The 65,476-nt window shown below is 50.1% G+C and overlaps 25 protein-coding genes across 25 annotated transcripts in view; 11 read left to right on the top strand and 14 right to left on the bottom strand.

Annotated features, from left to right (window-relative positions):
• Positions 1–2,926, bottom strand: part of KD926_011160 (Zn(II)2Cys6 transcription factor) — a gene marked incomplete at both ends in the record, with an annotated part of 5,010 nt that extends 2,084 nt beyond the window's left edge. The window contains 5 exons of the mRNA XM_053103413.1: positions 301–431; positions 486–555; positions 609–947; positions 1,214–1,286; positions 1,903–2,926. Of these exons, the coding sequence (XP_052953202.1) occupies positions 301–431; positions 486–555; positions 609–947; positions 1,214–1,286; positions 1,903–2,926 (1,637 nt within the window). The remainder of the gene's footprint in view (positions 1–300; positions 432–485; positions 556–608; positions 948–1,213; positions 1,287–1,902) is intronic.
• A 521-nt stretch (positions 2,927–3,447) lies between these two features.
• On the top strand, positions 3,448–4,421 carry KD926_011159 (RTA1 domain-containing protein; the record flags this gene model as incomplete). Its single annotated transcript, XM_053103412.1, has 3 exons — positions 3,448–3,616; positions 3,668–3,916; positions 3,973–4,421. The coding sequence occupies 3 exons, from the start codon at positions 3,448–3,450 to the stop codon at positions 4,419–4,421; spliced, it is 867 nt and encodes a 288-aa protein (XP_052953201.1).
• Positions 4,422–4,538: 117 nt separating this feature from the next.
• KD926_011158 (MFS general substrate transporter) lies at positions 4,539–6,161 on the bottom strand (the record flags this gene model as incomplete). Its single annotated transcript, XM_053103411.1, has 5 exons — positions 4,539–5,108; positions 5,156–5,422; positions 5,481–5,537; positions 5,584–5,978; positions 6,035–6,161. 5 exons carry the CDS (start codon positions 6,159–6,161, stop codon positions 4,539–4,541), a joined length of 1,416 nt encoding a protein of 471 aa, XP_052953200.1.
• Positions 6,162–6,715: 554 nt separating this feature from the next.
• Positions 6,716–8,330, top strand: KD926_011157 (dipeptidase; the record flags this gene model as incomplete). The annotated part of the gene is made up of 4 exons (XM_053103410.1): positions 6,716–7,180; positions 7,237–7,383; positions 7,451–7,975; positions 8,028–8,330. The coding sequence occupies 4 exons, from the start codon at positions 6,716–6,718 to the stop codon at positions 8,328–8,330; spliced, it is 1,440 nt and encodes a 479-aa protein (XP_052953199.1).
• A 560-nt stretch (positions 8,331–8,890) lies between these two features.
• KD926_011156 (cytochrome P450) lies at positions 8,891–10,687 on the top strand (the record flags this gene model as incomplete). Its single annotated transcript, XM_053103409.1, has 6 exons — positions 8,891–9,043; positions 9,090–9,389; positions 9,439–9,572; positions 9,629–9,968; positions 10,024–10,315; positions 10,374–10,687. 6 exons carry the CDS (start codon positions 8,891–8,893, stop codon positions 10,685–10,687), a joined length of 1,533 nt encoding a protein of 510 aa, XP_052953198.1.
• A 26-nt stretch (positions 10,688–10,713) lies between these two features.
• KD926_011155 (fungal specific transcription factor domain-containing protein) lies at positions 10,714–12,766 on the bottom strand (the record flags this gene model as incomplete). Its single annotated transcript, XM_053103407.1, has 5 exons — positions 10,714–10,957; positions 11,011–11,580; positions 11,626–11,709; positions 11,851–12,486; positions 12,648–12,766. The coding sequence occupies 5 exons, from the start codon at positions 12,764–12,766 to the stop codon at positions 10,714–10,716; spliced, it is 1,653 nt and encodes a 550-aa protein (XP_052953197.1).
• A 361-nt stretch (positions 12,767–13,127) lies between these two features.
• On the bottom strand, positions 13,128–15,225 carry KD926_011154 (amino acid transporter; the record flags this gene model as incomplete). The annotated part of the gene is made up of 8 exons (XM_053103406.1): positions 13,128–13,353; positions 13,407–13,659; positions 13,709–13,845; positions 13,901–14,169; positions 14,224–14,410; positions 14,463–14,538; positions 14,591–14,926; positions 14,976–15,225. The coding sequence occupies 8 exons, from the start codon at positions 15,223–15,225 to the stop codon at positions 13,128–13,130; spliced, it is 1,734 nt and encodes a 577-aa protein (XP_052953196.1).
• Positions 15,226–16,176: 951 nt separating this feature from the next.
• Positions 16,177–17,279, bottom strand: KD926_011153 (aldo/keto reductase family protein; the record flags this gene model as incomplete). Its single annotated transcript, XM_053103405.1, has 4 exons — positions 16,177–16,549; positions 16,597–16,772; positions 16,825–16,923; positions 16,971–17,279. 4 exons carry the CDS (start codon positions 17,277–17,279, stop codon positions 16,177–16,179), a joined length of 957 nt encoding a protein of 318 aa, XP_052953195.1.
• Positions 17,280–19,701: 2,422 nt separating this feature from the next.
• On the top strand, positions 19,702–20,534 carry KD926_011152 (uncharacterized protein; the record flags this gene model as incomplete). The annotated part of the gene is made up of 3 exons (XM_053103404.1): positions 19,702–19,822; positions 19,876–20,257; positions 20,321–20,534. The coding sequence occupies 3 exons, from the start codon at positions 19,702–19,704 to the stop codon at positions 20,532–20,534; spliced, it is 717 nt and encodes a 238-aa protein (XP_052953194.1).
• A 2,347-nt stretch (positions 20,535–22,881) lies between these two features.
• KD926_011151 (uncharacterized protein) lies at positions 22,882–25,151 on the top strand (the record flags this gene model as incomplete). The annotated part of the gene is made up of 6 exons (XM_053103403.1): positions 22,882–23,010; positions 23,070–23,657; positions 23,711–23,862; positions 23,915–24,085; positions 24,169–24,507; positions 24,563–25,151. The coding sequence occupies 6 exons, from the start codon at positions 22,882–22,884 to the stop codon at positions 25,149–25,151; spliced, it is 1,968 nt and encodes a 655-aa protein (XP_052953193.1).
• Positions 25,152–25,792: 641 nt separating this feature from the next.
• KD926_011150 (uncharacterized protein) lies at positions 25,793–26,073 on the bottom strand (the record flags this gene model as incomplete). Its single annotated transcript, XM_053103402.1, has 2 exons — positions 25,793–26,010; positions 26,064–26,073. The coding sequence occupies 2 exons, from the start codon at positions 26,071–26,073 to the stop codon at positions 25,793–25,795; spliced, it is 228 nt and encodes a 75-aa protein (XP_052953192.1).
• A 666-nt stretch (positions 26,074–26,739) lies between these two features.
• Positions 26,740–28,248, bottom strand: ergS (the record flags this gene model as incomplete). Its single annotated transcript, XM_053103401.1, has 1 exon — positions 26,740–28,248. One exon carries the CDS (start codon positions 28,246–28,248, stop codon positions 26,740–26,742), a length of 1,509 nt encoding a protein of 502 aa, XP_052953191.1.
• Positions 28,249–32,449: 4,201 nt separating this feature from the next.
• On the top strand, positions 32,450–34,261 carry KD926_011148 (uncharacterized protein; the record flags this gene model as incomplete). Its single annotated transcript, XM_053103400.1, has 1 exon — positions 32,450–34,261. The coding sequence occupies one exon, from the start codon at positions 32,450–32,452 to the stop codon at positions 34,259–34,261; it is 1,812 nt and encodes a 603-aa protein (XP_052953190.1).
• A 2,624-nt stretch (positions 34,262–36,885) lies between these two features.
• chsC (chitin synthase C) lies at positions 36,886–39,962 on the top strand (the record flags this gene model as incomplete). Its single annotated transcript, XM_053103399.1, has 7 exons — positions 36,886–36,960; positions 37,021–37,471; positions 37,540–37,901; positions 37,989–38,835; positions 38,886–39,069; positions 39,119–39,764; positions 39,825–39,962. 7 exons carry the CDS (start codon positions 36,886–36,888, stop codon positions 39,960–39,962), a joined length of 2,703 nt encoding a protein of 900 aa, XP_052953189.1.
• A 285-nt stretch (positions 39,963–40,247) lies between these two features.
• Positions 40,248–40,745, bottom strand: KD926_011146 (MAPEG family protein; the record flags this gene model as incomplete). Its single annotated transcript, XM_053103398.1, has 1 exon — positions 40,248–40,745. The coding sequence occupies one exon, from the start codon at positions 40,743–40,745 to the stop codon at positions 40,248–40,250; it is 498 nt and encodes a 165-aa protein (XP_052953188.1).
• A 497-nt stretch (positions 40,746–41,242) lies between these two features.
• On the bottom strand, positions 41,243–42,055 carry KD926_011145 (uncharacterized protein; the record flags this gene model as incomplete). The annotated part of the gene is made up of 1 exon (XM_053103395.1): positions 41,243–42,055. The coding sequence occupies one exon, from the start codon at positions 42,053–42,055 to the stop codon at positions 41,243–41,245; it is 813 nt and encodes a 270-aa protein (XP_052953187.1).
• Positions 42,056–42,780: 725 nt separating this feature from the next.
• KD926_011144 (5'/3'-nucleotidase SurE) lies at positions 42,781–43,721 on the top strand (the record flags this gene model as incomplete). Its single annotated transcript, XM_053103394.1, has 2 exons — positions 42,781–42,946; positions 43,012–43,721. The coding sequence occupies 2 exons, from the start codon at positions 42,781–42,783 to the stop codon at positions 43,719–43,721; spliced, it is 876 nt and encodes a 291-aa protein (XP_052953186.1).
• A 564-nt stretch (positions 43,722–44,285) lies between these two features.
• On the top strand, positions 44,286–45,088 carry KD926_011143 (NPP1 family protein; the record flags this gene model as incomplete). The annotated part of the gene is made up of 2 exons (XM_053103393.1): positions 44,286–44,488; positions 44,590–45,088. The coding sequence occupies 2 exons, from the start codon at positions 44,286–44,288 to the stop codon at positions 45,086–45,088; spliced, it is 702 nt and encodes a 233-aa protein (XP_052953185.1).
• A 255-nt stretch (positions 45,089–45,343) lies between these two features.
• On the bottom strand, positions 45,344–46,462 carry KD926_011142 (uncharacterized protein; the record flags this gene model as incomplete). The annotated part of the gene is made up of 1 exon (XM_053103392.1): positions 45,344–46,462. One exon carries the CDS (start codon positions 46,460–46,462, stop codon positions 45,344–45,346), a length of 1,119 nt encoding a protein of 372 aa, XP_052953184.1.
• Positions 46,463–47,011: 549 nt separating this feature from the next.
• KD926_011141 (uncharacterized protein) lies at positions 47,012–47,701 on the bottom strand (the record flags this gene model as incomplete). Its single annotated transcript, XM_053103391.1, has 2 exons — positions 47,012–47,149; positions 47,216–47,701. The coding sequence occupies 2 exons, from the start codon at positions 47,699–47,701 to the stop codon at positions 47,012–47,014; spliced, it is 624 nt and encodes a 207-aa protein (XP_052953183.1).
• Positions 47,702–50,601: 2,900 nt separating this feature from the next.
• KD926_011140 (sugar porter family MFS transporter) lies at positions 50,602–52,679 on the top strand (the record flags this gene model as incomplete). The annotated part of the gene is made up of 5 exons (XM_053103390.1): positions 50,602–50,995; positions 51,056–51,563; positions 51,616–51,883; positions 51,943–52,287; positions 52,344–52,679. 5 exons carry the CDS (start codon positions 50,602–50,604, stop codon positions 52,677–52,679), a joined length of 1,851 nt encoding a protein of 616 aa, XP_052953182.1.
• A 1,263-nt stretch (positions 52,680–53,942) lies between these two features.
• Positions 53,943–55,845, top strand: KD926_011139 (amino acid transporter; the record flags this gene model as incomplete). Its single annotated transcript, XM_053103389.1, has 10 exons — positions 53,943–54,115; positions 54,177–54,190; positions 54,245–54,317; positions 54,372–54,703; positions 54,763–54,906; positions 54,959–55,173; positions 55,226–55,423; positions 55,479–55,506; positions 55,576–55,691; positions 55,762–55,845. 10 exons carry the CDS (start codon positions 53,943–53,945, stop codon positions 55,843–55,845), a joined length of 1,377 nt encoding a protein of 458 aa, XP_052953181.1.
• A 676-nt stretch (positions 55,846–56,521) lies between these two features.
• On the bottom strand, positions 56,522–60,910 carry KD926_011138 (uncharacterized protein; the record flags this gene model as incomplete). The annotated part of the gene is made up of 1 exon (XM_053103388.1): positions 56,522–60,910. The coding sequence occupies one exon, from the start codon at positions 60,908–60,910 to the stop codon at positions 56,522–56,524; it is 4,389 nt and encodes a 1,462-aa protein (XP_052953180.1).
• Positions 60,911–62,117: 1,207 nt separating this feature from the next.
• KD926_011137 (putative MFS transporter) lies at positions 62,118–63,803 on the bottom strand (the record flags this gene model as incomplete). The annotated part of the gene is made up of 2 exons (XM_053103387.1): positions 62,118–62,492; positions 62,553–63,803. 2 exons carry the CDS (start codon positions 63,801–63,803, stop codon positions 62,118–62,120), a joined length of 1,626 nt encoding a protein of 541 aa, XP_052953179.1.
• Positions 63,804–64,605: 802 nt separating this feature from the next.
• On the bottom strand, positions 64,606–65,476 carry KD926_011136 (uncharacterized protein; the record flags this gene model as incomplete). Its single annotated transcript, XM_053103386.1, has 1 exon — positions 64,606–65,476. A coding segment is annotated over one exon (871 nt), but the record flags the coding sequence as incomplete, so codon positions are not given.

Below are 65,476 nucleotides of genomic sequence, written 5' to 3'. Positions count from 1 at the left end.
ATAACTTTCCCGGAAATATATGATCTTAGATTTCAACAAGTCAATCTTGCGAAGCAGTAGAGGGTTGTTGCCTCGAACTGTTTGTATATGCAGGTAGGGTGCGATAGAGAACCCACCAGCCCCTGTGGTTAGGAAACAGGATGCACTGATAGCAATATTCAATTAGCGACAATAGAAAGTAGCTTTCTTGTTGTGTTGAGATTTGGGACTCTTTATTCCAGAGCTAGGCGTCAATCTTTGATGACCATCTCTAAATGACAATCAAATTTGATCTCGATAGTTTGTGAAAAATCCACATACCGTTCTTCATGCACGCTCATATAAAGTGTCGGAGATTCCATCATTTCTGACGTGATCAGTCGCTCATTCCAGAGCTGTAATAAACTCGGTGGTGGCATTCTCTTTGCCAAGGATGCATTCAGAACGGAACCCTGAATAGTGAGATGTTAGAAAAGAAACCCACAGAACGAGAAAATATTGCGAACCATGTCACGCATTTCTGCAAGTATTGCCTTCTGAACTTTCAAAGATTCCCTAGTATCCTGCCGAGAGTATCTGTCTCCTCGTAAGTTAGGAGTAAAGCCTGTCGTTAGACACAGGCTACATACACCAACAACGTCGTTTGAAGGACATTCTGAAGACCATCCAAGCCTTGTTCCATTTCACGTAAAGTGTCTTTTCGTACGCAGCCCTTTCCATTTGGCTTTTCATTTTTCCCGAGAGCCCTCTGGAGGAGGCCGTCTGACTGGTACCTCTTGACAGTTTGCTTCAGTCGCTGCATGGACCTATTGATATTTATTATCTTGTCCTCGAGATCTGCAGCAATCCCTTGTCCCATGCCCTGGCTTTCTTCTATCCCGTCTCTGAGCACCTTTAAGGGCGCGCGAAGACTCTCTGCTTTCCTGGCAAGAATTTGTACATCCTCGTCGCAGTCTCGCCATGCTCGACTGTAGGATACAATTTCCTTGCACACCTAGAGACCAAAAGAAATGAGCCCGACGACGCCCCCATTATTGATAGAGGATCGGACGTTTTATATATCCCCAAACAAGAGGGAGTCGTATAACATCCGGGGAGATGCACCTTAGGCGGCTGACACGTTTCTACCTCAAGTGAGGGGAATAATCTTGCCCTTGTCGTGGCAGTGTTAGTGCAGTCTTGCTCACAAGGAGGTGTGGGTAGGTATAGTCCGGCGGCTATCAGAGGTACACACCTTCCAACAGAAGTCGCGGCGGGAGTTGACATGTTTAGGCATAGTTTGGACTCGAACAGAGACCATCGTTGTTCTGTTTATTGACAACAAATATCTTCGAGAATCCGCATCTAGCATCAGTAGTTGTTCCAAGGCTCAACGAGTAGGAACGACGGGCGTATTTCGGGTGATTGAAATAAGCTTAAATCAATCACATCTCTAATGATCAAGCTTCGTGAATAATATGCATTAGGCATATTCTAACAAACACTAGGGTCCGAATACGGTCGCGGGATATGGAAACGCCTTGGAATAGTCAAAAATCAATGAGAGGCTCTCTCTTGAATTGAGGGTTTCATTTTCCCAAAGTGTATTTTTCGCCCTTCTCCTACTATGAACTAAGGGATACAAATCTCTGGGAATTAAGAGGATCATCCCTAAAGTTCCATTTTAGTACTCCGTAGAAGTAGAAGTAGAAACAAAGTCCAAAGAAGAGGCTAAGCTGGGCCGTGGTTGGAGGAGACAGGAGACAACTCTTCTTTCCTTCCATCGCTCCGGGGCGAACGTAACCGACTCTCTCTCCCTCCCTCTCGCTCATGCAGTTCTCAATCTATAGTCCCTATCTCTTTGTATAATATCCACAAGCCACGCTATCCTCCAATCCCCCACGGAACCATGGCGCATCGACGCAAGGTTCATAATGAACTGACCCCAACCGTCTAACCACCAATTGTCAAACAGCAAATGCAGCGCTGTGCCATAATAGGCTAGAATAATCAATGCGGTCGGCTCCACCCGCAGTAAAAGGTCCAGGTACTGCGCATCCAGAAGCACCGGCCATGCGAGGATGGCGTTGGCGTCTTCCAACGTCATGTAAACGTTCAACATTTCAAGTTGGCGCATTGCCGCCTGTAAGAGGACGGCGCTGATGTCGACGTTCTCGTGCATACAGGGTTCTCGCGGTTGTAGTTGATCCTCGATAAAAGTCTGTAGATGCGAGCACAGCTCTCGGTCGTATATCGTCCCCGCGGCTCGTTTGCGTAATTTGCCGATTTTCAAGAGTTGGCGCATGCCGCCCTGTTCGATCCATGCTCGCGCCTGTTGCACGACCGATGCGACACCGCGAACCATCTTGAAGACTTCGACCACGTCGATCAGTCCTTGGGCTCTAGGGAGCCCATCACGACCTTGGACGCCGAAGGCAAATACCGCGGTGAGACAGGAAAATGCGAACAGGGCGTGGCAGTTCTGGGGCGTCACGTTGCTGAGCAGCGGGGTGCAGAGGGTGAGAGAGAGGTTGTTGTGGCGGATGGCGGCCTCTTTGTAGGATTGGCGTCGCTCGGTGGGGCTGGTAAAACTGAGATGAAGCGCCGAGACTGCGAGGATGCTGTGCATGAGGAAAGGATAGGCGAGCGCCTCTTGGGGCACGGTGATGCGCACGACATCTTCGAGATGTGCCTCGTGAGCGAGTGATCGTGCCGTGGCTACGTGCCACTGGTGTAGGAGTTCCAGCTCCGAGAGAGGCAGACCGGAATCGGCATGGGAGAGCGCATAAGGGCTACCGGTTGGTTTGGGGGCCGGTTGAGGTCGCGGTGCGAGGCTTTGGAATGTGCAGGAAAGGTGTTTGCGAACACAGGGGCTGCAATACGGTCGTGCTTCATCACATTTGATTCTTCGTTGTTTGCATTGGAGACAGCCGTGGTGCGACTTTTTATGAGAACGGCGTAATGGCATCCTCGCTTATAATTTTCTATTACAGTAGGAATTAAGGGGGGGAAAGAGGCGAAACCATGTGGGTGACGATAGTCTATCGCATCACTTTCCGAGATGCCCGTGAACTTTGCCGCGTCGGGAATAATTTACGCCCTCATTATGGGTCGCCATCTCTCCGAAAGCCAATGAGACTGGAATGCTGTCGATTATAAATAATGCTCTGCCAAGCTCAAGAACGGCGTCTGTCATGATTGGTTGCGCGAGACCCGCAAAAGAAATACGACAAGATTCGCTGGGGTCAATAGATCAAAGATGAACAACTAGATCTTAGGGACAGGGGGGTAACTCTTTTCTAATTTTTCATATCTGGGTCTGAGCAAGAAAGACATTGGCACCGCTTTTTCTCGAAGAAGTAAAGTTTTCGAGGCTATTCTCCATGTTCGCCAACCCACTTACTTGGGCAGACTGTTCTGCTTGATTTAAAGTCTCCCCTCTCGCATGCATTCTCCAGGTTGACAGTTCTGACCCATCTGCCTGACAAAATGCCACATCTCGAAGCGCGAGAGGGGTTTAAGTTCTTTCAGTATACCCCGTCTCTGGGCGCGGCGGTGGTCTTCATCATCTGCTTTCTGATTACGACCACCTTCCACACGTACCAAATGTTCCGCACGCGAACATGGTTCTTTATCGCCTTTGTCCTCGGAGGATACTGTATGTCTCTGTCGCTCCCTATACCATTGGACTAGTGTCTAACTGCAGCAGTTGAATGGATCGGCTACTGCGCACGAGCTGTTTCAGCCAATCAGTCTCCCGACTGGACCCTCGGTCCCTTCATTGTGCAATCAGTTCTTCCCCTCGTGGCACCGGCCCTTTTCGCCGCCAGTATCTATATGGAACTGGGTCGTCTCATTGTGGTTCTTCACGCCGAGAAACATAGTCTCATCAGGATCAAATGGATGACCAAGATCTTCGTGACGGGCGATGTTTTGTCCTTTTTGCTCCAGGCAGCCGGTAATCTCTCCTTCTTTTCTTATACGTCCGTAATACAGTTTTCTGACTTCATACAGGGGCCGGTCTAATGGGCATGAAGTCTAAAATGGCCCAAAACGGCCCCAACATCATTATTGGCGGTCTCGTCATCCAGGTCCTCTTCTTTGGCTTCTTCATGATTTCCTCTGCCGTCTTCCACGTGCGCATGCATCGTGATCCGACTCCCTACTCGCTTTCGATTCCCCTCCGCTGGACAGAAATTATCTACGTGCTCTACGCGGCGAGTCTCTTAATTCTGGTGCGATCCATTTTTAGGTTGATTGAGTATGCCCAGGGCAATGATGGGTATTTGATCTCTCACGAAGTGTTTTTGTATATTTTCGATGCATTGTTGATGTTTGCAACCATGTTGGTATTTCATGTGGTGCATCCCAGTGAGCTGAATGTTTGGTTGCAGGGGAAGGGTGTGTATACCAGAGGCATCAAGGTTCAGAAGTTTGCGGGAAGTGGGGAGACCTTTTCTTAGACTTCACTTTTTAAAATTGTTTTCACATTCTAGCGTCCAAATTCTGTAATTAAATCTATGTTAATACCTCCCTTATCTCTATTTTTTGATCTCAAACGAATAGTTCAACTTCTAGATCTACAACATATACCGGAATCCCGGTTCCATCGTGCCGCGCATCTTCTCCTCTCCCTCTAATGGCATACCAGCCTCCAATCGCTGGTTCATTCGCTTATACTGAACTCTCATGATGAAGCAAATAACCACAAAAACAGCTTGGCACGCGAACACGGTAGTCAACGCCGGTCGGTAAATCGGTGCGTCCTGCGCTCGGTACGCCCCCGAGGACACAATTCCTCCGAGATTCTGGAACATGGCAAGCAGACCTAAAGATATGGCGCGGGTGGATGTCGACGGCGTGTTTGTGCCTACCCATGCAGGCACGAGCAGGCCGGGCGTGAAGGTTCCGAATGTGATGAGGTATGTCAGAAAGTAGCCAACTTTGACGTGCGTGACGAGGTCCAGGGAGCCGAGGAGAATCCAGCCGATCATGGAGACGATTATGGGGCCAATGGAGAACCAGGCCCGCTGCTGCGTCAGGTCCGAAAGGTAGCACGTTGTTAGCTGGATGGCGGCTGCGGTCAAATTGGGGCCTATTGTGTAGAGATTTGCTTGGACGGCGTCGTCGGTGAGACGTTTGATCATGACCTAGTCATGTTTAGTTTAGTCGTGAGTTGACAGTGACGGGAACGTACAGGGAGAAAGTTAGAGCTGCTGGCAACGCCAACCCCGTACAGCAGTGCACAGAATGCAAAGACCCAAATCTTCCAGTCCTTCAGGGCTTGCAGACCCTCGATCCAGGAGAAATCTTCTGTCTCGAGCGCCATCCGCTGCCCGGCGCATTTCTTTTGTTCGTCGGTGAAGAATCGCGAGGATTGCACACTGCGAGGAAGCCAGAGCAAGGCCCATACACCGACTGCGACGCCCATTGCTCCTTCGATCAGGAAGAGGTATTGCCATCCCTGATTTGCTTAATATTACTGCCATTTCTCAAGGGGGGGCGGGGCGGGGGGCACTTACTGTGAGTTTTCCATTCCATTGGAACACGCTCCAAGAGATCAAACCGCTAATAGCGCCCTGCAGAGGTGAGCAACTACCCATTGATCAAACGAAGTTAACTCACGGCAATAAACCCCATCATTAAGAATAGCGACAGTCGCAGTCCGAGCTCCTTTCTCGTGTAGAACAGCGTACAGTAGAATGTCGCACAAGGCATGAAGCCCGCTTCCATCATGCCCAGGATGACTCGACAGGCCAGGAGTCCGCCAAAATTCTTGACTGCCGCCGTAATCATGGCCAAACTTCCCCACCCAATGACTAGGATTGGAATGACGACGGCTGCATTGAGTCGTTTGGAGAGCACGGTCGCAGGTATGTTGAATAGCGCATACGGGATGTAGAATAATATCAGAACGAGCGAGAACTGGTTGCCGTGCAGATCGAGGTCGGCTTCGAGCGTGCCACTCTTTGCATTTCCGATGTTTGCTCGGTCGAGAGTATGCGTTAAGTAGAGGAGAGCTGTGTTGTATATTAGGATGAAATGAATGCTTCTTTGAATCATGAAGAGTCGTTACCAAGTGTAGGAAGTAGGACAATGTCCAGCCGTCGCAAGAGAGATTTCTCGACTTTGCGATCAATTTCCTCCGGCTGGGAATTTAATTCCACATCGTTTGCTTTTGTCTCGGTCGGCAAGACGCCCATTTTGAGCTTGCAGTGCCTGTTGGAGAGAATGTAGTGGGAGGTCGCAAGCTCTGGAAGCTTTTGCCGGCCCCGATACGGATATATAAGTTACGCTGCGAACCTGGGCGAGTCAAGAATTCGCCACGCGCTCCAATTAAAACGTGTTTCTCATAGAAATCTACCAATGCAAAAAAAAACAGAATTCGATTATTCATTATCTTCTTCGCCAAAACAACGACTGCAGTTTTTTTGACCGGATTTCGGTCCGCATCCGACGCTATCGCAAGCTCGTCATTTTCGGTTTGCTGACAACATGAGGAGCAGGGATGCTCGGTCGCAAATCCAATCAAATGAATGGACTACATCGGGTACTTTGATCCAGCATGCCAAGATGGTATGTCGGTATCTCTCATTCATATAACGGGGCTGGGAAGGTGGGATGGTAGGTGGCATCTCCAACAGCACTGCGGGGACTGCGAACAAGTCTGCCTCCGTGATATGACATTTCGTGCTTGGGATATAAAGAATATACTGATACCAGTCTCCTAATCTTCAACTTCAACTCAGAGCACGAAATGTCGACCACCTCAGCTCACGCAGGGCCTGCGACTAGCAGCAACAGCGATAACCTGCACCCCAATCAAGTCACTCTTCATCCGAATCGTCGCAATGCGCAATCGCCAACTCGGAGGCTCTGGCAATGGTCTTCCATATTAGCGACGGCCTCAATTGCAGCGTTGGCCGCCCCAGTATACAAACTTGCGACCGGGCTGCTCTACGCGCCTGACATTCCAGACCCGACGGATTATCTAGGTCGCGCACGACACATACTGAAAACCACACCGTTAATTGATGGTCACAATGACCTCCCGTACTTGATTCAGGTCGAGTTGCAAAATAAGATCTATTCGAATTTCAATCTGAGCAATCGGATGCTGGGTCATACTGATTTGACTCGTATGCGCGAGGGGCAGATGGGCGGGCAGTTCTGGAGCATCTACATTGACTGCGAACAGATCAGTTATGCGGATGATCCGACCGTAAAGTGGTTCAACACCGATCGAACTGCATACGATACTGACTGGATTAATGACAGGCTTCGGTGCGCGACTCACTGGAACAGATTGACGTGGCAAAACGCTTGATCCAGAACTACACATCCGACCTGACCTACTGCGAAGACTCCCAATGCGCGCGACAGGCGTTTCGCAGTGGAAAAATCGCCAGCATGTTAGGGCTTGAGGTACACATGACCAACTCCCTTGCCTCCTCCAATTCCCTTCGCTGACAATCGTCTCTGTCTGCCACAGGGTGCCCACCAAGTCGGCAACTCGATCGCTGCAATTCGTCAATTCTACGACCTCGGAGTGCGCTATATCACCACCACCCATAACTGCGACAATGCTTTCTCGACCTCCGCGTCGACAGTCGCGGCGGGCGGCGAAGACGGCGGCCTGACTCCCTTCGGACACGAATATGTGAAGGAAATGAATCGTCTAGGCATGATCATCGACCTCTCGCACGTCTCGCACCAGACAATGCGCGACGTTATCTCCGTCACCCGAGCACCTGTCATTTTCTCGCATTCGGGCGCGTATGCCCTTCAGCGACATCTGCGCCATGTTCCGGACGATGTGCTGCGTGGAGTAAAACGAAATGGCGGAATCGTGATGGCTACATTTATCAATCGGTTCTTGAACATGGAGGATCCGGATAGTGCGAGCATTCGCGACGTTGTGGACCATATCTTTCATATCGCCGAGCTCGCTGGATGGGAGCATGTCGGTGTTGGAGGCGATTATAGCGGAACTCCGGAGGTTCCGATCGGGCTGGAGGTAAATATTGTTTGTTCAATTTGTAATTCACTTATCTCTAATCAGTTGACAGGACGTTTCCAAATACCCTGACCTCGTCGCAGCTCTTCTAGAACGAGGCGCAACCGATGAACAGGCGCGGCTTTTCGCCGGCGAAAATATCTTGCGCGTATGGAACGAAATCGAGCAGACTGGAGCGTGGATCCGAGGCGAAGGGACGAAGGAATCACTTCCAAGCGAGGCTATCTGGGAAGGAAGACGGTGGACTAAAGGACACAGCTGGCTGCCATTCATGTTCTCCGGCACGAGGTCTAGACTGCACGGTGGGAAGAAGGGCCCTAAACCGGGTGCCAATGATTGGAGTATCAGGGCTTGACAGAAACAAACTGTAGTGGGTCATAAAACATTTGCTGCTCAATTGAAATAATTAAGAGAATGTTACCTGTAAAGAAAAGCGTGTTGATGGAGCTAGTGGATGGTGTCATTGTGGATGTTGATTTCGCGTGAGGGGAAGAAGCGTAGTTTGTACTCCGTACAAAACACACGATTAGACAATGGAGTCATGTCCACTCTCCAGAAGTCAACTCCCATAATTCGTTGTGACTAAAACTACACAAAGTGCGACCATCCCTGCATTCCTCCGACCACCCCGCATCGACTCGTCTCTGTGACTCGGATTCCGGTCCGCCATCCGCAGCATTTCCAAATATTGGCGTCGAAGGGTTCATCCACTCACGATACACTCATTCCTTAGACACACTCACCATGGCGTGATTGGATTATAAACAGTTGCTATCTCGCTACTTCAATGTCTACTAGCTAGCAGATCGTGATACGAAATGCGGTTTCCTCAGCAGCTTCGCTTAAATACATACCACAAGGCTTAACCCGCCTGTTCAGGCCGTGACAATCCGATCAAGATCTCATTCACTCGAGATGTCGCTTAGCGGTTTCATTATCCTCTCCATAGAAGGGGGCGTGCTCCTCCTGGTCGGATATCTATTAGTCAACGAATTCATCCGCTGGAACCGACGCATCAAAGGCCTGCCAGGACCCCAAGGACTGCCGGTCATCGGCAATCTAGGCCAGGTACGACCTATTCAAAAACCTTAGTTCATATGGCTAACAGAAATAGATAACTCGATCGTTTTCGGCGGAACAATATCGTCAATGGTCGGCGGAGTACGGACCTGTTTATCAAGTTCAACTAGGTAATATTCCCGTGGTGATTGTGAACACAGCCGAATCGGCGAAGTCGCTCTTCCTGAACCAGAGCTCAGCTCTGATTTCGCGCCCCCTGTTTCATGTCCTTCATAAGACAGTGAGTAAGAGCGTCGCGAGTATCGGGACTAGTCCATGGGATGAGAGCTGTAAATTCCGGCGCAAGTTGGCGGCTGGTGCTTTGAATCGTCCGAAGGTTCAGTCGTATGAGCCGGTGAGTTTGCTTCCTCCTTGGACTGCGCGAGTGACTAACGATGGGGTAGATCATTTTATTGGAAACGAAGGAGTTTATCCAAGAGCTCTTGAACGCGTCGAGCGAGAATGCCGAGGTTGAATTTCACCCGACCATACATCGTCTGTCGCTGAATTTGGTGTTGACATTGAATTATGGCACACGGTATTTATTATCTTAACAGATACTTCTGTGAGTATGCATGAACTAATAGAATGCAGAGTCGCGAGCACAAAAGATCTGCAGGAAAATTCTCTGTACGCGGAGATTGTCGCTGTCGAGACCGAGATCTCACGATATAGATCAACGTCCAAGAATCTCACCAATTATATTCCCCTCCTTCGACTTCTTGAGCCAATCCTCTGGAGAAGGGCTGCTGTATTTTCGGGAGAAATTGGTCAGCGACGGATCGCATATAACAATATGCTGCTAGATGGGTTGAAAGAAGCGGTGGAAAAAGGTACCGATAAACCCTGCATTCAGGGGAACGTATTGCGAGATCCGGAATCTGTTGGACTTTCTAGTAAGGAGCTTCTGAGTATTAGTTTGAGCATGATGGCGGTATGTTCTTCGAGCGCCCTTGCTTCGTTATGAGAAAATTACTGACATCGCACAGGGCGCCGATAGCACGCAGCCGACTATCGGGTGGGCGATCCTGTTCTTGGCACATAATCAAGACACTCAACAGCGCGCTATTGATGAGATTCGAAATTGTGGGGCCCTCTTTGGAGGAAGAATTGAGACACAGGAAGTTGAATACATCCATGCTCTAACTAAAGAGTTGATGCGCTTCTATACAGTCTTGCCACTCGCCATGCCTCGGGAAACAACCGAGACGGTGTACTTCGAGGGGTGTATAATTCCGGCCGGAACTATGGTGTTCCTGAATGCCTGGGGATGCAACCGAGGTATGTGGATTGTCGTTATTTATCGTGTTCCATAGGCCGAAGGCTAACATTGATCTAGACGGCGACGCGTTTGCCGACCCCTGGGCTTTTAAACCCGAACGATGGCTGGATAATGCCGAAAAACATACTCACCAATTCGCCTTCGGGTATGGATCGCGGATGTGCATCGCTTCGCATCTTGCATTCAGATTGGTTTACACGGCCGTCTTTCATTTGATAGCTACGTTTGAAATTCACCCGGTAGATGGGCAGGACAAGGAGGCGGCCGATCCGATTAGAGGCATCAAGGATCCTACTTCCATTACAGCTGTTCCGAAGGCAGAGAAAGCGAGATTGGTCGCGAGAGAGTGGGCGAAGAAAGAGAAAAACTAGTGGATATTGTTAAATGAGATTATGTGCTATGGTTGTGCTGCCTCCGCCGAGATATCTTGTAGAAAAGTCTGTAGGGAATTAGTCACCCACCGGCTTTGCCACTTTGGCGCTCCCATTGGCGAATTCATTATAGACAGCGATTGGATGCGTTCGACCGACCGGTCAATTAGTGACTGAGGGGATGTAGACATGCTTTGGCAGTATGGAACTAGCCTCTCGGGCCCAAACAGCTGCATTGACGCTCGTAACAGAATCGTGATCGTGAGTAACCTGCGGGAAATTAGCATGAGTCTCAGGTCTATACAAAGACAAGGATTGATTACCGATGTGCCATAATATCATCAGGAATCACATTCTCAGAAACAAAGACCAGGAGACTATTCATTGCCGCCACCAACGCAGCATCGGACCATGTCTGCGAGATTGATTCTGGAAAGATCATCTGGTATGGAACCTGAAAGCTGCGATATAATGCCACCTTGTAGATGTGGAATCGGCACAGCCAGTATTGCAGTTTTATCCGGCTGCTCAGCGCGCTGATATTGCCAGCCCCGGCGACCGGCGACCAACCGGCTGATCCGGGAATGCAAACGAGCCACTCGGACAGTTGCATTTCGAGCTCTGCGATGACTTCAAATGCGCGTGATGGCTGTGGCACATGTGCGGTTGATTCCTGGAGTTCCGGAGCGCAAGCGATCCGCCACAAAATCTGGCGGAGGCTCGTCTCGGCCAGGAAGAGGGAATAACAGGAGTCAATGACGGAGGTGTATGGACTGTGCAGCTGGTTGGCAGTGGATGGCTCTTGGGCCATGCATTTGAAAGGCAGCGGGAGGCGGTCTTCTAATTCTGACAGCTCACTGCTGGATTTCAGACTTGTTTCCCAGTTGAAATGTCTGTTTTTGTCAGCATGCTATAATATCTGTGCAAAGTCTCCATACCGTTCCATGTTTAAGAGAACCCAGTATAATCGAATGCTAGTTGTTCGTGTAGTGAGCTTAGTCCCTTGCGATTTCAGAACTCTTCTATCAATTTGTTAGCGTATGCCACGCGGTGGAATAACGAAGGCTTGCTCTAGAAGAAATCGGTGCAGAATTCCTGATGCACGCTGAAGATAGCCCGATGCCGTCGAGAACATGGAGAGCTTTGCGAAGCATAAAGCCGACAGTCCATGAGCCTGTGCATAGTCCAGACTCGCTTCCATCGGAAGCCAGGCAAGTAGTTGGGTCGCCATATTCAAATAGCCAATGGCCTCGTCAACGCTGGACAAAGACGAGTACAACTTTCCTAGACAGACCATAAGCATAACAAGCGCAGATGTCATGTTATTCTGAAACCCATCCTTAATACAATTCGTCACTGCGTCATATATTGCATCTTCGCACATGATCGGGTAGAGTGGATAGACTAGGTCAAGGAAGCATCTAGTATAAAAAAGCACCTGTCCTGTCTCATTGGGCTGGGCTTGAATAACTAGGCTTTTGAGCGAAGGCTGGATGGTAGATGAGTAGGCGGAACAGGCATCTCCATCTACGGATTGACGTGCCACATTAGGATAGATAAGGCGAATTCTTTCCCACCGTAGGATCGATGAAGTTGGCTGTGGCTCTGCTCCTGTCTTTCCAACGATGATATTGGGATGATTCAAGCACTGGGCCCCTGTTCGAGTATTGTTCGACATTTCGGCCGAGTTTGATCTCTGGATTTTATCTTCCATCCTGCTCATGCGACCTTCAACGCTTTGGAACGCTCGATTTAGCTGACTGATATGATCTAGAATTAAATGAAGGCTGGGGTCGCGCCTAAGCTCGCCTGTCAGCGATGTGATATCTCGCTTCCACCAACAAGTGAGGTCCTACGCTGGTTGATGGTCTTTCCTGTAATGGCAGACCAACTTCCTGCGACGGCAATATCGACATGAAGGCTGGCTTTCGTCGCATTTTATTTTCTTTTGGCGGCATACTTCGCATGCCTAAATAGTTTAGCATTATTCGGTGCGCAGGCGCTGAGGCAAACCTTGCTGGCTCTCTTTTCGAGAGTTGTCTCGCTGAAGACACGAGAAGGAGCACTTAAACTCTCCATCGTGGGGTTGATTTCTTTGGGTTGAAGCTTATCAACCCTATAGAACTGAAGCAGTTACATTCATAGAGCGAATCAGACGGAGAGTCCTCACGGCAGCCGAAGATCTATTTATCCCGCTTGATGCATCACGTCAAACATGCCTGCAATGAGCCAACCGCACTACTGCAGCTTGCCAAGTCCATTTGAATCCTGATTCCCATCAAACCCCGTGAACGGTAGTTAGGAGTAGTGTTTCTATCCGAAATATCTCATTGTCTAACTCAATACATTGATAGCTGAACACGAATCTGTAAAGATACATTCCTTCTAGTAGAGTCCTAATGAGGGACCGACAGCACACATCATTTTTACACACATTCCCTCAAAGGTCCTCTTTATTCTCCTCTTGATACCCCGTGCGATGGCGCAATCGCCCAACGGGATCGTGTTCCTCATCCCAACGCGCCAATTCTGCGTTCGGGACCTTGACCAGTTTATGAGCGACGGATCCGTCGTCGAAGTCGATCACCGTCTGTCGGTATTCGTATTTTTTCACTTTGGGAATCACTTCGATCCAGAAGTAGTAGTATATTCCGCAAAGAAGTAGCCTATTTCGATTAGTTTCAAAGTTCGGCAGAATTGTAGAACAAGGTGCACATACAGTCCGATTCCAACCACCAGGTACGTGCCATACCAGAAACTCACGTCTCCCCCGTTTGCTCCTCCCGTGGGAGGATACCACGGTGCCACCAGCATGTAGATATTTGTTAGCAGTGCAAAAGCGACTGCAATGTTCCAGGCGCGGTATTCGGGCCTAGGGAAGTTCAGTTTGGCCCGACGACGACGAATTATGAGCAGTCCCAGCACGAGGAGGAAATTGAATATGTTGCCCGGATAAACGGAGAGATCGACCACTATTCGCTGTCAGTTTTCATCGATCGCTGAATTGGCAAGCATACGAACCAAAGTTAAATGCGTCTCCTGCAGGAGGACCCAAGATCATGATCACTGTCATTCCCCACTGAACGAAATATGGGCCGATTGGGGTTCCGAACGGTCGTGTAGAAGTCCAGAACTTTCCAAAGGGGAGGACTCCTTGCCTAAAAGAATCGTGAGCATTTCCGCCTGACTATGGGTATGATAAGATGGCGCTACCTTCCAGTCTCTCGCAGCATGCGCGAGTAGTTGACCATCACGGCCATCAGGTTTCCAAATGCGCTGATCACGATGAGTACATTCAGCGCACGTACTGACCCATTAGACCCGAAGACCTTCTCGAAGAAAATGCCGGCCGCAATTTGTTTCGAGTTCAGGATTTCCTCTCTCGATGCAGCGGAGAAATAAGCAACATTGACGAGGATATACAAGCCTGTGACAAGGATCAACGAGAACGGAGCACTCCAGCGGAGAGTTTTGACGGGATTCTAGTCGAGGTCAGCGTAATTCTGTACACTGGACCACGCGCGGAATTAAGATACCTTGATTTCGTTGGCAACACTAAACGCGTTGGTATATCCCGCATACGAGAAGATCAACTTGACCATGGCATTTGTGGCGCCGTAGGCAGATGCCTCTGAAGTTCCCTCCCAGGCATTCCGCCAGTTCATCTGGGGATCGGGCACTTTGGTGTGGCCACCAAGCACTACTAGTCCCGCGATTGAGATCCTGTATCACCGTTAATTTTGTAGTCTGGGCCTTCGTTGAGTTGTACACGTACAGCACCAGAGTGGCGATCTTGACGAATCCAAACCAAACCACTAGCCTCAATGACCATTTCGTATTGGCGATGACCACTGCATATTCTGTTAGCCGTGGCTGCATTCCGATGCTCCTTTGGAATCTAACCTAAGAACGCCAGCGTGTAAACTGCCACGGCAACGCCTTTCAATTGCCAGCCTGTGTAGTCATGGCCGGAAATCCCAAAAAGATACTGAGCTAGAACGACGGCATTGCTGCTTCCAAATGAGAACACGACGTGTTTGACGGCGAAAGTCGTCGGAAAGAAATATTGCGGCTTTGGGTATGCTTGTTCGAGATAGACCACCTCGGCACCGGAGCGACTAGGGAAGTATGATGCCAGCTCGAGGTATGTTGCCAGCGTGGTATGTGCCAGGAGGTATCCGATAAACCAATAAATCATGGTGAGGCCGACTGAGCCCACACCAGAGAGAATGGTAGCCGCTGAGAGAGTCAGTATCGCAGTTGAGGAGATCACTTGGGGCCAACTTACGTGTTGAGAAGATACCAGTTCCAATCATCTGATTGATGTTCAGGCACAGACTTGTCCAGAAGCTTACAGAGTATCCTAACGGTGAGTCTGTCTCGACCGGTGCGCCCGATGCATCTTGATAGGTGACTACTGTCGAGTTGACGCCGGTTTCTGCTGTGTATTTCACTCCGCCCTCTTGAATGACAGATTCTTGTGACCTGTAATTGGACTGTACGGTCACCTCGGCGCCCTTCTCGCTATCTTTATCCATCTTGTGAGCTCAGATGCTCCTGAGAGGCAGAAGATAGTCGTGTGAATTAGATTACTTCTACACGAGGGGCAATCAATTGTCTCCTCCTGGCGATCAGCGCACCATTTTATAACAAGGGAATTAAGTTTCCCGTTCATTCCACCATCCTGCAAGGTGGCACGCCATTCTCATTTCTGCACGCATGACGTCTATTGCAGTCTGGTTGCCTGTCAATATCCCATATTCGGCACTGATTGTCGAGACATCCAGGTCCACGGTGCTTCCCTATCGTTCTCAATGGTCCATCGGCAAAACTAAGCAATGATGACACCTTTCTCCGCAATAGTACCATGAGAGCTAAAGGGAACACCCGAAAAACCTCCGCTAGATCTAGACTTATCTGCTCTGCCTCTCAATGCACTGTGGTGATGTGGTTTTCTATGCACGTGTTCTCAGCACTGCTCGCTTTTAGCTATCTTTTATACAGTAAAAACGATTTAAATGAAGACCATATCTCCCTAATCCATGGACAGGCCTTGGCTAGTCGGCCAAATTGTTAATTGCCGTGTTGGATGATGTCAATTCTCCTCGGGGTCATCTCATCGACTAGCGTGGTGGACCGCGTCAACAACCAGTTAGCTTCACAGGCGATGTCTGGGCATGCGAACACTCAATGCTTTTTTATCCTCTTTCATATAGACAAAGAGCTTAGGTCTCTTGGTGGCTTGAGGTTTTAGCTCTATTACAAATTACAAATCAAATATTATCTTGAGAGCGCCACCGGAGGGGCACGCTTTCAAGTAGTGGTCAAAAAGAATAGCTAGTTATCGTCTAGATAACCAGTGTAAATTGTGGTCGCCTTTTTCTCCTCTTCTTATCTCGAGGGGGAGGAGGGGGGTCATATAATACCCCGATTATAACAAATCATGGTTGAGGTTGTTATTCTCGTCGCTAGAGTCTAGCGGTTCATTCTCAAATGATATCTCCTCTACTTGGCTCCAATCCCTTCCATATGTCGTCGAAAATAGGGAGAAGTTGCTCCGGCAGCGAGCCTCTCTGGATGCTGTCTACATTAGATCTGAGCTGTTTTATCGAGCTCGCACCCAGGATTATCCCGTCACTCTCTGTGAGTGCCGAATGATAATATGCCCAACGCAGTGCCGCGTCTATCGTAGTAATCCCAAGTGACTCGGTCGCATTCTCTAATCTTTGCAGTGCTGTGTGCAGTACCTCTTGGTCATAGAGTCCTTGCATAAACTGGCCTAGGGGATTATTCGCACCAAAGCGTGTCTCTTCGGCTGTTCCGTGGGTGAATTTGCCGGAAAGAAATCCGGAGGCAAGGACGCTACTAGACGATTAGATCGCTTTCTGTGTAGGGTTGGAGAAACTTACCGAAAGGCGTTGTAAGTAATTCCATGCTCCCTGAGGATAGGGAGAAGCTTCTTCTCCATCCCGCGATTTACGGCATTGTAGTCGCCTTGATAGACGGTAGGTTTGACATAGCTATGGGTCTCGCAAATACCGAGGAATTTCTGCAGCAGATCGGGTTGGAAGTTGGAGACGCCGAACTATAGCACTTGTGTTAGTATATGGCTTCTGTGTAAGGCTCAAAATACGAACCTGCTTGAATTTCCCGGCCGCATATAGGTCGCTGATGGTCCTTGCCTGCTCTTCCAGCGGGGTGTAAAGATCCGGATAGTGGATGTATAAGGTGTTCACCTATTCTATTTAGCCACTCGATACCATCACCGATGTAAACTACATACCCGTTCAATTCTCATACGCTCCAGACTAGTTCCAACCGAGCGTTCAACGGCCCTACGCTCCATATCTCCCCCCTGATTGGCAGTCTGCGTGAGAATTTTGGTGTCGATCGTGAAACCCTGGCTGGCGGCTTTCGTCTCTCCCAACAATTCCTCGGAGCGACCCGGTGAGGTGGGAGGATATCTGCCGGCCGTATCAATGTCGGTGATGCTATTCTGTTTCAAGAAATTCAGGATCTCCTGGACTTCCTCTGGGCTGACGAAGTTCATGCCGAAAGACGCAGCGCCGAAGATCAGTTTGGGGTTGCCCATTTTCGATGTTTCGGATTTTCAGATGATGCTTTGCTTGATTGAGACTTTCTGATTGAGAATAAAAAGTTGACCTGGTATGTGAGAACAAGCCCAATAAATATCCCATCTTGTCCGTTATACACGGAGACTGCGAATCCGGCTTGTATAGCAGGGCGATCGGTGCATCTTCACAGCGATCGGGGCATAAGTGGGTCCCGTCGATTATCCCCTTTTTGTGCTTCTCTTGTGCATGTTCTGTTGACGGCGAGGCTTATTATTATTATTATTGACCTTCAATCTATGTTCAATGCATGATAGAGCGATTCCATAGTTATCACATGCTATGGCGCTTGGTGTCAAATCGTGTCCTCTAAATCTACGCATTTCAATGATCTCTCGAATTGTGTCTGGGGATTTTCTTTCGCGCTCTGCCGAAATATGTATCAACGCACTTGGCAACAGATTCTGCCCCTAAGTTGTACAAATCGTGGCATGTACTATTAATTTATAGGGAGATGATTTGGAGAAAACTTTTGTAAAACAAGCCCGAAAGCCGTTGACTGCGAGCATGGAGCTCCAGCATGCTTTTTATTCAAGATGCTAAGGCTGAGCTGGAAATATCGATGCATCGGGATTAAAGAAAAAGCTTCTGATTCAGTCAGTCCTACCTTCTTTCTGTTCCCCTAGAAAACCGAGTTGCATTGTATTTTCGCATTTTCCAGGTTCCTATTATGCGCGGGTGGTTTTAGAGCTATACTCTTACTACGGTTGCTCATTATTCAGTTGTGAGACCTGGTCAAAGCGAGTCTATGTAGTCAGTCGACTAAGGACGGACTCTCATTGATTTCGTCAACTCTCTAATATGCACTATGAGAAAATTATAAGAGCAATCTCGTACTAGTCTGATTTTATGTGACCGCCCGTAGTTGCAATTGAGAGAAATTGACGAGTGTACTCCGTACCACCTCATTATATGGTTTTCATTTCACATATTGCGCATAAATGAAATCTGGCCTCATAAACTCACATGCGCCTGCGGGAGAGGGGGCCAAGAGGAAAAAATCTTATAATAATGCACCAACTGATACAGGCTGGCCCTGGACACAAGCGAACGGAATCGCCCGCTTCAAAGTCCCACTGTCCAACACCAACACGAGGCCATGATAGGCTAATTTGGTAGCCCTAACATGCCTCGATATTAATTTATATTAGACGCTAAGCCCAAAGCCCTTAGCGACACGCCCGGACCAAGGTCTCCGTTTCCCCGGGCTGGACGGAAAATCTACCCTGCTCCAGTAGTGACTCCGTTTAGTAGTTCGCCAAGCCCTGTCTCAATCAGACTTTTTGGAAGTCTGAATCCAGACCTTTTGCCTCCATGCAAGGAAAATCGTAAATGACCTGGGGTGGGACTTAGGCTGCTGACCGGAAAGCGTGGCAAACAATGCCATTATGCTGGAACTTCATATCTGTCCTCTTGGATTCGACCGTGGAGAAATGAGAATCGGAAACCTTGAAGTTACCTATTTGGGTTTGGTAAGACTTTGAGAGATTTTCACTTTCTGAGTAACTTCCTATAATACGGAAACTTCGTACATTATTTTTGGATCTGAATGCTGATCCTCGAGGGACAAGTTGGGTGATAACTCGGAGCCGAGGCACATGGCAACCCTCGTACTGCGGAAGTCGCAACCTCATTCAATGGACAATCGACTAGCCCAGGGACTAGTGCCGTATTATATGGGTCAATCTCTTTTCGATCTCATTTCTCTACTCCAATATCAGCACTGGCGTAATGCCCCTAGAATGATAGGCTGGCACGGACTACTCCATACGGAATAGCCCTCTGCCTTTCGATCCGCGAGAGTTTAATAGATTAAGACATGGGAATCGCGATTTCCGAGTCCCTGGCCAAGTGTTACTCGCACTGTCTCTGTCTCCTGAACTCCCAATTGACATTGACCTCGTACCCAAGAACACCCCACCTCGCATTCCCCATGTGGCCTGGATGTCAATGCATGCATGCCTGTGCGTTTCGACTCCCTGTCACGCCCGGGATGTAGCGGCATTGACGATCTGACAATTGCTTAACGAAGCCACGGCTTATGAGGATCAAATGGGTATGGCGGCGAGTCAGATATTGTCCCGATTCCCTTCTCCGTGGGCTGTGAGCAGGGGTCTAGATTACTGTTGTGGCTGTTGGAATCCAGCTACTCGCGCTAGCGTCCTCATATTAATTGTCCAATGCAATTGGCGTTGCAACGTTCGACATGGGTATCTATTTAGTCTCTGTCTTGGTGGTCCAGCCATGACTCTTCGATTACTGTTATCGCCTCCATAGTTTGCCCCGGGCGGGGGCGCTATAAGTCTGGCCATATCCGGCCGAAAATTCTCCTTTGACTTTCTCTATTTTGACTCAACCCAAAAGATCACCCATACACAGAAAATGACTGAAGGCCTCCCAGACTACGTCCTTGATCCCAATGCCGTCCTCAAGGACACCGATGCCGCTTGGCGCTATGGCAGGGTTCCTGACTATTCCAAGACGCGCGCATTCTATGAACAGAGTAAGGCTACCCAGTATCCTTTCGTCAATAAAGCAATACTGATATCTACCCAGCACGAACAATGTTCCATGAATCTGGCAGCCTCCCCTTCCTCGTCGAGAACCTGGTCAAGAACTGGGAAATCGAAGCCTCCTTCAAGACCTCCCTGTCCGACTGGCGCACAATCGACAACACCAAATACAAATTCTCGCTGAATGGCGGCCCTCCCCAGTCTGGTGAGCACATGCTCAAGGTCGGCACGTACAACGCCCTCCTCACGCCGAGCAAGTACTACGACCCCGAACACAATGATTTTGAGAAGAGCCACAAGTCGTTCAAGCGCATGATGCCAACCTTTGCCTGGGAGGTCACTGAGGTGTATAGCGGTCCTCCTGTGGTTGTCTTCAAGTGGAGACATTGGGGTGTTATGGCGAACGACTACGTTGGGTTCAATGAGTAAGTAGATCTTTCTGTTGTTTATCGTCCTCAAGAAGCAGGGTATGTGCTAACGATATTTAGTTCCGCCGAGAAGGTAAAAATCAAGGCTCATGGTGAAACTCTCGACATCCAGGGCATTGTGATCGCGAAGGTGAATGATAAACTGCAGCTGGAGAGCATCGATGTCTGGTTTGACCCATTGGAGATGTTCCGCCAGATTGACCAGAAGAAAGAGGAGGGCGCCGATTCTGCTGCCGGGGGATGTCCGTTTGCCGGGGCTGCTAGCAGCCAATAATTTCTCATTCATGTACATACTTAGGTTGGTCACTTATAGATGCCAAAATTTGATGACTTCATGTGCTCGAAGCCTGTCCTATCGTCGTGGGAACAGTGACCCACTGCCGACAACAGAAAGATATGTAAACTAGTATAGCGATTGCAACCCAGTGTCACAACGGCACTTCTACTCTGTACTCCTTTGAAATTACTCAACAATAGAAGTCTAGATTTGCTTATAGTGCTTACTCTATGTACATATATTATGGTCTACACCTTGCAAAGATTTGAGACATAAATTGACATAAACAGTGCACGATGCTCTAAGTTTAAACAAAAAAGCCGAAGTACAAATTTGATAAATAGCTACACCGCCAATAAGTACTCCAGAGTAAAGTTATTGTCTTTCTTTATCGCTCCCGAGGTTCAACTGAACACCTCAATGGCGACGCAAGGGATGCAATGCAATCCAATTTAGGTATCCCGCTTCTTTGGGTCGAATGCCTAAATTGAACATTGGCATTGACTTCCCTTGACATGGCATGTGGGTCGCAATTCACTCTCCACCTTCTATAGGGGAGATTCTGGGAGGGGAGGAGGGGAGGGGTGGGGGTGCCCGGGTGTGCCCCTAACGCTTGAATCTAGTCCCAATCGGCGTAGGTTTTGTTTTCGGTTTGGAGATTGGCTGAGACACCGGGGACAAATGGCGCCGAACTCGACAGGAGACCATTTGCGCCAACACAGATGACCTTAGATCGATGTACAAATTCCTGACCCACATTATAGAAGCCCTTGCTGTCTTCCCTGGCCACTCTTACGAAGTATAATTTCCATCATTTGAAATGGGTTTAAAAAATTACTCGGAGTATGCGTTCGCATTCACCATCATCCAAACAGGGGGTTCTACGTGTGATTATACCCAGTTATCAAGGGATAACGACCCCTCATCCATACTGTTTGGTGTGATAATGGTAAGGGGCGTTTATATAATGCCACCAAATGCACCCTCTGACTCAAGGGGCTCATACCGGACGTTGGATTTAACCTTAGGACACAAAGAAGGTCGGTCTGGTCGGCCAATAATAGCGCTCGGTGTGACCCTTGTGGAATGTCTCCGTAAGGGTTTTGGTGGGGTATGAACTGACATTTTCAAGGTAAAGTGCTCCGTGAGTTCCGTTCTTTGCTCTCCATTTGTCGCGTTTTGATGTCCAAGTAATATCACTAGTGTAAATCTCACTAGCAGAGTCTGGAAAACCGCAAGGATGTGGACAGATTGAAAGTCAAGGAACATAAAATCGTATGCAGTCCAGCTAGAGGATACATAGCAGCCTCCCTATGTTGCCAGCGCACCATTGCAGCATTATTTGAGCTTGTGTCACGAAAAGTGGCCGACAATGAATGCATGAGCTCATTATGACTATCCATAATCAATTTAGTTACCGGCGCCAACAGGCTTGCAATTGAGCAAAAAGGGCAGTAATCTTCGAACTCCACTTTTGACGCTGTATGATATCTTCTATTTGCATTAATTTACCTGTTTTAGGGACGAAAGTTAATATGATTTTGCTAAATTGATCGATTTAACGCAACAAAGTGACGACCTTGCAACAACCACTAGAGGATATCGCAGTGAACCTTTCTGTCAAGACTTTCCTCCGGCGGAAACGTCTAATGACGTGCTGCCGAGGAATGAATTGAATGATAACAATGGCCTCATTTATCATAGGCGGATCTGCGGTATGTACAGTATAAGTCAACGATCTTCGCATCCACTACGGAGTACTAGGCTACTACTCCGTACCGGTCCAGATTCAGCTTCCAATCATCGAACAGAGCAAGAAGACACTGGTCATGAGGTCACTATTACTCTACTGTGTCCGGGGTAGACCGTAATGCTTCCCGTTTTCCCGGCCCCATTAATCGGCATATTGGGTCAAGTCAGACACAAAGTACACTCGTACCCCGTAAGAAAGGGAGGCGGGCTATTGACTTGCATTCTCTGGCCTCCGACGACCCGGTATATTCTTCCCTGATTTCAGCACCGTCTGGATCAACATCCCTTAACCTATCCAACGGCGCAGCGGACAGCAGAGGATCCATGGCATGTGCCAAGTGGGTTTATCCGGCGAGGAGATATTCTCCAGCCACTCACACCACTTTCACAAACCGGTTTAGAAGTCCGATTCTTGCTTGTGCCCGTTAGCGCGTTGTCGATCGAGGATTTCCCGCCTCTCATAACAGAAGTTGTCGGGCGCTTTTTCCCGCCATGTCAACCTCGAACATCGCGTTATTATCTTAAAATCAGGGTTGCGATCGCAGAGGTCCTGTCAACGTTCAATTTTCCTACATTCCGGGCATCGTGCACGATGTTTCAACCTCGCCTGCGATCGCTCGCTCCGGCGAGGCAGAATTATATCGCAGCTTCGAATCCCCAACTCCCGAGGCGACAGAATGTTTCCAGGGCGTGTATCAGATGCCAGTCAAAGAAAACTAAAGTATCAATTCCCGTTCCGCTTTCCCCAAAATCACTGCGCTGACCGGGGATTTGGTCTAGTGTTTCGGCGGTATCCCTTGCCAACGATGTATCCAGACCAAGACCCCATGCGTGGTCGACGAAGACAGTGACGAACGCCGAAAGATTCTAATCAAGCGTCGGTTAAGCTCCCTGGAGAAGGATCGAGAACTCCTCATACAACTGATGGAGGCCCTTCGCGAAGAAGACAGGCTTCACATCTCCGTAACTATGAACCTGATCCGCAGCGATGCCACCATTGACGACCTTCGATCGTTCATGACCGACCAAGACGAGCGCGAAGTCTCAAAAGAGCATTCACCGTGTGCCGAAAAGTCCGAGACCGATGTCCAAACCGCGCCGTTTCTTACTCCTAGCGCTCGTCAATACCTAATGAATATCCAACGATTAACAGATATTCCAGTCCACCGTGTTCCTGCTCACCCGTGGACTTCAGTCACCAATGACAACGACTTTGTATCTCATCTGATTTCTCTTTACTTTCTCCTGGAGCACCAAGCTCTGAACTGGATTGACCAGGATCTTTTTCTCGAGGCTATGAAGTCGGGCAAACTGGAGTCGGAATTCTGCTCTCCGCTCCTGGTCAATTCTATACTTTCTGTCGCATGCGTAAGAAAAATACGACCACTCCTCTTCCAACAGTGATTGACATTATATAACAGTGGATCTCAAACTGGCCCGAGGCAATGGCAACAGAAGGTGACCCTACTTCCAAGGGTCTGCATTTTTATAATGAGGCCAGGGATCTCCTTAGCCAGCAAGAAGGTAGAGTGAGCTTAACTAGCGTCCAAGGCCTCGCAGCCCTGTACACAAGGTATTTTCGAATTTAGAAGGGTGTTCCAACTTTGATCTGACCATGGCTCAAGTTCCTGCATGATGGGCAAGGACCGACTCGGTTGGAAATATCTAGTCGAAATTGGCGACAGCACGCGCCAAATCCTTGCGAGACGGTCGCATCTCATTGCGAAAGCCGAACACCGACAGGAAATGAGACGAGCGCTTGATACGGCGGTTCTCGGCTTGTTCAGCCTCACCTCGTGCGTAAAGACCTAAAGACCTCGTGCGTAAAGACCTCGTTTATGGGATGAAATAGCATTTTCTAACTGGTCACTTGCGGTAGAACTGCTACCTTGATGCTCCAACAGCCGCTGGTAATGAAGAAACCTGATTTGGGTCCCTTTCTTCCAGACCACAAACACGATGATACATGGATGCCGTATCCTCTGATTGCAGATCCTGTCCGCGGACAAATGAACTGCGTTAAGCAAGCGTCTTTTGATCTCCAATCGATTATATTCAATATCCCCGCCTATTTCTTTAAGGAGCACGGGCCGTCTCACTATCCCGATGTTGAAAATACGGTGGATAGTTTCTATCGAGACCTCAGGCAATGGTCTCTACACATCCCAGAATGCATCACCCTTGAATGCGAGAGTACGCCCGACGTGATGGATATGCAGTAAGGGTGGTCGCTATCCCCACGGGTATCGTGCGTGCTAATCGAAATATCACAGCATGAAGTACCACGCGGCTAACGCGACGATATTTGGGTTTATCAAACACCTGCCCGACGAAGAAATGCCGATGATATCTATTGATCACGCACGGTATCTTCGCCATTCTGCTGCACAACACATCCGTGACATCCTCAGTTCTCACCGTTCTCGATGGTCCACAAATTTGATGCCGTTAAACTACGCGCAATACGCCAACCTGGCTCTATTCATTCTTCTGGAGGGGCTCGATGATGACAAGAGTGCCGAAGCATTCGTAGATCTCTGTATCATCCTCTGTGCCCTCTCCCGACGATGGTTGCTGGCTAAAGGGATGCTGCGTCTTGTTCAACTTACCGCGCAGCTGAAAGGCATTGCGCTTCCTCCCGAGACAAGCGGTCTTTTTCATGAATTCACATCCCAGACGTGGAAACTGCACGAGCGTAAACGATTCAGCAGTTTATATCCCAATGTCGCGATCACCGTTCTAGGAGAGAAGAATCTCGGTGAGGCAGAGCTGGACCTCTTTCTCGCCCGGTGGGATGATCTAGATCTATCAAAAGACATGGAAGATGGAGAAGAGTATAAAGAGGATGATACAAAATTATAGGTTAGGACAGTTGATCATGACTTCTAGTTTAATGACTTGAATGCGCATTTCTCACCATTCTGCAGCTTATTATGTCAAAGCAAGTTTCCAGCACTTTCCCCACGCCCCAAATTAGTCAAGATTTTATATAAAACCATTTCAGTAATTGACCTCGCAATCACTTGCGAACAGCCATTATATGTTCTAGTCGTCATAATCTTAGGTAGGCCACGACTAGACCAACGATTCAAGACCATTATTTCGGGCGCCTTGACCTTTGGACATGATTAACCGATTCTCCAAGTAATAGAGTTGACACCTAATGCCATCAAAATCGAATCATCCGATTAAGTTCCAGTAGACATATGAACAGCTTTGTTTCGGCCTTGATTCTATTGGTTTGCTTTGCCAAATGGCCATTCACTCGATATGCCATGAATATTTGACAGCCGATCAACTGTAAGTCTTAACCGGGTAACAGAAACCCAACAAATGGTAATCCATGTATCGAACAGTTCATGTCTGATACCTGACGGTAACGAGTTTATATTTGTAAATACAAAGCACTCTGAGCGTTCATAAAGATAAAACATCCACCAACAATGGTAAATTTACACATGAGCAACCACCACCCAGTCCATCTTCAAGGGGGCTTGCTATCATTACATCAATCCTCCATAAGATCCTTGCTCCCGCTCCATTTCTTCATCTTCCTCAATGTAATTCTTGAACTTGTCAACCTCGCTCTCTTTTTTCTCCGCATCCTGCATCTGACTTTGGCCGGGCTGCTGCGGCTGTTGCTGCTGTCTTTCTTCGTTCTGCCGGGTTTGGTGGTGGTGGAACATTCTGTCCATGAAGCTTTGGTGGGGCTGTTGCGATTCTGGGTTCAATTAGCTTGATTGGTTCTGGAAGAGTATGGTAACTGGGCCTTACGGTCGGGCATGATGTGTTCGTGTCTGTTTGTGTGGAGGTTTTATGATATTGGGTCTTAAACTTCGATTACCAGCGCCCGTCCCTCCCTTTAAATAGGAAGTAATACAGACATTGGTACGTCATGAAAAGATCCACATTATCACAATAGCATCTCACAGTGGTTGGTTTCTATTCACAAATCCGTCCATCCGAGAGTGGAGGACGTCATTCCTCGTAACCTTCTTTGGGTGGAGATGTTATTGGTTCTGCGCCTTTGTCCGGGATGGAGTTTCTAGACATTTGTGCTTCGTGACTAATCATGCCTACATGTCTCTTTTCGGCTTTGGAAATGTTCAGTATCTTTCTCATAGATAAATTGGCAAGCAGACATGGGGGATCGCAATGCAGGAGAGAGTGTGTTGTTTCACCCCAACCCATCATGGAAACTCCGATCATTAAATGCGAACCGACCCGACCAGATCAATGAAATCGACTAGAATTATTGGTTATAAAAAAAAGAATAAGTGAAAGGTTCTATCGTACAGGTATGCGCAATAAACATGAACATGAAAATAATGGAAAATTTATAATACAAACATCCGTTCACACTATGCATCCCGCCAAAGATACCCATGCTACCTTGCTCAAGTACCACGAAGCAACGCTGACCAGCAGCTAGGAACGAAACCCTCGCGAGTTACTTTTCGTCCTTGACTTCATTCTGTCTCCCGAAGTCGCCCGGAGAATTTTCGGCCTTTGTCCGAATCAACTTCCGGATACTTATATTGGCCATGTGTGCCATCGCAACCATCTGTCGCACGCCCGGCATTCCTGCAGGGAAGATGACATAAAGTCCCGATTCTTGACATGGGTCGGGCCGTAACTTGTCATGGTATGCCTTCTTGCCGTGGATTGGCAATCGTTGGTACGTGTGGTGATATAAGGACCGAGTGAGTCGCTCCAAGGTCGGTGACATGCCGGTCACCTCGCCTAGCTCGGTAAGGGGCTCGTATCCCAGACTGAGGTAGGAGATGTTTATATGGTGGAGGAGCGCCATCGCCGCATAGTTGAGCAGATCGGATATCCCCTTCGGTGCGCCGGGTGCTGCGATGCAAGGGTCGATGTGGTAGCCGTTGTGTGTGCCGATGCGTCGTAGGGCAGCGAACCCGTTCACCGTGCCGTCGGCAGCGCGAGTATATATGAATGTCATGAGGTTGGGGTAGTCGAAGGGATTATAGACGGTGATGAATGCTTGGGAAGTCGTTCTGCTTTGGTTGCGCTGTTCGCGCCAGGAGTCGTATATAGACATCAGCTCGGCTTGAAATGCTGTATCTTCTCCGGAGGCGGGAACGTATACACCCAGTGTTATGCCGCCTTTATCTGGGTTCAGGAGCTGTCGGTTTTGGGTGATGACTCGCTTGCTGCTACGTTCGAGAAGGACGTCGTTGGTGCAAGGGTTCAGGACTCGCTCTACCCCGAATTGCATTGTGTTCCAGTTCCGTTGCCGCGCGTATTTAGCGAATGCTTCGCTTGCCCCCATGAAAGCGATATCTAACGAGTGTTCTTTTCGGTAAGTTGCGAATTCATCGAGGACGCTATCGAATCGAGTGTACTCGCAGAGAGGGTCGCCGCTCACGATGGCGACGTGGTTGATTATTTTGTAGCAGATGGCGGCGATGTGGGATTTGTTGACAAAGAATCGGTAGCTGCGGTCAAGCATGCCCATGTGTGAAACAGTTCCATATCGCAGTGCTAGGGCTTCTACAATTTGTCGTGTGCTGAAGTCAGGGTCGTGCTTGGGGGCTTTCGTACAGGATCGAGGTCTGCGTCTGAGAAACGGCAAGCTTCGTCGCTCGCGCAATTTTGGGTAGCCCGATGCACCCAGAGTATGGTCGGATGGTGTATCTGATCCTGGAATGTGATCGACGAGAGTACGACTGCTGTCGCTGCTACCGTTCTCACTACTGGTGCTGCGACTAAGTCTTGGATGATGTTGAGGAGCGGATAAGAAATTGTCTGTTGGAGGGAGTAATTCGCAGTTATCGTGGAAGAAATGCGGTATAGGATATGAATCGAGTGTGCGTAACAATGATGGACCCACGCTGTCAAGCAATAGCCCTTTTTTCATCGCCTTGGTCTGCCGTGGCTGCTTGCTCCTACCTTTCCCCGACTGGACAGGTCGCTCCTCGCATGCTGAGGCAGCCATTTCGATGTCACGCAAGAGGGAAGGATAGATGTACTCAGAACCAAAAGCACAAGCCTTAAGGATGGGTAGCAGTTTTTATTAAAGGGTGTGTGAGGAAAACATGACGCAGTTGAACCGAGGGCGGCCCACGCGCGGAATGATCCAACCCCTATATATTATGATAGACATGTACCCTCACTAGCCAGATCAGGGACCTGCAGCCCCTAGGCAGTCGCATTCAGCAGTCCTGGATTATTCCGTAATAGCAGGCCCTTCCGAAGGGACCTTTGAGTTGGGCTCTGAGGCCGGGTGGCGCTCGCTGTGCCGTTGGCTAGCTCACGGATAGTGTCATGTCATTCTGATCCAATGGGGTGTAGCATTTTGGTCTAATGTTTGGTCATAGATTGCGCTGTCGGCGCGTGGGTTGTGACCAAAGAGTGGATTTTCCGCTTGTTTCTTTCGTCCTTTCGTTCTTTCTTCCATGTTATTTTTTTCGTCTCTTTATTTTCCGTTTTCTTTTCTTTGATTATTGGTTTATTTTCGTTGATCCTTTCTCTATTCCACCCTCTTGACGAGCAGGATCTGATCCTATCCCATTCTTTGTACGGTACATGCCGTCAAGGGTGGTAACACGAGCAGCCAGCATCAGCCGTCTAGACCTACTTCATTTTCGGCGTGTCATCCTTGCAGTAGGCAATTCAGGCAGCAGAATTAAGCTCACGCACCAAGCCTTGCAGAGGGCATCTAGGCTGATGGAGAGCCAGACCCGCCGGAGTGGAGTATGAGATCAGTCCGGATGCGGGCCATGGAACTACTCAGCAATGGGAAATTTCAGTCCAGTGGGCCAGACGCTACGATGAATGCAGTAAACCTCCCGCCGTAAGGGTCTCTTTTCCTTCTAGTTTTGCTGCATATTTCAGCCCTTTCACGGTTTCAGCTTCTTTGTTGTGTCGTGTTTATTGTCTCCTCTAGCTCGCCCTACTTGACATCCCCCATCACCAACTGTAGCAGAGATATTTCTCACCTTCCCTCTGTTCTTAGTAATGTAGAGATAAAGCCTCCAACAGCCTAACCCATTAATGAGACCCTGTCCAATTCAAACGCTCCTATCAGAGGTTTCAAACTACTGCCACGCTAACAAGGAGCTCAATCACCATGCACCTCGTTACCTAACGCATTCAAGCTTTACTAGTCCGCGGACTCCGACCGATATCTTTCAAGAATCCTTAGCCGCCGGCCTTTCTGCGAATGCATACACTGTTGCCTGATTATGAGCGCCAACCTACAACGGCATGTGCTTACATCGGCCCTGCGGAGTCCTCGGGTCCCGTATACCTGCGGTTGATGATCCACCCGGTCCCCTTTTTTGCCCTGTTTTCCGCCTATCGCGCACGTTCCGATGGTTACTAGTTGATGATCCTGCATCGGAATACACCGATTGTTCCGAGAGAACCTCCGTTGTAAAGCAGTCAATGTCATGCGGCCCTAATCATGCGCAACAGCGGTTTTGTTGCACATATTCTAACCCCGACCTTTGAAGCCAAATTATCAAGTTTCTGGTCCTTTCCGCCAGGTCTGAGGAAATTTTGTCATTCAATCATATCATCGAAGAGTGATCAACCGTTTCAGCCCTGATGATGCTGATCGACCCTCGGGAGAATGGATACTGCAGCATCTGCAGCATGGTGCCACGTCTTTTATCCGGTTTCAATGGCGATCATGAGCTTTAGTGTTTGGTATCGAGCAGATATCCAACCTGACTTGGACGATTCTCGGCCTGTAACTGGTGAGCGACGATCTTGTCCCGCCGGAGGCCCATTTACTGTGCTATTGATACTGCTCACGATCGCATACTTAAAGTTCCTTCAACGACATAGATGTGGACAAAGACAAAGGGTAATACACTATTGAACAGGAGAGAACTGCTCAGGGATAGTGCAAGATGTTTCGTTCGCATTACCTGCGGATTTGCACAACTCAGTCATTAAGAAGTCACCTCACATTCGCAACGACAGGTCGACTACGAATATCGTGGCAGTCACTGCCCTATTGGCATCCCCGGAAGATAATATGGAGATGATACTCACTCGGGGAATTCTGTACATTCTCTCCAGCCTTCGGGTTCTCTGGTCTTTTCAAGCAACCCAGCAGCATCCAGGCCTCCTCGACTCCCTTTTCCGGATAGCCCCGGCAACTGCGACGACTGGATGCTCCCAGCACAGATACCAATCGCTCTGGACGCTGAAACGTTCGTGACCTGGTCGTCGCAACGAAATCAAACGACTGTCACTCCTTGATCGCCCTCGCACTCTATGACTGGTTTGCAGGTTGAGACTGTTTTATGCATCATGCCAGAATTTCTGCGCCGGGATGTTCCGTGATGTCCTTTTTGCACGTGTTCAGGGGTCCCTTGGACATCGGATTGATAGTATGAGCGATATATCTCTTGATGTGAAAAATTACAGGCGTGTCGCTGCGTTTGGGAAACTCTCTAGCACTGCATCAGTGCTTTTTCGCGTTCATCTATTATAAAAGAGGACATACAGAGGATCCTCCCATTCCCATCTCTCTCAATCTCCATTTCCGCCAAGGTATCCTTGTCTTCTCTGTTGCTTCGATTCCACGGCATATGGTCCAGCGAGCTCGTGCCGCCTAGGTCTCTTCGAGGACATGAGATGATACGCCCGCCGAGACCGGACTCCTGTCATACTCACTTTCTAGTGCCTCACCGTAGCTTTCGGAGGGATAGATGGCTAGTCTCTCCTGAGCTGCTGGTCCGACTTCTACAACGTCAACTAAGAGATTCTCTCGGTCGCTGGGTCGTTATTGGTCAACCAGGCCTGCGATACCCCCGCCCATGATCATTCAGTCTAACCTGTGCGCTGCAAAGTCTTGGAGTCGGGCCATGAGGCCATGGTAAGGATCTGAGTGGCTGGATTCTGGCTTCCGCGAGATCCTCGGCCATCTCACAATGCGACCCCAAATAGACCTAGTTTAACTGATGTCTTTGCTGGTTGGACCAAAAGAAGGTGCTTGATTCCTAAATCCACGCACCTTTTGTAGCTCTACGCACGGAGTTACATGTTGGCTGCAGGGGTATCTGTCTCCCATGTCTGGAAGTCGTACATTTCCCGGATTTGTCGAGTCCTGGTGATCATTTGCATTGACCTCTCGGATTTTTTTCTCTCCTGGCACAAACTAGGGCTTCCCTATGTTCTTCGGAATCTAAGTATTCATTTTCCTGTGTTCATGTAGCTACGGTTGTTCGGTTTTCGATGTGCTCCGACAACGGAAGTTCACTTCCATCATGAGGGACTATCGATGTCATGGCAGACTTATACCTTGGATAGGACTTTCTGCATCTTGTTTTGACCCAGTGTTGTCACACAAAAGAACGGGATGGTTTGTAGTAAGGATTCTAATATTCAATCACAGGAATTCCGGGTCTCACCGAGGCTCTATCCAGTGCTCGATGAATGTTGTGCCCGCTCTTATGGCGGAAATTTGCTCCTTTCTCAACGGTTTAGAAATTCTAGCCCTCGTACAGAGAAGGATATTCTGCACACGATACCTTCAGGCTAGATGTCGCTTTCGTTTAAGCATAGTTTCAACTTTCTCAAACATTTTGCACGAGACCGTACGAAATCTATTTTAACCCTTCATTGGCGCCTTTTGTCGGAATCAGTGGCCTGTTGCTACTGGTTTTTTCAAAAGCCCTATAACGACCAAGTCAAATAATTCGTGAGGCACGAGAATTTACTGTAAATCTATTGACTGAGTCTGCTTCTGCTAGACAGTTTGCAATAAGTGTAATATCGAAATCTAGTCACATTTACTCCAGGTAATTAGATCGCGCTTTTAACAGCTGCTCCCATTGTTATCTTTGCGTCAAGAAATCGTAGGTGTGCTTCTCTATTTGTTTATCTCAAAGGCACAGATGCTAGCCCAGCAATGTTCACGACAGGTAGAAGGCTAAATCGTTTTGTTGTCGAAGGTTTCCGGGAAAACACGCTTTATATTTACTTTTTCACCCTTCTTCTGCACCGCGGTACGTGTTGTGTCATCTTGAGTCAATGTGAAGGAGGCATGGACGTCAGCCTTTGTTAATGTCACGGAATGACTCCAACCGATGACTCTAACCCTCCCTGCATAATCTCATGGTCTCAACCAACTCAACTCCACATCCTCTCTATCATTTAGTCATTCCTCACATTTTCCCACCATGAGTCCCGACAAGATCTCCCGACGCAATCGTCTTCTGCGACGTCTCAGTCTTCTTCGCACCAAACCACTAACGGAATTCTTCTTCCTGCTTGATCTTCCAAATGAGTTAATCCTTTTCATCTGCCATTTTCTCACCCTCGAGAAAGACATCAACAACTTCAGTCGATGCAGCCGCCGTCTGCAAGACCTCCTTACCTCCGATCTCTACCGGCATAACATCATCCATTATGCCGGTTCGGCGTTAGTATGGGCGATTAGCAGGGGACAAGCAGGTACGGTGGAAAAGATACTGAGATACGGTGGCGATCCAAACCTCTGCGTAGATCCTATCGACCAAAGACCGCCGCTGTCAATGGCCATTGCTACGCATCAGTTCGAGATCACCAAGCTGCTTCTCGAGTCGGGGAAATGCATGATCGAAAAAGCAGATCTGACTGAAGGCTGTTCGCTCAGCAAAGCAGTATCTCAGAATGACCTGTCACTCGTGGAATTACTGCTCCGTCACGGGGCTGGTGCCAAAATAGGACTCTCTGTACACAGAGCGTTCCGGATAGCGTTGTGTTGTGGGCATACAAACATCATGCGGCTGATGTTAGAGCAGGCCGCCATTGATGTGAACGGCCATTGTCAACCATACCGCGCGCCGTTCCTGAATGACGCTGCCCGATACGGTCGAGCCGAGCCTCTCTCTCTATTGCTCGCGTGCAAAGATCTGGATATTGAGAACACAGACATCGATGGTAACACTGCATTGATGATCGCGGCCAGAGAAGGGAAGCTTCAGGCCATGAAGACCTTACTCGCCAGAGGCGCTATTCCCGACGCCGTCAACAAAAAATTGGAATCTGCCCTGTTCCTGGCTGCAAGTAGGAGACATGACCAAGCTGTCACGTTACTACTACAAGATTATAGGGTCAATATTGAGTCCCCCTCAGAGATCGGATTTACGGCCCTCATGGCAGCGGCCAGGTACGGACACGACAGTACGGTCCGCCTATTACTTCAGAATGGAGCGGATCCAAACCGCCGAGATCACCTTCAGTATTCAGCGTTATCAATCGCTGCGGCATGTGGAAAACCATCGACGTGCAAAATTCTCCTGGAGAACGGCGATGCAGATGTAAATGTCCAGTGTGGCAAAGGCAGAACACCTCTCTCCTTGGCACTATATGCCGTTGGTCGCTCTCCAATTAAGCAACATGGTAAATACCCCCCTGGCGCCGACAAAGCTCTCGAAGTCGCTCAGGTTCTGCTCTCGGCTTCCGGGATCGACCCGGACTCCAAGGACCACGACGGACGAACACCTCTCACGTATGCAGCTGGCATCCACAGTATGCCACTCGTCGAGCTGCTCTTGAAACAAGCCTCTGTTCAACCCGATACGTTAGATAATTATCGTCGCACCCCGTTGTTTTATGCAACTCAAAGGCGTGTTTCTCCCTGGGTTCTATCACTCAATTACGATGAAGAACATCGCGTTATAAACACGCTCCTAGACACGGGACGTGTGGACGTGAATGTTAAAGATACCGGCGGCCGGACTGCCTTGTCGCATGCTGCCGAGGAAGGCCGGGAGGATATTGTGAAGATGCTGATCCAAAAGGGAGCTGATCCCACGATCGTCAATAATTCTGGTGAATCTCCTCTACATTACGCCAAAAAGGAGCGCAAGCACTGCCACCGTGATGAGAAACCGTGTTATCGGATCATGATCGCGATATTGAAGAAACATTCCGGGACTGGAAGATCTGCGAGATTGTTGGGTCGTATGTTCAGAAAGAGACGCGAATGCAAGATTCAGCGAGATTGAATTTGAAACGGTTGTTCTTGTTTACCTGTGGCCATGCGAACGTATGCCAGCGACTTTGGGCGCCTCATGTTTTGGATAGCTACAAGCTATAATACTCCATTGTGTTATGTTAATTTATTTCGTCTTGCCTCCCCAATTTAACATGATAGCTCTTTCTTCTTTCTCTTGGTAAGAAGTTTCCAGCAGATCTGTGTTGGCTTGTATGACGGATACATATATATCTCCGCTGGCTCGGATAGACGCGACATGAAAACAACACTATTCCGTCCCCATCTCCGTAAAAGTCTAGACTCGACCGGTGGGGTCTCCTGTCGATTGTCACCCCGTACTCTGGATGCAGAAAAAGACACCGTCGTCTACTCCGTGGATTCCTGCAGCATCGTCTCCCCTGGCCTACCGACTCCGTTCCTGCATCGGACCGCCGTCACGGCGCCACGCCCATTTCGGCCATGACACTTACAGACTGCAGATGGGAAATCAGATGCGGATCTTGCGCCATTCTTTCGATTATGACACCCGGTCCGTCAGGGGAAACCGGCCGAAGTATTGGAATAGTTTCGAATAGTTTCAGTCCATTCGGACGGGATGGGACGGGATTGGATGCGCACACCGTATAGCGTGGTGTCTGAAAATACGTGGCGAAACATTGATAATTCATGATGTTTTTTCCGGCTAAATATAGCACTTCAGAGGGGATATTCCTATTCCTTGTGAGACTCTACGTTATACGGAGTGCTTGTAGGGTGTACAGGCTGGTCGCGGGAACAGCGGACGAACTACGGTGTAAGGTATGGACAACTACAAAGCAGTTACTTCCCGGTCGGCGACGCTTATAAATCTCCCTGTCGGTCGCGATAGGCGGGTTTAAATAGAACAGCAGAGGCATCGGGAGCAGCGTCAGACAGACACGGACACAGTCTTGGGCATCCCTTACCCTTTGGCCCTCTGACCCTCTGGACCGGCCCACCTGTCGGACAGGTCACGTCGCACTCCTTGCGTCGGCAGCCAGGGCTCTGCAGGTCCTGACCGGGCTGGATTGGAAGGGAGTTAGGGTGACAGGAGGGACCCAAGAGGACGAGAGTTGGGGCAAGAGAACATTTCCACATACCGTGAGTTGGCAGGAAGTGGATGTCAACAACAACAAGGGAGAGTTATGTACATAATAATAAATAATGAGAATGGCATGTGGCCACCTCAGGCCCTCAGGCTTTCAGGCTTTCAGGCACCCAGGCAGCGTCCACAAACAAACAGCGCAATGCCGACTAAATTTAGTTAACTAGCGCCGCCCCGGATGAGTCAGCCACGGCCGCCTTTCAACCTTCTTTCTCTCTCTCTCTCGCTCCGTTCCCTTCATCCCTCCTGAGTGATCCAGAGGACAACATAGAATCTAAACCCTCATCCCCTGACCCCCCCAGCCATGCCTCGTCCCCTTTATAAAACACCCACCATGGCATCAGATGCAATTCCATCGGTCGGGCGATGATCCCAGATGATGGGTTTCGGGTGTATCACCTCCTTCCCCCCGCTCCACAGTGGATCTCAACCCTGCGCCACCGAAACGACGAAATCGATTCGGACGGTTCCACCGGGTGCGCGTCGCCCGACCAACAGTCACGACTGCGTGAAACTTTGCGGTCTTAGCCGATGGGGAACCACCAATGGCACTCGAGTCATTGCTGGAGCTGATTCACCTCGCCATGGATCCCAGATGGTCGGCCGTCGTCGCTGGTTGGCACGCACAGTTTTCGCTCCTCCACCAGCCTGCCCGAGTAATGGGTCACTTGTTCCCCATGCAGGGTACATGCATGGCCAGATGGCCCCGATGGAAGCAGAGAAAACTGAAAAAATTACAGCGTGTGCTCCGTAAAAAAGAACAAAGCAATCCAGGAGATTCCCCGTCTGATTGATTGAGGGACCGATGGATGGAGGTGCGGTGGATCCGGTGACGACACGGCCCATTGCCCTTTCATCTGCCGGCTCCTTCACGGTCGCTTGACCTGCAACTGGCAACTGCAATACTAGAAGACTGAGGGTATTATTATTATTTGCCTTCCATTCGTACTCCGGTTTCTCGACCGCTTCGCATTTAGAATCCAATCTCAAACTCCCCTGGAGCGGAGCCCTGTCACCACGTTGAACGGTGGCCCCAAGTTGATCGTCCTCAGATCTCGACAGAGGGTAGACAGACTGCAAGAGTGAAAGACTGAAGGGACTCTGTAGAGGAATCAAGGCTTAGCCCTCGCTATATTTAGTGTACGCGGTTCCACCCCAGCCTGGCGGACTGATCCTATTGCCTTATCCAGACTCAGACCCTTCTATTTTTTTTTTCTCGCTCTCTGCTTTCTTTCCCTCGCTTCTTTTTCCCGGGCCCTTTCCAGTTTCCCTCTCCTCCCTTTCCTTTCGATTGTTCGATCTTATCCCTTGATTGCTTGTCGATCTTCCGACCTTTGTTCCTGTGCATTGCATTTTATTTTTGTCCCTGTTCCTGCAACGCCCTTTTTTTTAACCTTTTTCCCTATTAAGGTCCTTTCTCTCTGTCTCTCTCTCTCTCTTCCGGTCACTCGTTGAATCTCTTCAATACCTTCGTTTTTTAACCACCACCACCCATCTCATCAACCGCCGAGATGGGTACCCCCGGGCCCTTCAAATCTCATTCTTCTCAACACAGTCGGAGTAGTTACTACTCCCACCCGTCGGGAGTGAGTCTCATCCATCCTGTCGTCCCACCTGTCTCAAGTGAGGCTAACATGTCAAAGCAGGGAACGCCCGGCATTTCAGAGAGCGGTGATCAGGAACAGTCGCTGCTGTATCGCAACCAGCCCAGTAGTCCCTATGGCGGCGCTGCCGCTGCCCCCTTCGAAGACCCCAGCGTCTCGTCCGACTCGCTGCGTCGCTACACCCTGCACGACCCCGGAGTGACCGTCTTCGCTGCCCCGCCTTACCAAGAGTCCGAAGCGGCCGACATTTACGATGCTCGCGGCTCCGACCGGGCCAGCGGGATCAAGATGAATACGTGGCAGCAGAGCCAGGCAGGCGGTGCGAGTCGATCGACGGGCGCCCTTCGCCGATACGGAACGAGAAAGATCAACCTGGTGCAGGGCTCCGTCCTGAGTGTCGACTACCCCGTCCCCAGTGCCATCCAGAACGCCATCCAGCCCGAATACCGCGAGGCCGAGGAGGCGTTTTCGGAGGAATTCACGCATATGCGATGTAGGTCTTCCCCCCTGCATGTGAGCCGTCGCCAGAGGATGATCCCCGGACTAATTGCCTCGACCCAGACACCGCGGCCACCTGTGACCCCGACGAATTCACCCTGCGGAACGGATACAACCTGCGCCCGGCCATCTACAACCGACACACCGAGCTGTTGATCGCCATCACCTACTACAACGAAGACAAGGTGCTGACCGCCCGAACCCTGCACGGTGTCATGCAGAATGTCCGCGATATCGTCAACTTGAAGAAATCCGAATTCTGGAACAAGGGAGGTCCGGCCTGGCAGAAGATCGTGGTCGCTCTGGTCTTCGACGGTATCGAGCCCTGCGATAAAAACACCCTGGACTTGCTGGCCACCGTCGGTATCTACCAAGATGGCGTGATGAAAAAGGATGTAGACGGTCGCGAGACGGTCGCTCATATCGTAAGTTTGGCTTGATTTCCCGACCGAGCGCGTTGGGGCCGCCCCTCTGCGCCATCGTCATCCACTTTGCAGAACTAACGGTCGCAGTTTGAATATACCACCCAGCTCTCGGTCACCGCGAACCAGCAACTCATCCGTCCCCAAGGCAATGATTCCTCCAACCTGCCGCCCGTCCAGATGATTTTCTGCCTTAAGCAGAAGAACACGAAGAAGATCAACTCCCATCGTTGGCTGTTCAACGCCTTCAGTCGAATCCTGAACCCTGAGGTCGCCATTCTGCTGGACGCGGGAACCAAGCCCGGTAAAAAATCCCTTCTGGCCCTCTGGGAAGCCTTCTACAACGACAAAACTCTGGGCGGAGCCTGTGGTGAGATCCACGCGATGTTAGGAAAGGGCTGGGCCAAGGTCCTCAATCCGCTCGTGGCTTCGCAGAACTTTGAGTATAAAATTTCCAACATTCTGGACAAACCGCTGGAGAGTTCCTTCGGCTATGTCAGTGTGTTGCCCGGTGCCTTCTCCGCGTACCGGTATCGCGCGATCATGGGCCGGCCCCTGGAGCAGTACTTCCACGGAGATCACACGCTGTCGAAGCGACTCGGTAAGAAGGGTATCGACGGAATGAATATCTTCAAAAAGAACATGTTCTTGGCCGAGGATCGAATTCTGTGCTTCGAACTGGTGGCTAAGGCTGGTTTCAAATGGCATCTGAGTTACGTCAAGGCGTCCAAGGGCGAGACTGACGTGCCGGAGGGTACGGCCGAGTTCATCGGTCAACGTCGACGTTGGCTAAACGGATCGTTCGCGGCCGGTTTGTATGCCATGATGCATTTCGGGCGTATCTACCGCAGTGGTCACAGCATCATTCGGATCGCGTTCTTGCATTTGCAGATGCTATATAACTTCTGTCAGGTCGTCATGACCTGGTTCTCGCTGGGTAAGTGGATTGTTTTTTTTGACTCTGCATGCCGAAACTAACTTGAGCAGCATCCTACTGGTTGACCAGTTCTGTCATTCTCGATCTCGTGGGCACGCCTAGTCAAGGAAACAAAAACAAAGGATGGCCGTTCGGTAACGAGGTCACTCCTATCCTGAACAACTTCGTCAAATTCTTCTACCTGTTCTTCCTGATGCTGCAGTTCATTCTGGCCTTGGGTAACCGACCGAAAGGGTGAGTCCAGACTTCCGACTTTCCTTGGAGCGCCTGCTAACTGTGATAGAACGCGAATTCACTACACTCTATCGTTTATGTACTTCTCCCTGGTTCAAATCTACGTTCTGGTCGACTCCTTCTACCTGGTCGCGAGTGCCTTCAGCGGTGATATGATGGACTTCGACTGGGACCACGGTGTCGGACCCTTCTTGTCATCCTTCTTCAGTTCCAGCAGCGGAGGTATCGTGTTGATCGCCTTGGTGTCGACCTACGGTATCTACGCCGTCGCCAGTTTCCTGTACGCCGACCCGTGGCACATCTTCACCAGTTCCTGGGCCTACTTCGTGACCATGACCACGTCCATCAACATCCTGATGGTGTACGCCTTCTGCAACTGGCACGACGTGTCGTGGGGTACCAAGGGATCCGATAAGGCGGAGGCGCTGCCCTCGGCGCAGACCAAGAAGGACGACGGCGAGAAAAACAACTTCATCGAAGAATTGGACAAACCGCAGGCGGATATCGACAGTCAGTTCGAAGCGACGGTCAAACGGGCGTTGGCGCCGTTCATCGAGCCCGAGGAGGATAACTCGCCCAGCTTGGACGATTCCTTCCGAAACTTCCGTACCGCGCTGGTGCTGCTGTGGGTGTTTAGTAACCTGATCATGTCGTTGCTGATCACCAGTACCTCCGTGTCCCGCATGTGCCTGACAGTAAGTTGATCCCTTCCCTTGTCCGGAGGTTCTTCGTCGATCACTAACCGCTCCGAATAGAACACCTCCACCGGGCGAACGTCCATGTTCTTCCAGATCATCCTGTGGGGAACGGCGGGCCTGTCGTTCTTCCGATTCTTCGGATCGCTGTTCTTCCTGGCCAAGTCGGGTATCAAGTGCTGCGTCAACCGACGCTAAATCACTTGTCTTTTTTTTTTTCTCGATCTTTTTTTATTTGCCATTGTATGTATATGGGATGGGAGTGTATAGGGCGGCAAAAGGAACCCCGTCAGTTGATACGACGCATGATACCTAATCTGATGATTTGTTTTTGTTGATTGGGTTCAGACCATGTAGCTGTAGTTTTTATTTTAATCTTCTCCGGATAGACCTGAATTTAATATCTTTTATCCAAACAACTCCTATACTACTCCCTACCCACTTACAGACCTTCCACTCACACTCCGGTAGACTCAACAACGATTAAATTGAAGGAAAACTCCTCCACAACAACCCCAAACAACTCAAATTCCCAATCCACCAACAAATCCCCCTCAACTGACTCCATCCCGACCGATCAATCCCGATATACACCGCCGCATGAGCCAGTCTCGCCAGCGTGTACACCGCTACGCTGCGATTGATGATCGTGCTCTCCACCCCGGCCCAGCTGGCCATGCTCACGGCTCCGACCAGCAGCGTGTAGTTCTCTACTGCGTTCGCATGCGCTGCTTCGTTCCGATGTAGTCGGTCGAGTTGCTTCTGTGTGATCTTTCCGGATGAGACGGCGGCCGCGCCGTATTTTCTTAGGTCTTGTCGGGGGGAGACGTTGTGGTCGATGCCATAGTATTGTTTTAGTGTTCGTGAAGAGAGCAGTCCGTAGGCCCAGACGAAGTTGAAGATTAGTGCGTAGGGCGCGTAGTTAGGGACTGGAGAGGTGGGAGGGCTGGCGCTGAGGCCGAGCGCTGTGAGGAGGGTCATGTTTGACTGATTGACTGTCTTTTGTTTTGAGAATGTTGATGGTGATGTCAGCCTAGAATGGCGTCAAGTGCAGCTCTAGTGAACTTTATAGTTCTATGAAAATCTGACTCAGACTGTCTCCGTCGTCGTCGGGTTCGATCGGGAAAAACGATGGGGGCCGAAACTGCATCACGCTATCGATGAATCCTGCCGGCAGGAAAAGAATTGTCATCGCCTTGCTTGACCGGCTTGACTGGACCGATTATTTAACATGATCCAGATTGAATCGTATAATCAAAATCATACAATTTCGCTCGTTTTATACTAATCAAGAAGCCCCTGAAAATGCATAAATATCGCCTTCTTTCTCGCATAGTTAAATTGAATCAAGACCTTCATTCATTTGAATATGATCATATAAATCGGCTGAAAACTGCCACAAGAATGCAAAATCTGGGAACAGTTCTATGTCTAGCGGGCACGATCATATGTACAGTATAACATGTGAAAGACACGCTCTAGATGTGGAACCGTGGCGTCTCCCCTTGCGACCGAATATGCGCCACATCCACCAACCGACCCAAAATCACGTATTCCAGCTTCAACTTGATGCTGTACACCAGCGCTTTCATCGTCACTTGGAATGTAAAGTATCCGGCATACTGGATCGCCACGATCGATAGGTCCAGAAAGATGATCACCACGTTGACGGCGAGGAGTTGCGATAGCACGTTGTGCGAGATCCCGCCTCGGTCAAGGCGTAGCAGGCGCGCCGTCTCGCGGATGTAGATTGCCGAGAGGAGCAGTTCCTGTAGACAGAACCATACCAGCTGGATGCGTTCGATGATGCCGAACCCCAGTGTCACGCGCCGGGAGTCCGGGAGGGCGTTGTGTGCCAATTCCATGGCCGAGCAGGCGGAGTGGATGAGGACGCCGTCGAAGATGATGAGGTACAGGAGGGCCTTGAGGACTCGTTCGCGATGCAGGACCAGGTGGAGGCGCGACCACAGGACCAGCGAGTGGCCCGTTACCATGGCGCTCCATCCCACATCCACGATGGCCAGTTCTAGAAACCCGTTCGTGAAGGTGATGTTAAACAGGCGTAGGATGTATCCGAGGCCAAAGGGGATTATGGCGACCGAGGAGATGAAGAGGCTCCAGAAGTAACTGCCCTTGTAGCGCTTAAAGGTGTTGAGGCATAGTACGATGAGGTCGATGGCGTTGCACCAGGCCAGTGCGATGAACATCGGGTAGACATACTGCGCGACAGTGAAGGGGAGATGCGCCTCTAAGCCCGTACCCGCGCCATCTTCCTGACTAAAGCGGGGCATGGACGTGAAGGTGCAGATGGCGAGACGGCCATCTTGAGAGAGAGAATGTTTCTGTCGAGAGTTTTCAGGGGAAGAAAAGCACACGAGGATGAGAGAAGAGAGTTAAGCTTTCCATGGCTCCGGCTGGTCTGAGGCGTCACCATCGCTGCGTCGGGGAGGCGGTGTGTCCGGGCATTTCCCACGCCTTGTCAGCTGCTGGAGAGAACCCTACTTTTCCATACTCGTAGAGTGGTTAGGACGGAGTAGAACTTCGATTATGTTCCTTAGGTCGAGATTAAAGGCTGTATACGAGCTGTCCTTCCCCCGATCCCTCTGTAGCAGCAGCTGTCAAATCGCTCCCACGTGCAGAACCCCCGACGGCCACTGGCCGCGTCATCTCCGACTCGACAGTCAGATCGACATCGCCATGACTCGTTTCGGAGATGATAGTCTGCACTAACGTGCGGCCGGAGCGGAGTATAGGGGCTCGCGGGGACAAGTTTTTCTGTTCGCTGTTTGGTTTGACAATTCCGGGTTCAACGATGGCCTAAGTCGAACGGATAGATAGATAGATTGACTGTCATTATCGCTCCTTCCAGCGTCCATCTTCTCCCCACGTGGTTCACTATCCGCTGCCTCCGAGATCCCCGCTCACGGCGTCTCCGGTCTCGGACGGGATATAAAACGGCCATGGCTGCTCGTCGCTGCAATCCGTTTCGATCAGTCGGCGTATCCCAGACAACATCATGAGGCTCCTTTTCTTCTCGCTACCTCTCGCCTACGCACTCAACATCATCTCGTCCAACGACGATGGCTGGGCTGAGAGCAATGTCCGCGCCCTTCACAGCGCCTTGACTGACGCCGGTCATACCGTGGTGCTTTCCGCGCCGGCCGAAAACAAGAGCGGTTCCGGTATGCTCCCTCCTACAGACCTGTGCAAATTTTGTGCATAGACGAGTTTGCTAAATCAATACTAGGCTCCAAGGACGAAGAACCTACTGCTCTGACCGAGCCCTGTGAATACAACAGCTGTCCCGCCGGTAGCCCGGCGACGGGATACAACGAGTCGTCGCCGCAATTCAACTACGTCAACTCGTACCCCGTCACCTCGATGAACTACGGTATCGACACTCTGGCCCCCAAATTCTTTAACGGCGCGCCCGATCTCGCCGTGTCGGGTCCCAACGTCGGCGCGAACCTCGGCATCGCTGTCTTCTTGTCCGGCACCGTCGGCGCCGCCACTGCGGCCGTTGAGGCTGGAGTCCCCGCCCTCGCCTTCTCTGGCCGGTCGGGCTCGGCCACGGCGTGGAACGAAACCACTCCTGAATCGAGCACTTTCTACGCGGACCTGGCGACGAACTTCACCGAGCGCGTCGTGGCCAACGGGGCGCCGTACCTGCCGGACGGCACCTGGCTGAATGTGAACTTTCCGAAATTCGAGGATGGCTGTGAAAACGTCGGCGATGTCAAGTTCGTCCTGACGAGAATTCACACTGCCGTGCCGTTGATATCCGGTGATGATGTGGAAACGTGTGGCAGCAACAGGCTTCCTACGGAGACGAAGGCGGTCCTGTCTGGGTGCTACGCTAGCGTGTCGGTTGGAAAGTCGAGTGACAAGAGGGATACCAATGCGACGGTCCAGGGAGAGGTGCTGGAGAGATTGGGAGGATTGGCGTGTTTGGATTAGATAGAGTAGGTGTGTATAGTTAGGAGAACACATAGTACTTTTCTGCACGTGGTGGAGCGGAACATAAAACAATTGGATAATCTCGCACGAAGTAGTTATTCCTAATTGATACTGCGTATACAAATGACGAATAATGCCATAGACCTGTCATGCAACTATGGAGAATCAATATACGCGAAGATGAAGATACCCATTCATCATGGCGAGGCCGTCCACGGGTTAATCTACGAGACCAAATGCCGCGGAGCTCAATGCACCACAACACCAGAGATGCAGAGCTAACATGCAAAAAGGAATTCCTCCGAGAAACGTGCGCAAATTCTCCGATGATCAACTCCTCAGTTCCTGCAGAACCAAGATCCACCAACTACTAGTCCCCAGCTAGTGTACCAAGTATCTCCGCCAGTGAGCGTCCATCTTGGCACCACGCTGGCTGATCGTCAGGACGGGTGTGACGGACACCAACGGCCTTCAAAAAGGCTGTTCAGCTGTCACCGTTTGCCAATCTGTCTGTCAATCCTGTCAATCTTGCCTTTCGCTGTCATTTTGGCTTTTGTTGCCGTTATGCGTTTCTCTCTACTCGCTTTCTCCCTCGGGCTGGTCGCCCTGGTCGGAGCGGGCAGTATTGATCATGATAAAGTCGTCGGGTTTGCGGAGACCGTGCCCACTGGTACCACAGGGGAGGTTTACAAGGCTTATCAGCCCTATCTCAAGGTGGTGAACGGGTGTGTGCCATTCCCGGCTGTTGATGCGAGCGGAAACACCAAGTTAGTATAATCATTACGTCCCGTATAAACCCCGGAACTCAAACTTTCTATCACATTTTCAACTATCAGAAACAGAGTATACTGTGTCTAACAAGTCAAAGTGCCGGTCTCAACCCCTCCGGCGCTCCCTCCGCCGATTGCGCCTCCAGCACGGGTCAAGTTTACGTGCGCTCCGGCGACTCCTCATCTGGCGACGCCCACGCCCTGCTCTACGCATGGTACATGCCTAAGGACTCGCCTAGCACTGGGCTCGGCCACCGTCACGACTGGGAAGGCGTTATCGTCTGGCTATCCGACGCGTCCTCCACCTCGGCCGACAACGTCGTTGCCGTGTGTCCTTCTGCGCACGGCGGCTGGGACTGCTCCACGGACGGATACACCTTGCAAGGGACGCGCCCGTTGATCAAGTACGAGAGTGTCTGGCCGGTTAACCACCAGTGTGGATTGACGACCACGGTTGGGGGTGAGCAGCCGTTGGTGGCGTGGGAGAGTTTGCCTACGGTTGCGCAAACGGCGTTGACGGACACGGACTTTGGGGATGCGAATGTGCCGTTTAAGGATGCCAATTTTGCGAATAATCTGGGCAGGGCGACCTATTAGTAGTTATTGAGTGAACAGACCGTGGCTGAGTTTTTACTGGGCTTTCTGGGTTTTGTTTTGTTTAAATCTATAGTTCTTATTATGATTGACCAATTCAATGCGAGTTACTGCAGACAATTTACTGAAACTGAAAGTGATTACGAATAGTTATAGGTTGATATTAAGTCTATCTTCTGTCCAACCTAATATCCTACATCACCAGAACAAGCGAACGGCTTTTTGTCATGCAACAACCCCCTTCGGCAGATCAACTGCTTACTGGGAAGAGATGCACTGGGAGTAGTAAGGGTTGTACTTGTGGCAGGTGTATCCCTCGGGGCAAGCGGAGGCACCCTGGAAGTTCAGGCCACCGCACTGAGCGTAGGCCTTGTTGGCGCCAGAGGGGGCGGCCGAGGCGGAGGAGACGACAGAGGAGGACACGGGAGTAGACACCACGGGGGGCTGGCTGGTGACGGCGGGCTGAGTGGGAGCCGGGGCGCTGGTGGCGCTCACCAGGGTGGAGGGAGCGGGAGCCTGGGCGGGGGCGCTGGAGGCCGTTGGCACGGCAACCTTGGTGCTGGCGGCGGCGCCGCTGCCGACGGTGGCGGTGCCGGTGGAGGTCACCTTGGAGGTGCTCTGCTTGATGGAGGAGGCACCGGTGTACTGGGCGGGTCCGGGGACGGTGTAGGACGAGATGGAGGAGTAGATGTTCACCTCGATGCCGGGGCCGTCGGACTTGTAGAGGGAGGTACCGGCGACACCCTTGGGCTCGTCAGTGCCGGAGCCGGAGACCTTCAGGTTGAAGCACTGGGGGTAGTTCTGGGCACCTCCAGCAGTCTGGGCGCCGTGCAGGGCGATGAGCTCGTGACGCAGCACGTACTCGCCGGGAGCGATGGACTCGGGGATCTGCACGAGCCAGCTGTTGTCGTTGTCGATCAGCTGGTCATCACCCCAGGTGCCGGGGACCTCGGAGTCGTCGACGAGACCGACGCCATCGATCTTGAAGAACTTGAGCTCGGTCTTGTCAACGGTGGAGCAGCCACCGTCGCACTTGGCCAGGTAGTCGAGGACGGGGCCGTGGTGCGACTCGGGCCACTCGGTCCACTTGATGTTGATGCTGTCACCGGCCTTCACAGCAATGTGGCCCTGAGCGTTGGTGGCGTTCTGGTGGCAGATGATGTCCTCGGACGAGTAGTCGGTCACGAAACCGTTACCGGTGTTGGGGGTGGTCCAGGCAGCGACCTTGGGGGGGTTCTCCATGTAGGGAAAGCTGCCAATGTCGAAACCGGCGAAGGAGACACCGTTGACGACGACGTTGGTGACATGGCCGTGGGCAGCCACGCGAGTGGCAGCCAGCAGGGAAGTCAAGAGAGACACGGACTGGATGGAAGGCATCTTTTATGTATAAAGAATGTACTTTTCTGAAGTTGAAAAGATTGAATGTAAGAATGAATGAAGTTGACGGTAAGAAAGAAAGGAAGAATGAATGAATGCGGCCCGGCGCAAGGAATGAAGAACTCAGTCAATGAGTGAAGAAAGAATGAAGATGATACTCTCGAAAATCTGGAAATAGAGTGAGAATTTGACGTCCTTTTAAAGCCGTGGAGTCGGCGAAGCTACGAAGCAAGCTTAACCAGCGGAGGAATTCCACCGAGCCCAGCGTTGCAGATTGGCCGCCGTTGCCAATCAGAAAGGCCCGAAATAGCCCGGTGGAGCCGGCTGTCATTTAGCTGATTCTGATATCTCCCATATTCCCCCTGCATGCCGGTGAAATCTCTGCGGGAGCAGGTTGAAACTGTCATGAAACGGCCATGTGGCGGATAGATTAACCCTAGCCCTGCCCGGACAAACCGGTTTGACTCGACGCACTGCCGGTGAACCATGACATGACAGGCGATTAAACATTAAACATTAGTTATTAAACGTTAGACATGATTCAACCATTCAACCCAGCGCCAGCTGCAACAAAAACACACGAACGAAGGAAATTAAGGCTCGTCCACCCTCTTCCGCCCCTGCGTCTTCCTCGTCGATCGACGACACGCCCAGCACGCCCAGACAAACAGCGCCAAATGCAGCGCCCTAGATTGGTCCAAAATAGATTAAACTACCGGATTCAGTCGGGAGGGTCTAAAACCGAGAGCTTACCCATCCAAAAGGGCAATGGCGGCCCCAAACGCCTGCACCTGGCCGACGTTCGCCGCGCACGGGGCCTTGACGCACTGGTAGTCCATTCCGTATGGCTCCAACATCGCCAGCAAGGAGATGGTCGAACCCACCACGGCGCCAAATGCGAGGAAGTCCAGGGCAAGGTATATGCCCGCATGCAGGGGTCGATTGAACAGTAGTCGTACGATCAATGCGACCGTAGACCAGGCAAAAGCATAGGCCACCTAGGGGAAGCCGACCGAGCGTCAGTAAATGAATCAGGGCTGGGCTCCACCGACGATCACTTGCAGTTATCATGACTATGAGGCACATAGAAGAGCCATTGAAGTCGGTATAGACACTCTTATGGGCTTGGGTGGCCCAGGCAAAAACAATTAAGGCAATAAGCGAGCTCAGCACGGCGCTTATGCGCAGTGCCAAGATGATCGAGTGGCCGTCCTGCGAGAAATCTTTGGGTAGTTGCATTTTGAAAGATATCTGTAAATTTGGTTCTGAGACTACCATTTCAGCACAGTCGTTCGGTATGGGATTTATATCTAGAGAACCGTTGATGACGTGTGAACACGAAGTGGCTCAGCAACCAGTAAGGTTGATCGATCACCTGTTGCTGATTTACCTCATTCGGGGGATCGTCGTGGCGATGTTTTCCAGTCTTTGGATCGTGAATCTGGCCAATTATGAGGACAAGACTACCTATAACCTGTCCAGTCAGATTCAAACGTTCCCATGCGTTGCTTTTTTGTCTTTATATTCCCGATTTCCACGGGATGAGATGCGGATCGGGTGGCTGAGAGGTGTATAGACTTTAGCGCCTGCGTTGGGCCTCGCAGTTCAATGACGTAGATGTGTCGGCGAACTTCTGAACACCCTGAACGGAGTCTATCTTTTGAGGGCAATATATATACCTCTGCCAGGCAACATCAACATGCGCTGCCTCAATCCGAGTTACAATTAGAATATGCTCGTATGAAGCAGTCACACATGCTAGAAGACATCTTATGACGTTCTCTCATAATTTCTTTAATCTCATAAATCTCTCTGTCCTTATAAATGAATGTTGTGCAATAATTCGTAGGTGGCAGTGTCTTGGGTAGACTTTGTCCGGGTCTTGGCTCTGGTGGAGCTGCGCGCGCGACCGCAGAGCCAGCAAGATTGAACAGTGGAGTTGGGATGAACCGAATGACATGTCAAATCTAAGATACAGAGTACTATTCATGTACTGCGAAGCTTGCCTCTGGCTTCAAAGCACCCTCTAAATAATTATAGACAGGACACTGCTCGAGCAATACGGCGTACCCCATTATTACACAACGGACAGCTGTTGATCCTAGCGCAAGCACTGTTCTCGAGCTTCAGCCAACCACAGCGACTGGAGATTAAAGCGTAAGTGCTTTGCACAGGGCACCATGAGAGCCGCGATGTACGGTCGTCACCAACGGGCATGCAAGGGGATGCTAGGTACTAGGTAGGGTTTCTCAGGGCACGTGTGCGACCGAGCAAAGTCTTCTTGATTAATTCTCAACGACATGCAGACGTGGAAACGAAAGACTGGAGAACTTGACAATTCTCCGGTGCTCGTAGCCTGCCTCTGGACGCTGGGACACCCGCCCAGACCCTGGATTCCTTCGCCTAGCTGTCATCGTATTCGCCTCCAAAGGGGAGATTCTGGGCATGACAAACGGACCGGACGAGGATGATCTCATGCAATCTACCTCAATGACCGGAGGTCTTGGAGTCTTGGACTTCCCAATCACGGCAATTCCTTAGCTAAAATTGTCTTGGGGCCAAGACGCGGTCTTTTGTATCCCTCTTTGGTCTTTGTTGGCCCTCTTCGTCGCATGTCTCCTGCGTACTCGTACAGTACTTGGAGGTGCTGCTCGTCAACTCCCTAGAGTATTATGCAGAGATTTTTTAATTGGAGGGCAGATCGGGTCAATCCTCATTCAAGGTCGGTTTCTTAATAAATAGCGAAAGCCAGCCTCTAATCAATGCGAACCCATCCTTCTAATCCTCCAATACCACCCTGAAATTCCGCTCCGAATAAACGCCCTTCTTGGCGTCGCTCAGGCCATGGCGTCGAGGTCATCTGCTGAGCGTCCGCATGCAAATTTGAAGCCCATCATGTCATATTCAAGTCTTTTGATTTAAATCATCAACGAAAGAGTCCACGTGGAACGCGCGAAACATGTGGTGTCTGGTCAAGAGAAGCACACCTTTGCCCGTTCGGTAATTATTTCTGTGTATGCACTTCTTGGAATCTGTCGCTGAGAAGGAGATGCGTCATGTTGTCCTGTCAATCTGCCGATCCGGAAATTCCTAGCCACGGAATAATCTTTCAGCCCCCATTTTTCTGCCGTGCAACATCCCTAGGATTCGGTCCCCGGAGTCGAGAATCCTTTGTCCCGGTCTCTGCTATTCCGGCTCTCGTCAAGGTACTGCCAACGGGGACCAAGAAAACCTCTACCCCGGTCAAGCTGACCTCTTTCCCGTCAGGCTGGAATGGCAATGCAGACTTCTTGCCACAGATGGACAGGATCATCACTCGACAAAGGCCTTTTCTCTTGGCTGTCAATGACTGGTCAAACTCCCTCGGCGCCAAGCATGCCGAGCACTCTCTGCCTGCTGCATTCGCTGTTCTGTCGGAGGGGTGGCCTGCTTTTCTCTGTTGTTTGTTCAATCTCGTGTCTGACTCATGAGAACATCATTCGGATCGACCAGTTGTTTTTACCTCTTTTGTCTCCCCCAGATTCCCCAGTCTCGTATATCTTGGCGCCGGTTTTCCCGTTCAATATCGACTGGTTCAACACTTAAGGCTCAACACGAAGACCGACTTAACCCTCGGCGCCACCGACTTAAAGCTCGGCCATCTTCCAGCACTACCAGCCCTGCCCCTGCGCCGTCGACGTCGTACGCGGCATTTTTAACCGGTCTGGTTGCACGGAACTGGCCGTCGCGCCCTCCTCAACCCATCAGGCTGACGGCCAGGATTAAGCCATCTGCAGCCTAAGAGCGCCACGCTGCGTTTCTTTGGACTCTAAGCCTCTTGGCCTGGAGACGGTGGGGAGACCCTCCCGAGGAGTGAGTCTGGAGTCTGGAGAAAGACCAGTCACTTTCTGCGGGGATGGAGCCTTGGAGAACTTTTTCCTTTTTTCCCTTTTGTTCTATTCGAGCCTGAAGGTTGCATGTCATCCATGGCTAACCCCCCTGTTTGTTGCATGAGGCAAACGGGCGACGTTAAAAGCGCCCGCATCGCCTCCCTGGGCATGTCTCTTGCCCCAGAATTTTCTCTCCTCTGTGCCCTCTCATTTGCCTATCGTCTTTCTTCTGATCTTCGATCTCGATCTGCCCCTCATTGACCCCTCGCCATGGGTGAGAAACCTTCCGACCCTGAGGCTCCCGTCGAGACCTCCAACCACCTGGAGTCGTCTGTCTCCATTGAGAAAGAGAATGCAGCGGACCTGGCTCGCCAGTGGTCGCGCGATGTGAAGAAAGATCACGCTGCCCCGGTGACCCAGAACAAGAAGCTCAAGAACCCTCTTGCCGGTCTGTCCCAGGAGGAGCTGTTCCGCGATGTCGAGGAGTTTGCCCGCGAAAAGAACCTCGAGCATATCTTGGAGGATCTCAAGAAAGGCGCTCTAGTGGCCCAGGACCCGAAGATCTTCGAGCAGTTGGACGGGTTGGAGGAACGCGATAAAGAGCTGTTGCGACGCGAAAAGACCCATCGCTGGCACCAGCCATGGATGATGTACTTCATGACCAGTAAGCCCCCATCCTCCCCTCTCAACATTGGGGCCTTTCGAGTTGGCTAATGTCATGTAGTTCTCTGTGCTGGATCCGCTATCGTGCAGGGTATGGATCAAACCGCCGTCAACGGTGCGCAGGAGTTTTACTTTGACGAGTTCAACGTCACCAATCGGTGGCAGCAGGGCCTGTTGAACGGCGCGCCGTATCTCTGCTCAGCCGTCATCGGGTGTTGGACGACCGCGCCGCTGAATCGCTGGTTTGGCCGTCGGGGCTGTATCTTCATCTCTTGCTTCATCTCCTTTGCCGCCTCCTTCTGGATGGCTGCGGCGCACACCTGGTGGAACTTGTTGCTGGGTCGATTCCTGCTAGGGTTCGCTGTCGGTGCCAAATCCACCACCACCCCCGTGTACGGTGCTGAGTGCGCGCCGTCTAACATCCGTGGCGCGCTGGTGATGATGTGGCAGATGTGGACAGCCTTCGGTATCATGCTGGGTTATATCGCGTCGGTCGCTTTCATGGACGTGCACAGCGATAGCCTCGTCGGTCTGAATTGGCGACTGATGCTAGGATCTACTGCTATTCCGTATGTCCCTTTCTCATATCCATCTCAACCCTGATGACTAATTCCATTTCAGCCCAATGGTTGTTTGTACACAGGTTTATTTCTGCCCCGAGTCCCCTCGATGGTATATGATCCGGAACCGCTACCAGGATGCATTCAACGCGCTCTGTCAACTGCGTCCTTCAAAATTCCAGGCCGCTCGAGACCTGTACTATATTCACTCGGCATTGAAGATTGAAGAGAAGATGCGCGAGGGCAAGCAGCTCTGGCGGGAGATGTTCACCGTGCCTCGTAACCGCCGTGCCGCCCAGTCTTCCTTCTTCGTCATGTTCATGCAGCAGGTATGTTCCTCTGGCAGCTCTCGTTTGTTCGGTAGCAATCTGACTCTTTCGTTCATTAGTTCTGCGGAGTCAACGCTATCATGTATTACTCCTCGTCCATGTTCCGCGATGCCGGTCTGTCCCGTCGCGTGGCCCTGGTCACCTCGCTGGGCTGCGGTATCACGAACTGGATCTTCGCCTTGCCCGCCGTCTACACGATCGACACCTTCGGTCGTCGGAACCTGCTGCTGACCACGTTCCCGCTGATGTCGCTCTTCCTCCTCTTCACCGGTTTCTCTTTCTATATCCCTGAATCTTCGCAAACGGCCCGAACCGCTTGCGTGGCCACGGGTATCTATCTGTACATGATTGTGTACTCGCCCGGTGAAGGTCCGGTACCTTTCACCTATTCTGCAGAAGCCTTCGTAAGTTTCTTTTCTCTGTTCGGAGCATACTTTTCGCGACTAATCGACCTCTTTAGCCTCTGTATATCCGTGATGTAGGTATGTCCTTCGCCACGGCCACCACCTGGGGTTTCAACTTCATCGTCTCCCTCACGTGGCTGCCGCTGCGAGACGCTTTCACCCCGCAAGGTGCCTTCGGATGGTACGCGGCGTGGAACTTCTTCGGCTGGATCTTCTGTTACTTCTGCCTTCCCGAAACCAAAGCGCTGTCTTTGGAAGAACTGGACCAGGTCTTCTCCATCCCGACGCGCAGACACATCAACCATTACTGGGGGATGTTGCCGTGGTATTTCAGGAAGTATATTCTGCGGGGCGACGTGCCGCCGCAGAAACAGCTCTACGATTATGAGTAGACCGCCAAGGGGATAAATAGTGCCAAGGGGACGGGGAGATTCTAGTATGTGTGCTGCGTTAGATAGGTTGTGGTTTAATGTGCTGTGATGGACGTGTATGAGCTAATTTGTTGTTTCTCTGTGGTTCTGTTTTCGTTTTTCCTTTCGTGGTTTTTCGGCGATGACCGAAAGCTGAAGGGGAGTAGATTGCTGTCGTTTATACCCGATATACTATTTTACTTATGTCCTATGGATAACCTAGTGGAACTCATAATGCCTTCTATTTCATTGCTCCCAGTCCAGTTTAGTCCGGGGTTCGATATCAAACCGTGTCCAAGTCCAAGGCACACGTGTAAAGGAAAATTCTTTCATCTGCCCATGTATCTGATCGAGGAATTCCCGGCCCCAGACCCTCTCGGCCAGATTCCATTATTAATTGAGTCCACCGACGAAACAGCTGTATGTCGATCCCTGCGATAGGGGCGGCAGGCTCGAACGCAGGTTCGTCTAGCAGATGGAGACCACGGAGCAGAAATAACCTTTGAGAACCGGAATCGAGCTAGACAAGACTCCATCCGATCGAGCATGCTTCGAATAGTTCAAGGGAGGTGGAATCGCGAGAGCATCTCCATCCCGAACAAGGAAGATCGCCCAATCGAACAGCCGAGGTCCCGCCCGGCAGAATATATCAGCAGTGATTGGATGATGATTCTGCAGGACCCATGCATCTAGCCCATTCAGGCTAGCGTGGTGGCGGGCGGCTGTAGCTTGCCGCGGCTTCCCATTGGCCCCGAACACACCCCCTGGCGGGCGCCCCACGTGGGGTGGATGCCTTGGGCCACCCATTACCTAACGAAAAGCGGCGACTCCCACACACTCAGGCACCGAATTTGCAGAATTTCACGGTCTGGGTGAGTCAGGCCATCGGCGGTGGTTGTTTCAGCTCTTCGCTGGCTCTGGATCCTGGATCCTGGAACTTTCTTTGTCGGCTTTCCCTTATCTCGCGATTCCACTGTAGCTAGCTTCCTTGACTTGGTCGGATGGCCCAGTAGGTTATCGGTATATCCATTATTCTCTTCTGTTCGTGGGTCTCGGTTTTTGTTTTTTTTTTTTTTTTTCTTTTCTTTCTGTCCCCTCTTCGCGACTAGCCAGTGCGGCAGAGATTCGGAAACTCTCCTTTCTGTTTGTTAAATGGGAAAGAAAATCTGTTGAATCTGATTCCCGGCAGCAAATCCTTTTCTCTTCACGCACCCTGACATTCAAATCATCAAAACACCAGCAGAAATGCAAGCAACTCACCAGTACGATTTTGAGGCCGAGGCCGGCACCCATGATGCTGAGAAGCAGCATGACAAGAAGGATCCGCTTGAAACCTCTCGGGATCCGCTCGACACCACTCAGGATACCTTCGGAGACGAGGAGTATGCCGAGGTGAAGTACAAAGTGTTGAGCTGGTGGTAAGTGCATCTCCTGTTAGCACGCAACACCGCTGTTTATATATTAACTGTCATTGTTTAGGCAATGCGGCTTCAGTGAGTCCTGTCGTAGTTTATATGCCGTGTTAATTAATTACTGACCCATCTTAGTGATGGTTGCTGAGACCGTGTCTCTGGGAATCCTCTCCCTGCCTGCAGTGGTGGCTGCTCTGGGTCTTGTGCCGTAAGTGCTTGGTTTATCTGAGACCTGACCTAGGGGTTTACTAACCTTGTCCAGGGCCATTATCTTGATTATTGGTATTGGCGCTATTGCTACCTATACCGGCTATGTCATTGGACAATTCCGGGAGCGCTACCCGCACATCCAGAGTATGGCTGATGCTGGTGAAGTGCTCTTGGGTGCTGTCGGCCGTGAAATTATGGGCACCGGCCAGCTTTTGCTGCTGGTGTTTATCATGGCAAGCCACATCCTGACTTTTACCGTGGCTATGAACTCGATCACGGATCATGGCACTTGCTCTATTGTGTTTGGTGTCATCAGCCTGGTCGTTTCGTATCTCCTCTGCTTGCCGCGGACGGCGACCAAATTGTCTTATCTTTCAGTGGCTTGTAAGTTGTCTGATCGGTGTTGGCAATCCCATCGTATGTATCTTTAACCCGTTTGTTAGCTTTCGTCAGTATCGTCTCGGCTGTCATCATCGCCATGGTTGGTGTCGGTGTCAATAAACCATGGGATGGCCCGATCCACGCCACTGTCGATACCAGTCTTTACAAGGCCTTCCTGGCCGTCTGCAACATTGTTTTCTCCTTCGGTATGTTCAAGTTCCTTGGCCTGTTGGGAAATTTGCTAACATGGAGATCCAGCCGGAAATGTGGCTTTCTTCGGTTTTATATCCGAACTAAAAGACCCCAAGGAATACCCCAAGGCTCTGTTCCTGCTGCAAACCACTGACACCACGCTATACGTTGTCGTTGCTGTCGTGATCTACATCTATGCCGGTGACGACGTGACTTCGCCCGCCTTGGGATCGGCCAGTCCGATCGTGCGGAAGGTTGCTTATGGTATTGCATTGCCGACGGTAAGTCTTCGATCTCTTGGTTTTATTTAGACAAATGCTTACGATATCGTAGATTATCATCGGCGGTGTCGTCGTTGGCCATCTTGTCTGCAAGTATGTCTACGTGCGTATCTTCCGGAACAGCGACCGGATGCACAAGAAGGACCTGGTGGCCACCGGATCCTGGGTGCTGCTCTCTCTGACACTTTGGATCATTGCTTGGGTTATTGCCGAAGCTATTCCCGTGTTCAGCAACCTTCTCAGTCTAGTGGTTAGTTTTACCTTTGCTCATTGAGGTGATATCGAGACTAACTTGCATGTTCTAGGCATCGCTGTTTGCCAGCTGGTTTACCTGTACGTTTTCCATTCTGGTTCCCCAATATTTTCCCTCAGTGGAAGCCAAATACTAACAATATGTAACAGTTGGCGCTAGCGGCTTCTTCTGGCTCTTCCTCAACAAAGGACGCTATTTCTCCTCCCTACGTAAAGGCTTACTTACGATCCTCAACCTAATCATTATTGGCATTGCGTGCACTGTGGTATGTTGCTCTCTTTCCCTGCATATATGCATCGGCCTGTCTATTCTGAACGCATGCTAATATATCATAGTGTGGACTTGGTCTGTATGTCTCGGGTAAAGCGCTGCACGATAACCCCAGCAGTGCCAGTTTCTCGTGCGCCAACAATGCGTGATCGTACTTGAAATCTTCGGTATTTGGTATCAGCTGAGCTACGTTGAATGGGTCTAGGAAGCATGTACATGTATAATTGATGTATATAAACATTTAGAAAGTAAAGTTAATTGCATAATTGAGTTGAATCACGAATATTGTCTGTCTATGAAGATGTAAGGTATATACAATTGTAGCACGTACTGTACCTACGGAATTATCTTCTACCTGTGCAGAAGACTGGCTGAAGGGTGATGGTTGGTTTCACGATATGTTTAGGCCAAAAGATCCAATGTTAGGGAAGAGAGATATATATAAGTTCTTGTGCTGCATCTACCGGCAACCACAGAAAGGAAATGGAATAATGGTTGGATAGGAACGGAGTAATACAAAATAAAATCGAGACTGTTGGGAACTCAGGCTGCACGATGTACTACTACAATGCCTAGAGCCGTATACACAGATACAAGAAGAGAGCAAGAGAGAAGGCAAGAGAGAGAATCATGTGGAAACGATGGATGTGTTGTATATTGGGTGGCCGATGTGGCCAACTATCGAAGATATCTAGCTTACTAAGTGATGACTAAGCGAGCTCGAACCCCAGGGCAGGCGGAAGGGTACGTCCCGATGTTCCAACACCCCCCCTCGAGCGAGCGAGTCATCATGAAAACGAATGAAAACGAATGTAAATACAGAGATTACTTGTCTTCACGTTGAAGACCAAGTAGCTGAACAAAACGAGAGTGGGCTTCAGATCCCAGAGGCTTGGTGCAGCCATCTGCAACCATATCGGCTGTAGGGATCTGCTTGACTTGAATGATGCCTTGATCAATCATATCACGCGTGTAATGGTATCGAATATCAATGTGCTTTGACCTTTTAGTCTGCATGTCAGAGGTAGTGAGGTCAATAGCTCCTTTGTTATCCATATGCATCGGAATGCAAGGCGCAGGTGATTCGTTGAACAATCGAAGATCTTTCATGATTTCACGGATCCAACAGGCTTCTCGTGAAGTTTCTGATGCAGCAATGTACTCAGCTTCGTTAGAGCTAGTTGCTACACATGTTTGACGTTTTGCTTGCCAGGCAATTGGTCCTCCTGCAAGCTTGAAAACGTATCCACCCACTGATTTGCGGGCTTTGGTGTGCGGACCTCCCCAATCAGAGTCACTGTAAGCTTCTGGGGTTCCTGTGCCAGCTGTAGCTGTAGGATTATGTTGATATTTGATCCCGAGGGTGCGCGTGCCCTTTAGATACTTGATTACATGCATAAGGGCTGCCCAGCATTTCGCTGTAGGTGCTGCATTGAATTCTGCAAGGAAGCAAGCTGCTCGACTAATATCTGGCCTAGTTTTTGTAGCGAGATACTGCAGGCTGCCTGTGCCGCGCTGAAATTCCTTGATGTTGATTGTCACATCTGGAGAATCATCAATGACGGTTCCAGGATCAAGAGGTGACTTGGTTGGGTGAGCATCGTGTAGCCCGAAAGAATCAATCAATTCATTGATAGTGTCTTCCTGTGACAGTTGGATGCCCGTAGGGATTAACTTAACATTCATGCCTAGATATCGTTTGATTTCAGGCACGTCTTTAATTTCAAATCGAGATTTCAGGTCTTCAAGTGCTTGTGTAGCATCTTGAGCATCTTCTCCAATAATCATGAAGTCATCAACATGAGTGGTGATATACAGCTTCTTTGTAGCATGTACGAATAGACCTGAGTCATGAGGTGAAACTTTGAATCCAATAGATTCGAGATAAGCTCGTAGATCATCATACCATAGGCGTGCAGACGGAGTAAGGCCGTAAAGGGACTGACGGAGTGAACAAACTAGAGTGCCTGGTTCCCCTTCGGTAAATCCGAGCGGTTGGTGCATATAGATTGGATGACCTTTTAGCTTTGCATTCAGAAATGCAAGAACTGCATCTGCTTGAATGATATGCCAGCCTTTCTGGGCGCTGACAGCAAGCAAGATACGAGAGGTAATAGGATCAATAACTGGAGCGTATGTTGTCCCTTCAAAAGTTGATTTATCAAGGAGATTTCCCCTAACAACCCATCGTGTTTTGTAACGAATTGAATCATCAGGATTGAGTTTCTTCTTGTAAACCCATCTGCCTGGTATGGCGCGTGTGCCAGCAGGCATGTCAGACTTTCGAATTAAGTCCCAACAATGTTTTCTTTTCAAGGTGTTAACCTCCTCCTGCATTGCTTCAAGCCACTGCTTTGATTCAGAGCCTTGGATAGCCTCGCGGTACGATTTTGGCTCGGGAAGAGGTGATTCACTTGATTTAAGGATTGCAAATCCTTTGGCTGGTCGATAAAACACATCTCTAGAGGTAATAGCTGTAACATCCTCTGTGGGCAAGTCTTCTCTGGTGTTTGAGACCTTAGAAGGTTCGTTGGTCTCAGATCTCTGTAATAGAGGTTTGAATTCCTCATTAATCGAAATGTCGCTGGTTTGGCGAAGCTGATTGATCTCAGGGTCCCAGACAACATAAATGTGGGAGCCTTGGTATCCAACAACATGGACTTTCTTTGCACGAGGATCAAGCTTGCTTGTTGGCTTGCCTGCAGACTTTGAAGCTCCATGAAGGTGCATCCAAGCAGGTGAACCGAACTTGGTAAGATGCTTGATATCAGCAGTACCATTCGTCCAAGCTGAATATGGCGTAATGTGCGTACATGGTTGAATATTGGGATCACTTATTGGTGCCATAGGCTTTCGGTCATTGTACAGTGGGACTCTCGTGGAAGTTCGATTTAGATGATGGACAGCAGTCTGTAGAGCTTGTGGCCAGAGCCAACGTGGTAATCCAGAATCGTATAGGGTTGCACGCGTACGTTGCAGAACCGTTTGAATTCCACGCTCGCTTACACCATCTTGCCATGGAGAATCGGCTGTAGTGGGTTCCCAAACAATGCCATAGGTCTGGCAGATCGTTCTAACTGTTTCAGTAATGAATTCGCGATCACTTCGGACGAAAGCTGGTGAGTTAAATCCTTGATTCTTAATGTGCTTGAGCCATCCTTGAAAGGTAGGAATAGCTTCATCCTTTGTACGAAGAGTATAAACCCATCGGAATCGAGTGGCATCATCAGTAATCAGCATAAAATAGCGAATATTCTTGATACCTGGCGGTGCTTCCTCATCTTTGCAATCTAATGTGGCGCCACCACCTGCGATATCAATGTGAATTCGTGCCAGGATCTTTGTGGCACGTGAAGCAGGGTCCTTGGTACTCTGTCTTTTCTGTTTTGCTTGACTGCAGATATCACAGAAAGCTAAAGTCTTTGGGCCTTTTATCTTCAAGATCTTCTGTTGCGCAAGTTTCAGTATCGCGCGAAAATGGATGTGGGATAGGCGTCGATGCCATTCCTCCATAGTTGCTGTAGGTAATGCAGCAGGATTGTCTTCTTTTTGATCATTCCTTTGCACATCTTTCGTACGGTGTTCTGATTTCACTGCGCACGCAATTGGTTTGACCTGATAAAGGTCTGTATTCTCCTCTGGGTGAGCACTGAGAGACGCTCCTGTAGGTGTTCTAATAAGGAAATACTTCTCATTGACTGCACCGAGTAGAGATATGTCAAAATTCTGCTTATCCAGCTGACGGAAGGATAGCAGGTTCGCCTTCATAGTTGGTGAATACCGAACATCAGAGATCTCTATACCATAGACAGATATAGTACCGATTCCGGCAATCCGGTGTGTATGACTACCAGCATCATCGATTGCTGCATTGTATTCTTGGAGGTTGCTGAATATATCATATCGATTTGATACGTGAAAGTCTGCAGCAGTATCTAAGAGCCATTGAGGTTCATTAGGCTTCTTAATCTGGGTCACAATAATCGAGTTTGCTTGGGAATTGTTCCGTAGAACTAGTTCCTTGCTGATTGCTTGATTCTTTTCATCACTTGTGGTTGCATTTGATGTTGGATTTTCATGGCGTTTGGGAGCCTTTTCTGGATGAAGTGTCCAACAGTCATCTGGCTTATGGTATCCTTTACCACATGCTTGACATCGTGTCTTTGTACGTGTAGATCTTTGATCCTGACTATCACGTTTCGTTTGGGGAGAATCTTTCAATTCAGTAGGGCTCAATCGGAGTTTTGTCTCAAGCTTGAATTCTTGAGGATTCTGAGGAACATATTTGTTGCTTGATGCTGAGGAAGGTGCACGAGCAACTAGTTGATCTGCAAGAGTTGCTATGTTCAGGTTCTTGATCGGTCCTCGGCCGCTGGAATAGAACTCATCTAGCTTTGTACGAATGAAGTTCTGGTTCCATTGACCTAGGGAACAAATGAAAATATCGTGAATCAAATCATCGGTTGTTAGATTCATTCTGCGGAGCTTTGCTGCAATTCGCTGAAAGTCACGTATCATTGCTGGATAGTTGCCTTGAGGGTTGATATCCAATAGGGCTTTTACAGTCATAATTCGCTCCTCTGCTGCAGATAGGCCATAGGTTGATGTAATCCTAGCCCATATTTCGGCTGCTAGCGTTGAATCTTCCCAGCTGATTGTTTCTCGAACATGGGATGCAATTGTTTGGAGAATTCTTGTATGTAGGATCTCGTTCTTTGTCTGCCATCTGGCAATATCAATTTCGTTGCTGCCGTCTGGTGGGTTGGTTTGATCAAGGATTTCCTTGGCCTCGATCATATGGGCATCCATTTGAATTGAATCGCGCCATGTGGTGTAGTTGTCTCTTCCATTCAAAGTAGTTGGTTTTCTGGTTCCAAACTTTGATTTGGCCAATTTCCGGATATGTTCCTGCTCACGGTATACAAGATCTAGTTGTCTAATCTCCGCATTTCGCTCGTAGGAGGTATCCCGATTGGTTTCTTGGTGTTGCTGCTGTGTAGAGGGCTGATGTTGCTCTGCATGCATTTCACGCCTGATTTCTTCTCGTAATTGCTGGGCCATCTCCTCACGTAATTGACGGAGTAATCCTGCCCGCATGTCTTCCATCATGTTAGATGGTTGATCTCCCGATCGTTCTTTGTCGGCTGAATCGTTCGATCTTCGGTCGGTAGATATGGGTGTCTCCGGCGCATATGTATGGTGTCTAGTTGTCATTTGAAATGGTATTTCGTTTGATCTGGTGCCTCGTGAGGCTTTTGGTGGCATTCTAGCAAAAGGTGCTTTTGTTGTGGTCCCGATCCAGGGGTAAATCCACGAAATTGATGCTGCCCCCCCTCGTACGGGTTTAGGGTGCAGAAAATTGGTATAGCAAGTTGCTCAGGGCTTCAGGAATCGATTCTGCATATCCTGATCTAGCAAGAAGTCGAATTCCTTGAGCTTAGAGGGGTCATAACCTGTGGAAACGATGGATGTGTTGTATATTGGGTGGCCGATGTGGCCAACTATCGAAGATATCTAGCTTACTAAGTGATGACTAAGCGAGCTCGAACCCCAGGGCAGGCGGAAGGGTACGTCCCGATGTTCCAACAAATCACAGGAGTCACGTGGTGTCCGGCCGGCCGGCGGCCTCGCTGCCTGACCAGGAACCACCGCCCTGTCAAAAGTTATTGCTGCAATCAAGACTCGGTTGATTACGGATAAGTTGAAAAGGTATTCGGGACATTGGAGTAATTAAGGATGTTTACTGCTAGGTTCTTGGAGTTTGCATTTGTTGTTGCGTTAGTGTTAGTGTTCCTGTAGCTTCCGTGATAAATATATACCCACCGCGTTCTTGAAGACGGTATACCCTGCTAGTTGATAGACAAAGCATTCTTCAAAGCTTCATGGACACAGACCGGAGCGACGACAAGAGATTCTACAAGCATTCGATCTTCATACAACATGAACCTGGGACGGCAGCCTGGATGCCTGACGCGGCGAGTGGATCACGTGCTTTTGCTTGGATCTGCTGCCTTAGGCACTAGGCACTCGTACGCGGGCGCGTCGTCTCCCTCTCTCTTGTCACGGGCTTGGCAGTGAGTAGGTGCGCTTCTACCCGCCAAGACCGTTTAGTAGGTCTGTTGGACGTTTTACCAACTGAGCTACTAAAAAGACCAGAATACCAAGTCAACGACTTGGTACGCGCATCGCTCTATATAGTGGTTCTCGGTCAGTTCGTCACATCTCTCTCTCCCCTCCTCTCCGCGACGCATCTCACGCCCTTCATCTACGATGACCAGCCCTGAGAAGATGATGTTTTCTTTGTTATTTTCCTAGTATAAAATGACTGACAAGATGACTAGAACAACCATCTCCTGTCGTACTTCGTTATCATGGCATATTGCAGGTATATTGGCTCAGAATAAACCAGAAATCAAAGCGCTCAATAGCAGTATCGGAACTTGCGGTTCTCGAAATCAGTCAGATCTTGCAAAACGGATCCATCCGTACCCATTCCACTGACGGTCCCCGGTCCTGCGTGACGAGCTTGCTCATCTCGCTTTTTATTCCGCCGAACGAGCAGCGATCGGAGTGCGACGGCGATGACTACCTGACCGCACGTGCATGCGATGATAACTTTACAGCCGGTCTGGTACACAGGGGCCTCGGTCGAGAGAAAGGCATGCGGGCCGATGATGTTTCCAGCGCAGTAGGCTAGAAAGACAAACGAGGTGCTAGTGACCCGTTTGGTGTAGCCGCTGACGTTCATCGCCGGCAGCTGGAGCGCTAGCACGAGGGAGGACACAAATGAGGGAGCCTATTTGGTCAGTCAGGGGGTCTTCACGGAACGCGTTCAGGGAAGGGTCGCGAGATTTACAATATAGTACGCCATCAAGAGTCCGTTTTCCTGGCTCCCGTCGCGCGGCAGCTTCCAGAACAAACACGCGGCGACCAGCGTCGGACAGACGTAGGCGATCATGACGTACGTCCGGATATTGGTGAACCGTGTGGCCAGCCACGATCCGCTGAGGATGAATGCGGCCTGCCAGGCCCCGTACGGGATACCATAGACAGTGGTCAAGAGGGCGTCACCCCCCGTGAATCCCTTGACGATGAGCTTGCCGAAGTTGGCCAGTCCGCCATTGACGCACTCGTTCAACAAGACAAAGAAGAAGAGAAGCCAGACTTGCGGATCGGACAGCGCCTCCCAGACTTGTGGCGTTTTGATCATGCGTGTCTGCTTGCCCGTTTGATTGCCGTAGCTCCGGGCAACCAACAGGGCCTTTTGCTCGACCGTGTAGAATTGGGCACTGACGATGGTGTTGGGCAGGAAGAAGAATAAAACGACTCCCCAGCAGACGGTGATGCCGCCACAGAGGATGAAGATGATGCGCCAGACATCCCATCCTTTGGCCTGACCGACGCCGTAGAACAACAGACCGCCGACGATGCTGCCAAAGCCGTTGAAACAGTAGAAAAGTCCCGCCCGGACGGGCTGCTCGGACCGCGTGTACCAGGTACTGACAAGCAGCATGAAACACGGTGTGATGGGGGCCTCGAAGGCGCCCAAGAGGAACCGACAGACCCCAAGTCCGGCGAAGCTGTGCGAGGCGGCAGTGCAGCAGAGGATCGAGCCCCAGCAGATGACACAGATGCTGATGAAGGTGCCCGTGGGGAAGCGTTGGGCCAGGTAGTTGGCTGGCCACTCGCAGCTGAGGTAGGCGAAATAGAAGATACTGGCTAGCCAGGAATACTGGTCGGAACTAATGCCCGTGTTGTCGAAGAGATCGAAAACGGCGCCGTAGGACAGCGCCTGCTTGTCGATGTACTGCAGCAGATAGGTGCCGCAAAGCAGCGGCATCAGCAACCAGTCCACCCGACGGACCAGCCGCTTCTGTGCTTGCTCGTCCTGGAGGAGCTCCTCTAAATCGCCTCGCCGGAGATTGTGGATGCGCAAAAATTCCTCCCCATCACCAGAGGAATCCAGTTCTCCGACGGCCACGCTGTGGGTGTCACCTCGAAACTTTTCCTTGGAGAGCGATTTCTCATCCGCGACCCGATCTACCAACGTGGGAACCTTCTCCCCTACATCTTGCGTCTCCGCATCGGCGGAGGGGTGGGCCGTCATGGTAGCTGCACTGAAGAATCAAGCTCTGAAATGGAGTCTAATGTTGGTCGAGAACGGCTCTGAACCGTCTCCCCGCCGGCAAATGGGTCGGAGGGGGCACATAAGTAAGGAATCCCCCGTACGACGCCAGTGCGATTGGAGTTTAGTCGGTGCTTTTCGAAGGTCCGTGGGGAAGATCTTAGCATGTAATCCCCTAGTTATCAGCCTATCTCTCCTTGAGGCATGATAAACGTCTGTCTTATCTGACCGGCAATCAACGATGCCGAAAAAGAGGGCGACCCTTTCCCGCCGGTTGATCGGCCGCTCGCCACGAGCTAGATGCAGTGCTTGCACAACCGCCCTGCCCACCTAGAACATTCCAAGTTTATTTACCTAACCCTCAATGAGAGAAACCAGACATTAAATCGCTTGGCAAGCTATGACTCGTTTTGTAATTTTCTTACATTTTCAGCTTCCTTTACACTGCGTGTGTTTTGATACACAGACCTCTTCTAGTGCAGAATACGTGGGACGCACGCTTAAAGAATATTAACTACCATTCCCATAATTTTTACCTTTTTTATGCTTATTCTTTATCTATCTTGCAATACATAACTATTTGACTATAAATCTCGCCAGGCATGTTACATATGCGTTGTGTTTGTGTGTAGTAGTTTGTGACTGAAAAGGAAGAAGTCAGGTTCATTACAGGTGGGGAAAGGATGAACTAGGGTATAATTTTAGCAACAGCAACAAGTTCAGTCAGGTGCTGCATCATGAGTCTTGGTTGAATTAGGACACAGCGCCAGATTAAACCCGCATATCATCGTCTTTGGAAGAAATTCATGAAGACTCGCCGTTTGCGGCCGACGGGTTTTGAAGCTGAGGCAATATGATCTTTGGCAATAGTTTGCACCGAGGTTAGGTTTGGCGGACTATATAATAAAGCACGTAGTTGCTGACTTTCTGAGGGCTGGTTTGCTGCTGTTTCCCAGTCACGAAGGGCATTGAATGAGAATATAACGTGTGGATGATGCGAGCCTAATATATTGTGGCGGAGGCCTGCACATTTCCTAAGAAAGTTCAAGGCATCAGAGACCTTCCCTAGTTGTTTTAGAGTAAAGGCAAGGTTTTGCATGCTTGTTAGAGTATCAGGATGCTCAGGACCAAGGACCTGCTCATAACCTTGGAGTGCTTGTCGGTGCATGGCCTCTGCCTCCTCATACTTGCCCTGGTCATCAAGTACTGAACCAAGATTGCTAACACTGGTTAGAGTATCAGGATGCTTAGGACCAAGGACCTGCTCATAACCTTGGAGTGCTTGACGGTGCATGGCCTCTGCCTCCCCATACTTGCCCTGGTCATCAAGTACTGAACCAAGATTGCTAACACTGGCAAGAGTATCAGGATGCTCAGGACCAAGGATCTTTTCTGACCCTGCCAGATCCCGTCGGTGCATGGCCTCTGCCTCCTCATACTTGCCCTGTCGTGCAAGTACTGAACCAAGATTGCTGACACTGGCAAGAGTATCAGGATGCTCAGGACCAAGGACCTGCTCATAAATTTGGAGTGCTTGTCGGTGCATGGCCTCTGCCTCCTCATACTTGCCCTGTCGCGCAAGCACCCAACCCAGTTGGCTGACACTGGTAAGAGTATCAGGATGCTCGGGACCAAGGATCTGCTCACGACCTTGG

Source organism: Aspergillus affinis (genome assembly GCF_023601865.1).
Source record: "Aspergillus affinis strain CMG 70 chromosome Unknown NODE_90_length_157425_cov_88_179500, whole genome shotgun sequence".
NCBI classification, from domain to species: domain Eukaryota; kingdom Fungi; phylum Ascomycota; class Eurotiomycetes; order Eurotiales; family Aspergillaceae; genus Aspergillus; species Aspergillus affinis.
Note: the sequence above shows the minus strand (reverse complement) of the source record. Positions and strands in the feature narration are given on the sequence as shown.